The sequence below is a fragment of the Coturnix japonica genome, chromosome 5 (genome assembly GCF_001577835.2).
Source record: "Coturnix japonica isolate 7356 chromosome 5, Coturnix japonica 2.1, whole genome shotgun sequence".
In the NCBI taxonomy this organism is placed as follows: domain Eukaryota; kingdom Metazoa; phylum Chordata; class Aves; order Galliformes; family Phasianidae; genus Coturnix; species Coturnix japonica.
Window position 1 is genome coordinate 32,310,069 of NC_029520.1, and position 72,089 is coordinate 32,382,157.

Below are 72,089 nucleotides of genomic sequence, written 5' to 3' on the forward strand. Positions count from 1 at the left end.
TGTTTATTGGAGGAACATGGCTAGAAAGGGAAGTAGGAGAATTCTGAAACAGTGCTGGAGGCTGAGAAAAGAATTTCACCTTCACTACAACTATCAGATTTGGGTCCCATTCCTGGTCTTGCAGTCTATCAGCAAAAACACTGGGCAGTTTCCTCTCACAGCACGTGGGTAAAGCTGTGAGCCTCTCCCCAGGCACCTGCCTGCAGAGAGCTGCCTGGACAGGCTGGTCTGGTCTCCACAAGGCACCCCCAGGAAGTCACAGCCCAAACACTTTGCTCACCTGGCATGCATGCAGGGAGGTGTTTGCCTTCTCTGGCACCAGATGGAGGGAAGCTGGATTTCCATGACAACTATAAACAAAATCACACTGGAATCTATTTCATCTGTGCTTCTCCACACAGAATGGGACTTGGTGTCCCTCCTTTGTTCAGATTTCACAGCAGTAAGTATTTGGAACAAGGATGTTTTATTAACTTAAATAATACTTCGCGTTTCGTTGAGTGCCAGGTTCTCAGTGGACGAGCACGCTGAATGAAAAGCAATTGCTCTGAAAACTGTGACAGCAAGAAGGCATGAGTCCCATTTAATACAATTTTAACAGCATGACTTGTTAATCACAATACAACAAAAGCAGTTGCGGACTATTTCAGCTTCAACCTTTTCCCTACATAAGGAAGATACACCAAAACATTAGTGTCTTCCCACATCAAGAGGAAAAAGGCTCTTCTCACATGAATTTATAATATTCAGTATAAGCTTCTCTTAAACTTTCCTGTTGTTTTGCACATGGAAAATCCCAGGGCCAGCTGGGCTGGCAGCTATCGTTCTGGAGCAACCCTACAACACATTGAGTCAGGTCTCTTCCAAAGCTGCTTAGCAGCAAACCTCACAGGCCATCACTAACTGACATAGGAAGAAAGTGAGGGAAGAACAGAAGATGTCTAAGCAGGTGTCTTCAGGCTGTGCTATTTCCGGAAGCAGTTAACAGAGTGGAAAACAAAGTCAGGTAGCTCAGATCTTGTCTGCTGGATCACAGTCTGCGGAAGGGCTGGGCACTACATGCCGCTATGCACAACTGGTCTCGTGAAGTGTTCAGGATCAGAAATTGTTTCTCTCTGCAGCTCCTCACAGGCATTAACAAATTTTTATCCCTATCTGCTTGCTTTACAGGCCTGAAAATAATGTTCAGTGTCACAGCCAGGCTCAGGGCTAGGGAAAGAATTTAGATATGCCTGCACAGCCTCCTCAGTACATAGCTGCCGGCATCTCCAGGGGGTGGCTGAAGTCAGACATGGGCTGTGCACTGCAAATGTCAAGACCCACTGACGGTAGTCTGGAGACTCTAATACAGTAGTCATGTAAGTCAGCAGCAGTGAACTCAACACCCCCGAATGGACAGTATGTCCTGTTTCCAGGGTTGCGCAGGAGCAGTTTATTTGGATACAAAGATACTGGTACATGACATTCATAGAAATATACTACTTCAGAAATAACTAGGTCTTTGATACTAGTTAGTTGCCTGCAGCTCACAGGCATTTTAATCAGGATGAATTACAGAATGGATTGCATGGAAAAGGACATTTAAAGACAAAATTGTAGTAGTTGGAAAAGACCTCTAGAGATCACTGAGTACAAAAGACCATGTAGTCCAATCCCCTACCATTGTCAGGAGCGGCTTCCACTAAACCATGTGGCTTAAGACCCCATCCAGTCTGACCTTGAACACCTCCACAGATGGGGTATCTACAGTTTCTTAATTTGGGTCTATTCCTCACTTCATTAAGCACTATAAAATTTGGCCTATGATTTTGGAATCAAAATGTACATACTCTGCTTCATCAAGACTGCTTGAGGGTTTTGTTATATTGCACTTGTTTTTGTCAGATACTTAGCACATTATTCACTGGCAATTTAACACCTTCAGTAAGGATATTTGCCCATAAGCAAACATAGCTGTCATAGCTGGCCAGAAAACTTCCTGGCCATTGTAAAGCCAGAATTTAAAAAAAAAAAAAAAAAAAAAAGAGAGAGAGAGAGAGAGAGAGAGAAAGGTTCCATGTAGCTGACAAGACTTTATTCAATTTACTTTAAACCCCATCAATAGACACAGTTTTAGTTGAAGCCACAGAAAGTTCTCAAGGGACTCCTCATAGTTCTCTACGCTTGTGTTTTATTTTAATATTTTTTAAATGGCAGTTTCTATTTATGTTAATAACTTTTCAGCACTGAGAGAGAAAAATGCATAGATTCTACTTACACATGTAGGTAACAGGTATTTGGCTTTTTCCATGTGCAAAACCCCACTGGTAAAATTAAAAAAAAAAAAACAACAAACAACTTAATTTGCTATAATAATTTCCAAAATAATTACTTCATCTGCTTGTGAATTCATTATATTAAATAGTCTACTTGATTTATCTGTGTTAATTATTTTTAAAGGACTACTAGTAATAATAATAATAAAAAAGAGTAGATGAGTCATTTACAAATGTGATGTCTAAAAAGCAGTCATAATAGAAACATATTAGCTATTCATAAATGGTCAACATAAATATACTTTTTATAACAGAGTGAAACAAGCCATTTCAGCCAAGTTCTGCTGATCTGGATATTTTAGAGATCCTATATCCTAATTGCAATATTTTCCCTCTGCATAACAATGCTAGATGTTGTTTAGATTGACAGCCCCGTTTATTTTCTTGCACTTTTTTAACGGGGAAAGGTAAAACTGAAATATATTCACAATTGTGCTTATAAAAGCTTTGGAAGCCATCTTTTCAGAGACCTTTCCTATCGTTATGTTTCACTAACACATACATTTGCCAGTTCCCTTCTACTCTTTCCCCTAGATCAGCTGTATTAAATTTAACTTCTCTGCTGTGATTTGTAGTTAGCAGAGACTAAAGCTGAGATAAAAGGGCCTTGGTGACTGCTTCAGCTTTTTGCCATCATTTGCTTAGTCTGATGATAATGGTGGCAACATTAAAATTAAAATAAATAAATAAAGAGAGTACTTCAGGCTTTCACTCTAAGAAATGAAAGGCAATTATCCAAAGACAAAAAGGGAGAGGTTGTTGGAAGAAAGCTAACAAGTGATGTCTGCTGAGAAAGTGTCAACTCTTAAAAACAAAAGAAAAGCATCTTTTTGACCTAATTCCCTTCTGCTTGGCTCTTATTCCCAACATACATCTTACTGATAAGGCCAACACTTATCATGCTCTGACCACAACAACTTTCAGCTCTCTAAGCTCCTGCATGCTGGACCAGCACCTTTCCAGTGACATAATGACCATTCCAGCGCTGCTGCACAGCTTTGGCTTTTGCTGATGCTGGCAGAGTCAAAGGGGCATGGGACCTACAGAGCCCCCACATCCACACCAGGTGCTGGGAATCTCAACGTGCCTGCCTGGAAATGAGACTGCATGCCTATATATATTTGTGGAAAGTGCGTGCACAACCAAGTTTCTGTTTGCTTTCAACCTGTGTTCTTTAAATAATAATAATAAATTAAAATAAAATAAAATAGGAAAAATATCATTAACTTCTGATAGCTGGATCTGTCAGGTTGGTAGCCTCTGGCAGTTCCCCTGCATTACCCCCTGGTTCCCTTGCATTGCAAAATTCTTCCTTTTTAATTTTTTTTAAACCTTGGTTTTCTAAATGGCAGATAAAGGGCATTATTCAGTTCCAGCAAAGTAAAGAAGCCTGTGGCTTAAATACAGCATACTTAGTAATTCAGCTGAAAAACAAAACACTTTAGTACTCACATCATTGCCATTAAGAACTATATAAATACGGAAAATATTTCAAAATGTCCCAAGTCACTCAGGAGTGGCTGCATTGGACATGAAAGGGTCCGGCTAGGACAGTGCTTGGCCAGTCTCCAGGCCTAGAGGCACAGTCCCCCTCTAGGACCGCTCTTTTCACTCACACTTGAGGTTAAGGAAGAAGGAATATGCTTCATCCCAGTGAGGCAGAACTGCCTCAGGAACAGTGTGAGCAGTCCTGTACCATGGGGACCTTTCATGTTTACCCCCCCGTTTCCTGCAGCTCCACACAATGCAGGAAGAGGTGGTCAGTGCACCCCATTACTGCATGGAGATGGGTGCTGGTATGATCATTTACCACTGTGAGAAGTAAAACATATCACAAAAAGGAAAAATTAAGCAAAGAAAAAAAAAAAAAAAAAAGGAAAAAAGAAAAAAGGAAAAATAAAAAAAGGAAAAAGCAAAATGGGAAAAAGAAAAAACAAAAAAAAAAGGAAAAAAGAAAAAAATGGAAAAAAGAAAAAAGGAAAAAAGAAAAAAAGGAAAAAGAAAAAAAAAAAAAAAAAAAAAAAAAAAAAAAAAAAAAAAAAAAAAAAAAAAAAAAAAAAAAAAAAAAAAAAAAAAAAAAAAAAAAAAAAAAAAAAAAAAAAAAAAAAAAAAAAAAAAAAAAAGAAAAAAAGGAAAAAAGAAAAAAAGGAAAAAAGAAAAAAAGGAAAAAAGAAAAAAAGGAAAAAAGAAAAAAAGGAAAAAAGAAAAATGTTTTCTTTTTTTTTTTATAAATACATCAGAGCATCTCAGATTCATCACTGTGATCTAGAAGTTAAGAGACATTGCCTAACACAGCTTGTACCACTTGGTGGCAACACTTCCATATTTGATTTATTGAACCTTCTCATCATCACTCTACTGAAAGAACAAATTAGGCACTGATTTGTGCAATTAATTACAGCTGAGAACGAAAATAAAAGTTTTGAACAACTTTCCTACTACTCTCTGTCCAGGAGTCATACAAAATAGATTACAAGAGTGTTTTGCTCTAGGTCCTGACATATTTCTAATAAGAAACTTTCACACATCACAGAGGCATTGCTGCACAGCCAGGTAAAGCAAGCTCTTCCTAAATACAGAAAATAATTTCAACCAGAGCCATGAAAGAAAGAGCTGACCAATGGCTTACAGAGCTCTGGGAAGTTGGGGTGGATAGCTACGACTGCACACAAAGTTCTCCATGTCAAGTGTGTTTCAAGATTACAAGTACATATCCAAATGTCATTCAAGCTGTCAGCCCTAAAAGCTGCAATCGTGCACATTGCCCACACAACAGTCATGTCACAGTCCTCTCCTGCAATTTAATTTTGATTTGCAAGACTCGTTTTTCAAACAAAGGTCATCCACTGCCTGCTCATCTCTGGATCTCCCTTGCTAAACCTGATGTAACATCAATAACTGCCAGAATTGTTGGATGTGAAGAAGAAAACTCCTGTTTGCTACAAGGGAAGAAGTCAGCAAACTGAAGGGCACTGGTCCTGCACATGCAGTTTGATGGTGACTGTTCTGCTTCTGGCCAGGACTGCAACATGCCACCCCAAGGCTACCGAGTGGCAGGCAAAATATCTCTATTGAACAGCCATGCAAGGACACACAGGAGTCCAGTGTGACAACAGAGGGGATGGCAGTGGGTTTCCATCCCACCCAAAAAGCTGAGCCTGCCTGAAGAGGAAATATCTGTTGAGGCAGGAGAAGCCCCCACTTCCTCCAAAATGGCCCCATCTACATCTTCTGGCCACAATTTGCTGACAAGGGGAATGAAAGGAAGCTGAGACTCCAACAGTTTTCTTGTGTTCCCTGGGCACATTCACTGAGACTAAGCAAAGGAAATACATTAACAATAAGGGGGGAAACATTTGGCTTATGATATTAATGTATTTATAGCAGCCAGAAGACTATAGGTCCCAACCTTATATAAAATTTTGATATACTGCCAGTTCTAAAAGTCAAAGCAAGTCAGCAAGAGCAATCCATGGTATTTAGTATGAGTTACAAGCACATCTAGGCTCAACTGCTAGTATCTCAACTGCCTGCATTTACAGTCATGTTAGTTAACACATTTTCATTCACATGTGCTGAAAGGATTAATGACTCAAGTGAGAATTTACTTGCAATATACTTGCAAATCAACACAGCTTTGCAAAGGGAAGTAAAATGTTCAACAGAAGTAGCAAAAGCTGACTTCTATGTGGAAATGCACTCTTTAGTCAGGACGTGAACTGGGGTGAGAGAACACAGCTTCCCCCTTCAAGATCCCATATGCTCTCAAAGGACAACTTTGGATAACCCACTGTATATTTCTTCCTTGTTCCCTTTCACCCTCTAATATTGTATCCATTTATAAAGAATAATTGAAGGTGACCTAAAAGTCAACCTCTCCTAGAAAACTGAGAGCCTAACCAGCTGCACAGCTGCTCTGAGTAGGAGTGAAAACAGGATGTAACCCTGGTCTATATGTGCTCTTGACTCTACCTTGTGGTCCAAAAGGGGCACCAGTATCTGAATTGTAGCTCCATAATTTTAGGCAGGAAAAAGAGGAAGACAATCCATGGCCTTAGGCACTATGTCAGAAGATTAAACCTATCAAATGATAGGATAAGTGTAACCTGCCTGAACTGAGCAGGACCCCTGCCCCACCATGGCCATGAGTGAGGCCATCCTTCAGGTTTCACTGCTTTGACCTCTCTCCCAGCATGAGATGGCATGACCAGCCCCCAGGTACAACAACAGACCTTTTTGCTGCAGAAACTGCTCTGAGAGAGGAAAAAAAAAAAAAAAAAAGAAAGAAAGAAAGAACTAATCCCTTCTACCTGCATACCTCCTGATAGAAGTTTCTATAGCCACACCTTTGATGGCAGTATTGCCATCGCCCCTTCAGGCACACAGTGCTTCAGCATCCCAGCCTTAAGAAAGCTTTTCCTAATGGCTGACCAGCAACTTCCTTGCTGTGATTTTATCCAATTGCTGTTGTCATCTGACACAGGTATCAAGAACAAACCGTTTAAACTGTTTCCTTATTTTTGCAGTAACCTTTTCTGCATTTTAAGACTAATCGTGCTTTCACTTCTTTCTACATCCTTCTCCCCACTCTCCTTATTCCTAGAAGAAACAATCACTCTTGTCCTAAGGGTCACTGTAGGTCTCTGATCTTTTTTTTATTATTATTCTTTTATTGACTAATTGAAGAGCAGTTTTTTCCCCACATTTTTCTTGAGGAATGCTGAGCTGCAATTTCCCAGTTCAGATAAATTTGCTCTTGAATCAACAAAAATGCACTTGCTCCCTAGGAAGTGGAGAAACCACAGTGGGTTAACCATAAAGGTTATGATCCCTCAGCAAAAGGAGACACATTGTAGAGCTGAGTACTTGGGATCTTCTGGTGTGTGAATGTAGTCAGTCTTGCTGGGCAAGCCTGGTGTCAGAACACTGACATGTTGCTTCAGAATAGGAGCAACTAAGGACAGAGGGGCAGCTCCACTTTCTCATACTCTACACAGGGCTTAGGAAGCTCTACATGTATCTCTCCGTCATGTGGTATGACCTACACTTGGGCACTCCGAGCCACATGTGTCACAGTTGTTAGGTTAATAGGGACTGCATCAGCTGAGCTAGGCTCAGAGCTCACCATAGCAGATTCAGCTCCACCATATCCATGCACTAGGACAGCAGCACAAGGAGATGGAAAAAAAGCATTCAGCATTTCTAAAACAAAAGAGAGGACTGCAGGTGAGGGTCAACACTGGGAGTGTGAGCAAAAATAAAACATTTTAAGGCAAATCAAAATTACTTTCTGTATTGATATTTGTTTTAAAACTAAAGACATAATTATCTCGTTCTGAGCCTTGGCTACAGAGAAAAACATCTTGATGGGAACTAATTAAAGAATTAGTCAGTGTTTAGCTTCTCATAGATAAAGGAGCATAAGCTTTGAAACAGAAGTGTTTGCAGTGAGCTTTTGAAAATTCTCTGAAGACAGCTGAGCTTAAGTCTGCTAAGCCTCTTCCCTTGCCCATTACATGTCTGTTCAGACATCTTATTTCTTTGCCTTCCTTTCACATGAGAGAAGCCACTGGTACATCTTAGCAACAGATATTTCCTCTCCTGATCAGGACTCTGCTATACATGGAGCAATGCTGCACATCACAGCAATGCTGCACATCACAGCAATGCTGCACATCACAGCAATGATGCATCCTGTGAATCACTGTAAAGGTGGGAAATGCATCAAATTCACACGATCTATAGTGTTTAGAAAATAAAAAACAGTCCACTGTGGCTGTATCCCACAACACCTCCCTGAGGCCACAGCCTCACCAGACCTGATGGCCTTCTGCAGCCACTCTCATCCACCAGTCACAGACCAGGACCTCTACCTGTGGCACACAGCACCGTCCCAGCACCACACCCACAAATTCTATTAACTGCCATGACAGCCAGCACGCCAGGCTTTAACCATACAAAGGCAAACAGCAAGGATATCACTGTTTTATCCCCTCTGTATACTGCATATAATTATTTTGTACGACTTTCTGTTCTGGGAACAAACCAGACACCTAGACAGTGCTTAACTGCAACATAGTAACACCAATTGTCTTGAATTCAAGCACTTGCTTAAAGAAACCTGTTTCTCACCCTGCCTGAGAAACACCACTAAGATGTCTCTTCTTACTTTTCTGGAAATGTTTTCACATTCAAGAAGGAAACCAAATCTTGATTGCTTTCTCTTTTAGGTTCCATGAATACAACACATATTAACAGAAAGACAACTTTTCTAACTTAACATGAGTTTCATTCTCCGCTTTGGGATTTAAAAAAAAATAAAATAAAAAAAAAATCAGTCATTATCAGTAACTTGCACATCATCAGACACAGTACATCTAATTTCCCAATATGAAAATATATATATATATATAAATATATAATTACCTTGTAGGTTGAATACTGAAGTTATATAGTCCTGGATATCAGAAGCCTCTCAACTCAATTGCAGCTTTGCACATTGTTGGCCCTCTCCCATCAGTGTCTGAGATCAGGCCCAGAACCTGACTCCTAGGTAGGACAGATGCATGTCACACAACCCCATACAGACATACAGCTATGCCTCATTCCTTCTGAGCAGTCCAGAGCCATCAGAAAAGTACCATATTTCTTGTGAAGAGAGCACAAGAGACATATTTTCCAGAACCTTCTGTAAATCAGACCAGGGCTGTGCTTTGTCCCAGAGAGGCATGAACTGCAGCTGAGCTAAATCCAAACCACACCCATTTTCTCCCTACTTTGTGGGGGTCCCAGGTGTAGGCAGTAATGTTGCACTGTAGCACAGCTAGCAGAGAGCTGGGCAGGAGAATGGAGCACATGGGCCTATGGAAGCACAGCTGTGTCTGACTACAGCATATCACCCTGCCCCCTCCTGAGAATGGCCCTAGGAAAGTTTAGTAAGTCTGCTTCCCTAGCAGGCGATGTATTTCTGCATTTTTCTAACTGTGCCTCTCCTCCAGTTTACCTAAATAAAAAACCAAACACCTACACCAAATAAATAAATAAATAAATAAATAAAAACACAAAAATCCCCCCACAACTTACTTCAAAGATGTGCCTTTCTGGCGCAGTAAATGCTTTTAGTTATAGATCACCCTGTAGATCATAGCTCCTATGTCAGCTCTGGTAGAGGGAATAAATCCCTTCAGTGCACTGGAAACCTAGCATGTTTTTCCTCCAGTAGCCAGGAAAAGAACCTGGAAAGTTATCTGAACCATAACAAAGGCTTGATGATAAAATTGCTGGTGTCTAAATTGTTCTCTCAAAACATGCGCTACTTTGTTTTATTTTGCAGTCCTTTTAGGAAAAAATAACTAACAATAATATTAGTTGCTACCAGATGTGTGACTTCGAGTTTTCTCAAATTAACTCCCCCTGGAAATGACACTCCCTCTGGCTGTGCAGAGAATCAAACACTCACTCACAGCTCTCTGGGATTGGAGGAGCCCAGGATGCTTTTAGCTCCGAACTTCCCACAGGCAGCATCTGCTCTGTCTGTTACAGCACCATGGAGATACAGCTGGTTCCTTGTACTGGTGTTAGGGCAAGGAAGAGGGAATGAGGACAGTAATGTCATCTTTCATCAACTATAAGAACTCAGCATCCTCTGTCAAGGGAACAATCTGTGAACTCTCTGGCAGGACGGTTTGGGTAACTGGGGTACACGTAAGAAAGGGGCACTGCTAAGTGTCACACCAGCTTACCTGTTACAGGCTACCTGTGACAGTGAAGGTGGGGGAAAACCAACTCTCCACACAGCTCCAGCCCAACCTGCAGTAATGGGACAGATGTTTCCCCAAAATGGAGATCCATCACTTCTCAGAGAAGGGTCTTACTGCTGTGTTGCTGGCTCATCCCTTGCAAATCTCCTACACCCACCTGTATAATGCTTTGAAAAAGATGTCTGGTTGGGGGGTGCCTCTAGCCCAGCATCTTGTTTGGAGCTGGGAATTAACCAACCCCCTGTGCCAGCAGCAAGGGATGTCATTGCTACACACTGTAACCCCAAACAAATGGACACTTGAGCTCCCTGTCTCAGGTTTGTGGGTCAGCTTCCCCAGCTGCCCCAAGCTCTCCTACAGCTCCAGGGTGACATGCTGGTGACCACTGTTTCCAAACTGCTGGGTAACCTTCTCCCTCACCTCAGGAGACTGCACCCCAGGACACTGCAGCACTGCTCTAAAGTTAATTCTTGTGCCAAGCCTGTGCCTGCTCTCACCTCTTGCTGCTATGCACCCTGCTAGTACAAGAACAACCAAAGTGGCCTGCCTTAAGTAACACCACTAGCACCACAGGGCAAAGGGGGCTGAGATAGCTTTTTCCAGTACTTCTGAACAGTGCTGTCCCTTCAGCCACTTATTTGCTAGCTGGAAAATTTGGTTGGTAATTTCTCAGTTGAGATTCCACAGGACTGCACACAGCAGCAGATGGTGTTTGAAAGATCATGCTGCAGCAATTCTTCACAGATCATGGGGCATAGGGGACTAGGAAACTGCTTCAACTCCATGTTTCTGGAATTTATTAAATAGTAATAGTGACATCAGAGGGGAAAGGCTTGTAAGGGGACACAGTGATTTTTATTAAATCAAACTGATACAGCTGGGGGAAAAAAAGGGGACACATTCAGGCACAGTAACCTGTCTGTTTAAATGCATTGTTTGGGGATCTTCTTTCCTCATCCCCAGTGCTCTAGTTGAACCTCAGTTCTGATTTTGTTACTTTGACGTATTATAGCACAAGGCTCTCAACAGCTATAAGCTGATAAACCGTCAAAATTAAAGGAATTAAGAACAGCTGCCTGTAAACACAAGTGACATGCAGAGCTCTGGTAGCCAGGACTAAGCCTCTTTGCGGGGTCTTTCCATGCTTCTCAGCAGATGCCCTTACTGTGGAAGACTTTTAAGAGCCAACCGGATCAACAAGTTCCCAGACCCTGGAACTGGATGGCTATGCTCCCACCTGCCTCCCCTCCTGGTCTATTAGCCTCTAGAATGCTGGCCCAGATCAGATACCACTAACCGCCTTCTCTCCCATTCCACCAAGATTTTCCTCACTGCTTGGTCAGCAAAGGAATACAGCAGCATGCTTTCTGCCTGAGACTGTCCTAACATGAGAACTGATGATGGGACTGCAGTTCACCTATGTGACCTACTGTCATTTATTTAGCAGCTCAAGCACTATTTAAGATAGGGAGATACAGATGAAATGATCCTTTTCTGATAGGCAGGAAAAAAATGTTTCTATGCTCTGTGAAAGTGGATGGGATTTTTTCTAACTCCCTGAAGTGGAAATGTTCCACAGAAATGAAATTGTGTGGGAAAGAGGAATCCATTTTTATTACTCTCTTCCACTGTCGTTCTGTTTTGCAATTTTCACACTGCTGTCCCTGATACAAGATGCATTCACTGGAGTCATGGGAATGCTAAGTGCAAATATATTTAGCCATATCCCTTTTGGTCGGTGGGGGAGGAAAGAAGACCCCTAAATAGCTGTAAGATAACAATTTACTATAAGCATATTTGCTTTGGAGAAAGTTTAGTCCAAACTGAGAGAAAAGACAGCAAGGTTTAAAAATAGCCAGTCTCATCCAGAGCTTTCCCTACAAATTCCCCTTCATAATGAGTAAGCTCAGGAGAAGAAACTCGCCTGCTTTCTAGAGGCCTTCTCCATGTGCTCTGAGCACGTCTTCATGGAAATTACATGTTTAAAGGAAATCAAAATGGTAAGCTACCCGGAATTCTTCCCCACCATCCCAAAAATGAGAGTCAAATCTAAGCCCTCCACAACAGATAGACTGCTTCACTTGGGTGGAGGTGGAAATCTTACCATTCACAATACTGCAAAAGCATCAGAATAGTTCACAGCTCATCAACAGCTAAGTGAAAATATCCTGGCTCTAATTCAACTTCCATACAGAAACCTCCCCCACGGCTGCAGAAGAAAACTGTGGGATTCAGTTTGGAGGAGTAGCAGAGGTATATATGGATGTTGTTAAAAATAAAGCTATCAGAAGACAATTGACTTGTGAGAACATTATCGGGTTCAACAGGAACGTGAGAACAAATAAGCATTTCAAGAAGAGGGTCAATAGAAAGGTACATAACTTTAGAATAGCAGGAAGTGACCAAGAGAACATGCCAATCTGATGGCAGCAAACAGAGCTCTGCCCTGGCTGCTGGGACAGTGGCAGCTGCTGACAGTGTCACCTTGGTGCAGTATTTTATCCAGCCAAATGCCATTGTGTGTGCCCACTGAAACCCTAGCCCCAGGAAGACACAAGACAAAAAAGATTTGCACAGGACCACGTTTAACATGACCCAGTGTTTATTGACTTCTGCCACACTTTTTCTTTAAAAAGAATAACAGGAACACAAAATGTGATGCATGATAAAATACTACTACTGGTTTCCATATCAATCCAATGCAAAGTGCCAGCATTGTTGACCAGCATACAACCTGACAAGAGAAGATGTAGTTATAACTCACTCAGATATCTGCTGGGAGTACATAACAGTCAAAGTAGAACTAGTTATTTGCCTGCAAATAGATACATTTTCTTCTAGATGCAAGTGGTGTTAGAGCCAGCTATTTTGCAACAGCAATATATATATATATATATATATTCCAACAACTTTACAAAATTCAGTAGGAAAGGACTAAAACTGCTTAAAGAGAAAAGAAGAAAAGAAAAAAAACCCAAAACAAAGTGGACCTTTTTGAACATTACTTTGCTGAGGCCATTTGTCATAGAACCAGAAGTAATCTAGAGAAAATTAGACTTATTAGAGGCTACTGTGCCCAAAAAGCCTGCAAGTTTTGTTACAGGTTCATTACAAATAGCCTCTGGACTAGTCAACTGTCTCCTGGCCTTTTTTCTTCCTGCACAACAAACCTCATCTATCAGAAACTGTGGCCTGGTGGCTCTGCATATTTCCCAATGTACCCCGATTTGAATGAAATTGCATTTGGAAAGGCAAATATATTTGCTAAAGAGCCACAACGAACTGCAGGATGTGTACATGTGGCAGGTAGCATCTCCACAAATATGAATAAAGAAGGCACATTACCTAAAAGTGAAAAGCTTTTGAGCACTAAAAATTAAATGCCTTTTCAAAACTGGATGAGAAGTGCCCTTTGGCCATTAATGTTTCAGCCACTTTGCCATGAAAACAAAACCCAGAGAAAGGAAAGAATCTCCTTGAAATGCCCTCTGCTGCCCCTAGAATTCTTACACAATTACATTCCAACAGAACAGTTTGCAGCTATGAGAAATCTATGTAGAAAACATTAGACTGGATTCCTACATGCCCATCAATCACCACACCGCCACCCAATTATATTACAGCATCTTTGAGGAGACCATTCCACTGACCTGGAAAGGGGGCAAAGGTCTGAAACAGAGGACAGGAATTGGTTTCAATATCCTGTGTCATAAACTGTTGTTTTTGGTTTTGTCTTTTGTTTTGTATTTCACTACAGTGTTAACAAAGAAGGCGGCAATGTTCTCTGCCACAGGATAATTGTTTTCTCTATCTAGACCAGGAAGATATAGGCTAAAAATGAAAACATGTACTTTATTTACAATAAATGCATCTATACTGTTCCAACCTCCATCCACCATGTGTTGCTGCTCACTGCTGAAGGCAGATGGTAGCTCTTAATAACCAAAGTACCTTTCTTTCCCAAACTTTATACAAGTCTTTTCCCCTTCCACCCTACCATTTTTCCACTGTTCCAGGCTCCAATGAGAGCTGTACTAACATCTTCCTAGTGCATCGTTTTAATGTTACAGTCTCCAAATACAAAGCGAGACTTGACCTGCTGTATTAAGCTGTCTTGGCCTCGCTTAAAAGTACACAGAAGTTTAAAACTCATGTTCCATTATCAATTTTGCATAGCAATACAACAAGATGAGATTTTTTTTTCTCCCACCTTTTAAATAACAATCCCCTCGTTGACCCTTTCAAAGAATTTGACACCTACCATCTTCCAAAGGGTTACCTCTCACACTTGGGGAACAGACCTAACTTTCTCCACACACAAACATTGAAGAATGAGAATTTCAAGTCATCATTAAGTTTCTTTCAAGTCTATGTTGCATTATTTAGATGCAAGTGAAGCAGAATAATGTTTTTCCTAACATTAAAGGACATCAAATTATTTGTTTTTTCCTAGTTTTAAGTTGTGAGAGTGTTTGTGACACATTCCCTCATATTCCTCCCCTAAGGTGCACAGTCAGGCTGAACAAAGTCCAGTCCACATGACGAAAGCTGGATCTCTGGGAGAAGACAGAGAGGTCGAGGGGTTTCATAGCACTACTGTATTTACATTCAAAATTCAAGAACAGCTTTTACTAACACAGAACTGCTTAAGAAATACACCATTTCTATTATCATTGTTTAGCATAAGGGAATTTTGTCCTTTGTAGCTGTCACCCTTTTGCAATGTAATAGCAGCTACTACACGCTTCCTGTTCACTCCCTAGCTGAGGTGCAACAGGCCCAGGCCCACTGACAGTACAACAGCCTGGCATGGTGTGGTTGACTGGTCTGGGGACCGGCAGCTCAGGAAGGCCACGTCAGCTACTGTGGGCAAGTGGCACAGAAAAAACTCTCAGCTCCATTAAGAGCTATTCCAAACTGCACAGTAAGTGCTTGTTGTGGACTGTAGCTTAAACACATTGGACATAACTCAGCAGTTACTCATTGAGTCTAAGTTTTTAGAAAATAATGGAGAAAAAACAAAGTGCTCTGCCAATTGAATAATCTGTTGTATATCTCATGGCTTGAACATAACAGAAGTAGTTACCAGGCATAATAGAATTGAAACAGAATCACTGTTTCATTCAAATTTCATACACATGCAAACAAAGCTAAACAAGTGTCTTAAGTAGGGATAAGCAGCACAGAAATCAACTTCATGTCAACAGTCATTACCATACATTTGTCAGACTGCCAGACATATTTCATTTCAGATTCACATCTGTGTCATACAAAATATGCTTGATGGAGAAGAGTCATTAAAAAGACATTCAGCTCTACCTAACTGATGGCCTTTAGAGCCAGTGCATTCTGCGCCATCAGCCTTCAAAGTTTACTGAACTTCTGGGAGGAAACAGATGCTTTAACAAACAGTGAAAATAGAAAACAAAACCAATCCAGCTCAGAACAGAAAGAGAATGCCTTTACAAAGGTGTGGACTGATGCATAGCCACTTCCCTCTCCAGAATGGGACAGAAAGGGAAGTGCAATGGCACAGCTCTAACAAAAGCAACCGAACTCCAAGAAATGTGATGAAAACAGAAGTCTGTTTGGTAACTCCTGCTACAGAAGAGCTGAGCCAATATTCCATACAGCAAAGCTGATGAGCAGTCCATGAACAAGCCCATGTGGGACATACCATAGAAGACCCTAAAAAAAATCCAGTTTAATATCACATTTCCAATATCTCTTCTTGCCCATCAGCAGTCTGCCACAGATTTTAAACTTGCAAAGCTCCTTTCCATTGAGCTAGATTTATATTTTTTCCCCAGTAAAGTGCAAATAAGACTCAAGTTTTTCTCACTAGTTCCAACAATTGTTACCTTGGTTACAAAAGTGATCAAAAGCCAGTTGGTCGAGCCACTACCACTAGGCTTTTTTTATTTTTCCCTTTTATTTATTTATTTTTAAATTAAAACCCTGGTTACTTGTTCCAGCAAAAGGCAAATAGAAAACAAAGGTTCCTTCTGCCAGATGCAGGCACGACAGGAGGCTGCCTTAAGTACCATCAATACAAGATGCACATGCTAGACAGAGACACAACCAGTGCGTTCTTGTGCATAACAAAAATGTGCCATGGTTCACTGGAAATAGAAGTCATCTTTGGGATCCTATTTCTTCACAAAGTTCAGAAATTGTTGATTAGTCTTCATTAAGAGCTGCTTCTCTCTTCCTTGCGTCTACATCAAAAAGACCAGAAAAATTAGAGAGTTAAGTGAGAAAGTTCCAGTAGCATTCATCCAAAAACACAAGCAGAATAAAGATGGTTTGTTTTCAATGGATAGCCCTTCCACTTGAGACTCTTGATAAGAATTCATCATGTAGGCTTAAATGCTACACGAATCCACAACATGTTAACAAGACAGTTCTACTAAGGTTTTGTATCGTTACCCTGTTGATGCTGAATATAAGTCACGCAGCATTTAAGTAGCCCAATTATCTTTCAGAGACTCCAGATTTGTGGTAATTTTTCCCCAAATCTTGGTCCCTTGCTCGTATTCCCATCTAAGAATGAAGTCTCCATTTGTTCTGCCTGCCAGCTACAGAAATGACATCTATTCTGAAAACCATTTGATTAATTATGGTTTTGATGGTCTCCATCTGAATAGCATACATTTGAAAAAGAATACTTTCAATACCACATTCTGAGGAACTGCCTGAAGCAGTCCCTAAAGACCAGAAATGAAACTGATCCAAACAGCAATGCTTTGAGCATATCAGGATCCTCAGTCCCCTACTTGTATGCTAGTACTTCAGTATCAGGTGCTGCAGACCAGAAAGCTGGAGTCAGGTCATCCTGGGGTTCCACAGAAATGTTTCTGGGATGATTTCAAGCCATCTGTGAAACCAGCTGAAAGCAGGCAGCTCATGGAAACCATCATTACCACAGCTACTCCAGCAAACTGTGCCAAAAGGTGTACTCCTATGTATTTACAAACTTTGTTTCCTTCTATCTTACATAGTCTACTCATTCCAAGGTTATTACGAACACACCCACACAGAAGTTACTCCTAAGGTAAAACTGACATCTCAGCTGTAGATTTAGAATAAAAATTTTAAAAATCACCTCTCCCATACTCCCCATTAGGGTTACTGAGGCCAGGCCTTCATTTTCTTCTTTCCCAACTGTCCTACTTCATATCTGATCACTAGTCCTAAAAAGGAAGGTCTTACTCTTCCAGCTACAATATTTTGTAAAACTCATACCGGTTAAGTTCCTGAACTTTTTTTTTGCTTCTGCTCTTTCTTCAGCATCAAAATACCACACAGTCATGGCATATCTATAAAAGAAAGAAATCTTGTGTTTGGTTCAAGTTTTGCTAATAAGTTTAGTTCTTATGCAGAAATCAAACAACAAAACAATTCATAAATTTAAAAAGGATACTAGTGGCACATATTTGAAGACAAACACAGATAGCCCTTCATATGTGTATTCAGACAAGTAGGACAGGAATATAGGTGAGAATTTCTGCTTGAAAGCATAAAAGAGTGCACAGCCCTTGGTAACAGAGAGCAAAATAGCTTACAGACCTCTGCATGCTTTTCTGTTCTGGGATGCCTTTAGGCAGCTTGGAGCCGCCCTATGTCACATCAGCTTTTCATAGCCTGGTGACAGACGGTAGCCCCAAGAATCCCTGTAGTGTTATGAGGGCAAAAGAGTGACCTAACATTTCCCATCTAAACAGCTATGCCCAGCTTGGAAGACTTCTGTCACTAGTGAAGGACTTTTTTTCATCACAACAAGTATCTTATCTTTCAAGCTTGCTATTCTTCATTTGATGAGAGAAATTCCAGTAACTGAAAAATATGAAATCTATTCAAAATCTGGCTACTTTTTACACACATATGTCTTAAATACACAGTAGCCCTAATTTTAGATACAAATGATGTGATATTGATAGGAGACATACTTTGTTTTTTCCTGGCAAAACTTCAGCATCAAATGTACTACCTACCTGGTTGCATAAGAAGGCTGGACTTCATGAGGGTTCCTTCGATCTGACCAGAAAAAAAGCAACCTGTCAAAAATTGGCTCAACATCTGCTACATAGGACTTCCCTTCTGGGAATATTCGAAGAATTCCACCATGGAGCTGAAAGAAAAGGAAGGGTTATTTGTTACACATATAAACAGCCACATATTGATGTGAGTAACAACATATTTTCACTTCCTCATCATCCAAACTGAGTAAACATTTAATGATAACCAAAGCAGCTATATGACAACACTGGAACTGTACACTGCATCTCCTGGCCACCTCAACTTTCAAACAGTTTGCAATGTTTCAGCATAAACATCAAGGGGTAAAGTAAACAATCCAAGAAAGAAAACAGTGGCATCTTGTGGTTTATAAACCCTCATTTTGTTTCCATATTAAAAGTATGGTAAATTCCAGGCTGACTTAATTGTTTTTAGTAATACAAACAGAAGCAAGAGTACCTCCCTGTCAGGAGACCCAGTGGTGATTAAGGATGCAGAGAACAAGCTAAGTCATGTGCTCATTCATAGATCATCCTGAGCTGGAAGGGATCCACTAGGATCACCAGACCTATCTCCACACAGGACCACCCAATATCTGAGAGCATTGTCCACATACCTCTTCAACCCCAGAAGGCTTGGAGCCAGGCTCTCTGGGGAGCCCATTCCAGAGCCTGATCACTCTCCATTGTAAGGAAGAAAACCACAAAAGCAACTGCATTAAGAACTTCTGTAAGTCTAAATGCTAGATTTGGGCTGTCATTTTATTCAGCTTACAGAATCCACTTACTCCTCAGGGGATTATGATTCTTTCTAGAGCTTCATTGCTCTTTTTCTCTAAACAAAACTAAGTGCCACAGCCCAGAGCTTACAAGTGCTATTCTATAATAACAAAACAACATGTGTGTGGGATGGGAGACAGAATGATAAGGAAACGGTTCAGATTTTTACTTCCAAGAGGTTGCTATAAACACCAATAAATGTATGTAAAGCAATGAAAAAATGGACAAGCTGTTCAAAAGTTCATCACAGTTTGCAGAATCAGCTGACTTCTCCAAAGCTCTGAAGTTTCTGAAGTAGTTGTAATTCATGCTCTGCCTTAGCCTTCTGGCTCACTCACCTTGGAGTCCCAGTTTTTATTCAGGTAATAAATACAGGTAATGCAGCGCCCATCACCATTTGGGTTGTCCACGTGACGCACATACCCAGTTCCATTTCCAGGATAACAAGCAACCATAGCCTGAAAAAAGATAAAGATTGTGGAAAATTATTTCTCAAAGATGCTCACATTTATTTGTTCTTCTCTGAGCTTCCTCCCACCACCAGTTTAGCTCCAAAAGCTGCACCAGGAGGATTTTTCACACACGCTTTTTTCACTGGGTAGATCAGTTAGCATGAAATTCCAAACAGGAAACAGATAACCTTCATATTTCACAGTATGCTCACCAAGACAAAAAAAAAAAAAAAAGCAAACAACAACAACAACAAAAAAAAGGTATTTATTATGCAATATTTTTGTTCTCTACAAGCTACGTGACTCTGAAGCCGTTCGAGATGAAGTTTGCTCGAGTTTCTAAAGCTGAGCAGTCATTGCAAAACTGAATTGCCAGTCATAATGAAAGTAGAAAGCGGTCCCAGGACATCATGCCTTACTACCTCTGTCTACTTTTCATATCTTCTAACCTCTGTCATATGCATCCCCCTGATCCAACACAAAGTGAGGTTCCCTAGGAAGGGTGGGTAGAAGTCCACAGAGCAAAATGTGCAACTTTTTTGTGCTGTGTTTGCACAGGGCAGCACATGTTTGTTTTCACGGACTGAGCCACAAAGCTACCAAACAGTTTTCAGAAGCTTTGATCATCTGTAGAGCTGCTGAAACAATCATTTAATTCATTGTGGAAATTTCACCTTGAATGATGAGATAAACTCAGTATGACTTATTCCAAACCACACAAGTGAATTCAAGACAAAGGGTCTTAAAAGGGTTTTTACAGCAAAAACATTAAACTTCAGAAACCACCATTAGCATCTAAAGAAGGGAAAAGCAGGAGAGACTGCTGGTTGGATACAAGATCTTTGTCCCACAGTCACTCCTTCACTGCTGGAACTACTTGGTAATGATACCACTTACCTTCTATTGAGTTTGCTCTAAAAACGTGGCAATAGAAGTCCTGTTCCCACCTCTCAAACATCTCCTTTCATTTCTTGCCAGTATTAGCACCAAGAGTGATGGCAGATGACATGATGTGTTAATTTATGGATCTGAACTCAATATCTAGAAGTAGTCTCTCACGGCTGAGTAGGGAGGGCGATTATATTCCTTCATCTGCTGTTAGGCTGTGTCACTGCCTGGATGCTGCTGTGCAGGGGCACACCACAGGTTCCCTTTCAGCTTGCCGTCTACTGAGATCCTCAGAGTCCTCAGGTTGCCCTGGGGAGCAGAGCAGCCCCCCAGGGGCTCTTCCTTCACAAGGGCAAGATTTTACATTTCTCCATGTTGAATTTCATGAGAATACTGCAGGCCTGTTTCTCTAGCCCATCTGCTTCCCTTTGAGTATCAACCCTGCCCTCAAGCACATCAGCTAGTTCTCCCTGCTTGGTGTCATCTCAACTTGATAAGAGTGCACTCTGCCATCTGCTTCTGGTCATTGATAAGATGATTAACAGGACTGGTCCTAAGACACACCCTGTGGTGCTGCGCTTGTTACCAGGCTACAGATATAACACAACTAATCACTGCCCTCCACATACCCAAGTACTCAACTGGACTTTTTACATCAGAAAGCATCCTAACTTTTTTATCCAAAGTATTGTACATGCTTAATCCATAGGAAGACTATGTGATTTTGCACCACTGGCAAGACCTGCCCTTAATAATTTGCCAAGCACAGTTAGCAACAACATTGAAGATACAGTATGGGCTTTACCAAGAACAACTGAAATTTACACTTAGCAACATTAGGGTTCTTGCATTTTGCTTCCTGTCACACATAAAGCCATGCTGTTCGTGGCACTGAGATGGGGTAGAAGTCACTGTCAGCCAGCACAATGGATCCCTTGGGCCCTCTGCTACCAGAAAAAGGAGTTGGCTAGTTAGGATGTACATACAAACACCTACAGCTCTAAAATCTGTATTTCAAGTGACGTGCAAACTGGCTCTGCTTCTTCCCTATGAGGACCAGCAGAGCGGTACCTGCAAGTAGCAGTAAGTTTCAACTCACTCTGCACCTAGACACCTCAGACAACAGCTGCTTTGAAGCTGGTGCCTCATAGGGGCAGGAGATCATGTTGAACAACAGTAAATACTTTTAATTCTCAGTAATAAGCCCTCTCTTATCACACCTGGCACTTGGTGGGTTGCCTTGCCATTGGTGCTGTCTGTTCTGTTGTCATTCTGGTCTATAAATGGCTTTATAGCTGAGCTTATACTTCACCATCAGCCTAAAGCAATGAACTGTAAATGAGTTTGTTGCAGGCTGACAGAAGTCACAAGCCAGCTGCACCTGCAGTGTAGGGATGCTCTGAGGAAGCTGTACCCACACTGGACAACCCTCTAGCACACCCCCCCATTCCAGCACAGGAGCTTACAAAGGTGAGCTCTTAATCCACCCCATGATAAGTGAGCTGGGTGAAACCTAACAGTTTAAATAACCCTTCTCTAAAGCTGGTCCTTGCGTGTCTGGAACATGACCCCGGCAGCTGAGAGGGCAAGAGAGGGGGCAGAGGCTTCCGGTAGCCAGGCAGCAAGCCAAGAGTGGGATCCGGGTCTCCATCACAGCTACCACAGCTGCCACCAGGGAGATGCAGCCTGTGCTGCAAGATCACTGAGCTGCCCCCAGAACTACCCAGTGCTACTACTATTAAACATCATAATCAAAAAGGTGCTGGAGAATAACATACTTCAGGCTAGATCCTTAAAGGGATTTAGGTGCTTTGCTTACCACTGAAATCTGGGCATAACGCCAGAGTTTTCCCTCAAATAGTATGTTCTGTTAGCAAAACTTGTGCTTCAACCTGGAGACAATGATGCATTATTTACTGCAGGCACCTTTTGCAACCACAACACACAAAGCCCCTGGGGATCAACCAGCAGAACAGTTCCCACAGAATCCAAGAGCTCTGGCCATGCTATAGCTTAACTTAAAAGAATTTTTGCTAGTAGCAGCAAAGGGAGAAAAGCAAAAGTTCCTGGCATGGAGAATACTTGAACAAAACCTTAAACAATGAAGGGAAATCATTCTGGTCCTCCTAAAACTACATCAGTCTTTATCAGGGAACAGGCTGGAGCAGCTCCAGAGCAGATCAAGCTCACTTCAGCAGGGACTCCAGCTGTTAGCACTACTTTTGGATTCATTCAAAGCAAACAAGAAATAGGAGATGAGCTGCATGACCCAGACTTAATTTAGGTAATTGGTAAACACTGGTATTTGCCAGTTAAGCAGAGAGAATAGCAACAAAAGCTGGAGGGTGGCTCATGGTAATCAAGCCATTCAGCCCTCAGGTGAGGGTGCATCAATGAAAACTTTTTTACTATTATGCCCACAAGACTGCACTGCTTTTGGGGGAGCACTTTTTTTCATCAGCCAATTCCAATTCTAAACTAGCTCCAGCAGACAGCAGTAAGCAGAAACATACCTAACTTCTCTTATTTAGCAATACAACCCATGGGCTTAACTTCCCACAGTAAGCGCCAGAGGAAATTTCTTCAGCTACTTGTATTATTTTGAGTTAAAATAGATGGATTTGTCTTCCACAACAGCTAAAATTTAAGAACCAACATGTAAATGCACACATTTGCAGTCACACATACACACTGTACTTTGAAGACCAATGCTCCAGTGGTGTAGTTGACAATCATAAAGACTACAAAACTTGGAAAATAAAAAGCAAATTATCAACACTGCAGTTTCGGCACTGTCACTTGTTATCAGAGATGTTATGTATCCCAAGAGGGTGCAAAGCAACCACCAGTTAAACAAGCAGCAATCAGCAGCTTTAGTAAGGAGCCAGGAATCATCAGGAAGCTCCACACTGCACAGAACTTGCAAAAGTAAGTTATTCATCCTTCAGTTTTAAGTATTACACTCAGGTCAACCAGAAAAATCTGCAAGTCAAACAGCAAGACACCAGCAAACTTTGGAGACAGATAAAGAAAACAACAGTTCCATAGAGAGGTTTCTTCCCTGCTTTTTAATGCTTATAGCAAGGCAAAAAACATGTTCTCTCAACTGATAGCCAGGACCATGCTGTGAGGCACCATTCTGCTACATTTCAGAAAACAAGCAGCACTGGAGTGGACTGATACTTGGAACAAAACACTTCAAAAAACATTTCAGCTAGAAGACGCACACAAGCTGAACAGGAGACCACAATGGCAGCAGGTGAGGAGGAGATGCCTACTGCTCAGCCATAGCCCCACATGCTCCTAGGGTCTTCTACAGGTGCTGGTGCAACCCCACACTGATCTCAGCCTTTCCTTTCAGAGCTGGTGATCTACAACCACAGAAAAGTCACTCGTGTAACTTCACCCTGCCAACACACACGACCCATTAACTAGAAACAATAACATTTGTTTTTTCCATTTGCTTCACCAGAGTCTTGGATACTGTTGAACAGCTGCCACTTTTAATCCCTTGTGTAGATGGCCTCTGCATACAGCTCATGCATAAAACAGGTAAATTCAGAAGTCACCTGTAAATTCTGTCCGATGAAACAAATTACTATACAGACAGAAAGCAACACTGACCCAAAATATTGCTATGTTGTCTGTCTGGAAAACCGAATTACTAAAAAGAATTAAATTAACATCATTAAATGATGTTAAAGCCACTGCAGCTTTCAGATACATTTTTATATGGCTGCACGCTTCCAAGTTTCAGAAATTTCTGTTCAGTATAAGGTTTCTAACCTTCAACTCAAGTGAAAACAAAAATCACTTTATCAGAATTTAGGAAATGAGGATTACTGGAGTTCACCTGATTGACTTAGGTCTGAGTGAATACTGTACTCAAACCGCTTTTAGTTTGCTGACAGCCGGTACAGTCAGAAAGCAAAAAGCACACAGCATGCTCCACATTAAAAGAACATGAGTAGTCTGACATTTCATGATCAAAGATGAGAGATTCTCAGTTGAGGCTCGTCTGATACAGGCACAACAGGATGTTTATTAAGTACTTGCTTGTTGCACCCAATTGCGCTCAAGTGTTTGTTGTTTTTTTTAACTGTGTAGCACATAACAGTTAAGTATAAAACATTCATGAACATTATTAAATACTAGTTTATTTTAATTTATGAAAGTTAAAACACTCAACTACTATACTGAAGAATAAACTATGAAAATTGGTCTAATTTATTACCCTGTAGAGATGGTTGGGAACAAAGAAAAGGAAATTATGTTAAAACAAAAATATCAGAGACATTAGCTTCATGACTACTGCAAACAGAATCATCAGTTCCAAGGGGGCAAAATCCTGTTCATTTCATTCACATAAATCGCAAAATAGGCTTCAGCAATAGCATTTCATGAGAAACCATTACCTCAGCTCCTCACACATAACTTGATTTTCAGCCTGCAGATAACTAGCCATTGGATTCACAGAGATAAGCCTCACCTTCTGCTTGGTCAGCCTCCTGCTCCGGGTTGGAAGCAACGGGGGAGAAGGTTGTGAGGAAGGAATATATAAAATAATATATAATTAAGAAACACTGGGAAAAGGGCTAGAATTTTGCAGGAGAAGTCATCCACATCTTTTCACTTCAGCTACCATCTTCATACTGAGGCATAAAGCCAAACAGTATGGAAAACATCTAAAAAAGTAAAAAAGCTGATGGAGATAACAATAAGAACCCTGGGGCTACCACCTTCTTCCATGAAGAACAAAGCAGATCAAACTCCATGAATTCACCTTCAAGCACTGTTTGCCTGAAACTTCCTTTATTAGCTCGTATTAGTAGCCCTAAGCACAAAGGTGCCTGGGAAGCAGGTGAGAAGAGTCTTCTGAAGGGCAAAGAGATATGAATGACCGATAAGGACCCTGTACTGGGAGACACCTTCTCTATGGAAGTCTGGAGCACGGCATGTTGGACACACATCTTCATTCCTGCTGCAAGAACTTGTAACTGTACAAACAATTCTGTTATTTTGGACAGGATTTTAGCCCGTTGTTCTGGTTATTTGCTTCTCCTTGAATGGGTGTGAGCTTGCTTGTCCAATTGAGATCTCCCAAGACCTAAAAGTTAACCTTTCTCCTTATTCCATTTTGGTCTTTCACATGCACCACTTTAGCACAATTATAGGTTTCAAGGTTCACAGAGACGTATTTTGAAGAAATTTTGAGTGGCTGCCTGAGAATGGGAACTGGAAGAATACTGCTGAAAAAGATGATAAATCTTCTAGTGAAAGATTTGTAAGAACTGAGGTTATCTCGGTTATGCTCATTCTTAAGGAAGTAAGACAGAAGGGCTTCTACCCTTAGTTCAGAAGTTGTTCAGTAAGCAGAAACAAAAAAAAAATACACACAAAATTTCTGTTTATGGATTATCATCATACCACACAGATGTTGGTGACTGGCATATTATCCAGCAGTAACTCAAGGAGCCCCTAATAAGGCTTCAAGTCTTACGGAATTTGTAGGGCAGCTAGATCATGGATTGACCCTGATTTAGAAATGAACTATGAAATGAATCTGTAGCATGGTTCAGGAAGTTTTTCTAATGATAGACAACAAAATTTAGCTCTTCATGGCTTAAAGAGCCCTATTAAGGAAAGAAATGGCTTCAGGATGACACTATTTTTCTTCTTTTGTTAGCAGAACACCCACTTTGAGATATCTGGATGCCCTTCAGTTTCCAGCTGGCTGCCAGGGTGTTACCACTATACAGTGGGAAGGCACAGGGCAGCCATGGAACAAACAGGACCTGAGCTGGCAGTAACCACTTGCAGCTGCCAAGAGAATAGGGAGCATTCGTGAACTGAGCTTTGAAGACAGCAGTGAGTTTCCTCAAGATCTCCCTGTTGCTGGATGCTCCTGGGGTCCCAGAGTTGGAAAAGCTATTCAGAAAACTGCAAAGGACCTGATGGAGGGGGAAGGTCTCCCTGCTTCTGAGGAGAATAATCTGATTTTTGATTCCATGGATGAAAGAATCACATGTATTTACCTTCTTCCATACAATGTCTGGATTGTTTTGTTAAGTAGAAAAAAAAAATAACATCTGCTTTCGGGCAACCACTCAGACTCTGTCTTCAGTCACTTGGCAAGACCAAGAGAAAAGGGAAGACCAAGGTTTAAGGAAATAAATCTAAAATTGCCATAGGATCCCAACTGTACTTGCAGCAAGCAAGACTTAAGATTAACCTCCTATCTTGCATGTTTAATAATCTACATATTCCTGCACGCTCATCAATTAACACTTTTCTCCAGGTCCTCAGTGCTCCTGTCTTCATTCTGCAACTGGAAAATCAGGTTAAGACTTATTTTACATCATCCTCTGACCTAAAACTAGTTTTTAGGCTGAAACGTTACCCAGCCATTGCGCCTTGCTAGCAGAGACAATACGGCTACAACAAAGATTAACGTGCTGTGAAGAGCAGACATGCCATCGCGGCAGGACCTGAAATTTAAAGGCTATTGCCAGTGAATTAGTTCAGTCAAGGATATTCAGATTAAGCCCCCAATTAGCAGCTGTAAACATGCGCAGTGCCCCAGTGTATCAATAAAGGCTGTTTCAGTTCGGAAGGACCGCCCACCTTCGGCTGCCGAGCCCTGGCTGCCGGCCAGCGAGATGATGGCTTAATGACAGTGCTACGTGCAGAGCGTGAGGCTATCGGCAATCAAACGCAAACTTTCCTCCAGAGTACACTTCATAGAGAAGCTGTGGAGGGAAGAGGAAAAAAACCGTGTCTGCAGCACGCACCAGCAGGGCACTTCTCTTTGCTGGGTCTCACTGGTCTCTCACACCTGCATGCCTCTTACAGATGTGCTAAAGCACCTGTGCTTCAATAAAATGCCCTGTGATGTTGCACTCTAGGATTACTTCTGTACCTGAAGATCTCTTTCATCACCCAAAAAACTACTTTGCTCCCACTCTCACCAAGAAGCAAACTAGGATGACCAGCACTAATGAGAAAGCTCCATACTCATCTAATGTGGGTGTACATCTAGCACGGGTACAAATCTAGTGCAGGTGCACATTCAGCACAGATGTAGGAAGCTCTGTGATGAGCCCCAGGGGGGCAGGGAGAAGGCCACCCCCACGGAAAGGGAATTGGTCAGTGCGGGCTCATTAAGGAAACACGTAAGGATGTCCCTGGGTGTTTGGCTCCCAGCGGGGAATAAAGGCATGGCAACCAGCAAATACATCCTCCACGGGATATTCCCACCTATTTTGTAAGAAGATATGGTCATAGGTCCTTTAATATTCCATTCTTGTATCCATTGTCAGGAATTAAGACCATTTCAGTTCGGCTACTTAACTAATCACCCGGAGGATTACACCACTCTTTTTACTGCAACATTTCAAGACTTCTGTGTATTTCAAAGCTCTTACAGGTGCATTAAAAAAGCCCAAGAAAGAGCCACCACAGCAAGTCTGTTCAGGTTTCTTGCTACTATCAGAGCTGCTTGAGCTGGCAAAAGCTCCCTTTTTCATCACCTGTCATTCACTCTTAAACCTGTGGGCTCAGTGAGTGAACACTGCTGCCCACAAGGCTTTATCCCCTGCTAGAGGGCACCTGCAGTGCATTCCTCACGTATCTCGCTCCAAAGGTGGCTGTGAGCCACCACCATCTTGAAGACGACTTCAATGGGGTCAGACATTCCCCTTCGCCCCTGTCTCAGCACCATATGTCCCTCCTTGCAACCAGAGGCGGCAGGGTCCAGACTAAACACTGTCACACGGCGGAACCGAAAAGCGGTTTTTTCCTCAAAAAGCTGTTAGAGCCATTCAGGTTTAGGAGGCTGCCGAGACATTACTGCACTAAAACTGAGCTGAATGGTTCTCAAGTGTTTGTTATCGCAGCAGTATTGCCAAATTAAGGCTAATTGATGAAACCAGTTATCTCCTACTTTAACTTTGCAGTGAAGCTGTCTCACTGGCCTCCTGCTCCCCCCACCTTTGTGAAGGACATCGCCTAGTTAACAGCACGTTTACCCTGCACAGGATTTTGTGTAAATTAATATTTCTGGAGAAACTCATTAAAGTTACCTATAATAAATTACCATCAGAAATAATATTGTTGTGCCTAAACAACATAAGCACTCTTTATCTGCTTTGCTTGCACATGAAGTTTTGACGTTCTGGCTACCCTTGTACCTCACACAAATGCAATCTGTTGAGTCTGGGTACAATAAAAGGGGGTGAACGTGTACATAGTGACACAGCATTTTTCCCAAGAGAAAAAGAGAGAAGCTGTTTGAATTCAAGGCCGTTTATGATGATATAACTATACACCTGGTCTAAGGTTAGGCAATAAAGACATATTAGTAAATAAATAAATCTATCTATTCATTTAAGTGTGGTTGTACCTCCCCACCCCCCTCACCCCCCCACCATCCACAGTTGATGTCAACAGGAACTAGGCAACTATGAGCAAAGAAACAGATATAGGTACACATATGAATGTACATGGCAAGGAGCCCCATCGATTTGCACACCTTTGTTGTTACATATTACCGTTTAAAAAAAAAAAAAACAAAAAAAACAAAAAAAAACCTAACCCACAGTTGAGGAAGCTTAGTCTTAAAACCCAGCTGCCAGAGCCCAGATGTGAACTCAGTCCGCTAAAATCCCACTTTTTTTTTTCTATTGGTCAAGACTGCAGGTTGATGCTGCCAACACCTAACAGAAAAGCCCAGCCCCACAGACTGACAGTATGGCCATTCACAGTGACACACAGAAGCCAAGCGGTAGACCTGTGTAGGACGTGGCCATTGGCTGCAAGTTTCCTTCGCAGCCCCCTTCGCGCTGCTTCCCTCCTGCTTTCTGTAGCCTTACTCAGTAGCTCTCATTGCAACAGACCTCAGGAGGTCTTAAGACAGAATTTGGGACCAGGACGTAAAGTAATAGTGTTTCTTAGCATGCAAAGTAGTTTTTGCAGGAAGCACTGCAAGCTCTGAGCAGGAGGTGTGGTCTCTGGTGTGGGCTCAGGACGTTTCCTGAGGATGCAGAAAACTTGGAGAGGTCTTTCTGGCTCTGTTCCCTTCATTTTCCTCTTCCTCTCCAAAAGCTTTCCTCTCTGGCATCCAGCATGATGGGAATGGTATGTCCTCAGAGCCACTGCAGGTGTGGCTGACAGAGCTGTGTGGGAGCAGCTCTCCAGGGGTACTTGCTGGGCAGCCAGGGCCAGCAGCCCTGTCCTCACCTCTGCCGCTTGTTGGGATGGAGGCAAGAGAGCAGGGGGGAGGAAACAACATGACAAGGGGAGATACAGATATATGGGGGCCAGTCAGAAATAGGAGAGTATGGAAGCATCAGTAGGCATGGGAGTGAAATGGGCACCATGTCTACCTCTGGTCACCATCAGCATAACTGCTGTTTTTCCTAACTGCAGCCAAATCATCGTGCTTAGCTAAAGTTTGTTCTGTGAACTGTAAGCAGTGAGACAGGCTTTTAACCAAGTCTTAGAAGAGGACAACTGTAACTTAAAGAATAATAGGAAGTATTTCTATCATTTGCAGCCATATTAATTGTTTAAAACAACATACAGGTCAACAACTACATTTTCATCCTTGCTAAGAAATTATCTGTGTCAGGCAGGCACCAAGCTTCTAAGTCACTAGTTAGGTGCCAAGTCGTATATTTGGAAATATAAGTGAAATAAAAAACCTTGACATGTCAGCTTTTGACAACTATCATATGTTGAATTACAGTACATTTGCCAGTAAGGACTTGCATTTGCAAATTCTCTGATTGCTCCTCCACAAAGAGGAAGCATGTAAAATACTTAACCAGGCAGTGACCCTTCCTGTTGGCCAGCTCCAGAGACACCATGCACATGCTGCACAGCCAAAAGAAGGCAGAACACACGTTAACTTAGGAAAATGGAAGCAATGGTAAATTCTGTAAAGAATGAAGTTATCAATATGTCCTTGGGGACCCTGTTCTCATTTTGCATGGCTAGTCATATACCATGATTTGAATGTCTGAATGGAAGAACATGCTACAGCACTTACAGTGAAACTCCTCCCTTTTCCGCCTTCAAACTACTTCTACCAGGTTCCTGATAGGAAACGAGAAAGGAAAGGTGCAGTTACACTTTACATAGTCTGTAGCAGCAAACACAACAAGCACAACATAACCTAGGAATGGAAAAGTTGAGAACTAAGACTTATTTAAACTAATATTAAAAAAAAAAAAAAAAAAAGCACACTCCAACCAAATTTCCATGTTTAGATGTATTTCCACCAGCACCCACTGCCTGTAGCTCACTACTAAACACTGCTGTGCATTCCAGGCTCTCCCTGTTCAGGGCAGCATTCCCCAGCCTGTACTGGGCTGCACACACTTTCCCATATGTGCTGCTGTGATAACTCTCCTGGTACGAGCAGCACACACACATATGTTGTATTCACAATATATAAAGTTATTAGTTGCTACCAAAGTAGGTTGCAGTACCCCAGTGTTTGCCAAAAGATGTGGTTACTCTGCCATTTCCAGCTGACACAGCTTTGGGAAAACTGTTTCCAGACTGTGTAGACAGTGTACTCTATTCACTCCTCTAATCTACACTGTTCATTTGTGCCATGGGTGACTGGTGGCACAAATGTTTGCTGGGCTTTCATGGATGCTTTCCATTAGGCGTTTTGTGTGATGGCACTAATTTTCTTCGTCTGATTTTCTTCGTCACAATGATGACAAAAAACGACTGTGAGGAAGAGCTCCTCTGTCACTGAGGGACAGAAGATGCAGATGTGAATGAGTGACAGAGGGGAAATGGGACTTAGAGCTCTCCAGACCACTGCAGAAGCGGTATGAATGGCACGCCTGTAAATAGTTAAGCAGCAGGAGACAGTCTACTTGGCAGGAGCTTCCTTCATTATTTTTCTTCCTCCTCCTCACTGTCTAAATATCTAGAAACCTTGCTTTCTTGACCAACTCCCTGTCGTCTCTTTTCAAAGCAATAAAAGATCTGAAACAAATTGCTACCTAGTGTAAAGCGTAAATCAAAACCTTTTGTTAAGCCACCCTGCAGTATTTTATTCATAACCCTGAGCCCACCAAGGGGATATCAGCTGCCCTTGCGCAGGTACCAGAGGCAGTTCTGGAAGAACCTCTACCCTACAGCTCTTCTGCTGATCCAATAAAGTATTTCCAGATTGTTACGGAGTCTTATGCTGCTGGCAGCCTTCTCACAGCACTGTTTCAGTTATCAGATCTGAGACAGAAGGATTACAATCATGATAATCCAATGAAGGTCTACCAATTCCCTCAAGTTGCCATGCACATATCCTCCTCCATAAATCTAAAACAAGCAACACTTATTCACCAGCTTCCCTTCCTGACCTCCTAACTATCACAAGCCATCCACTGCAAGGTAGACAAGCACTGTGTGACCTGCTGGTGCCAAAGGACAACTTACCTTTGACCTATAACGCAATGAGGGAAGTGCAATCCTTCTTGAAACAGAAGCAGAAGAGAACTTCTTAGAAAAGTACATATTTAATAATTCTAAGTACTTTGTAAGAGTCATCTTGAAATATTCATTCAGTGTTGATCTCTAAGCGTGCCCAGCCCACTCAGCAAGCATCAATTTTTCATCTATTAAATATTAATTCATATTTGGGTCATTGTGATTATACCTCCTTTCTGATTTTATCTTCCCTATGCCCCATCCCTTCCACATGTGGGGAGGAATCATAGAATCATTACTGTTGGAAAAGACCAAAGAGATCATCCAGTCCAACCACCAGCCCATCCTCACCATCCCCACCAAACTATGTCTCACAGCGCCACATCTGCGTGGTTCTTGAACACCTCCAGGGAGGATAATTTTACCACCTCCCTGGGCAGCCTGCTAAGCCCCATCACCACCATCACTGCTGAGAGGGGAAAAAAAAAAAGAAAAAAAAAAGAAACCTGTCTAGAAAGAAGATAAGTTATAGCAGAAGAGAAAAGGGAGAGAGAAGAGGCTTCCAGGGATTAATCTAAGACAGTTGCTCCAGAGGCAACATCCAGGATAAGGCAATGCCAATCAAGCCTGGAAGTTGATGAAATAAGAGTTTACTTTGTCATCAAGGTCATCACAGACAGATGGAATTCTTAATAGAAAGGAAAAAGTCCACAATTGTTCATTAATAACCACCTTGGAAAAAGGCTGTCAACTCAGTCCTCCTTGCCAGGCAAAGGGACAGTGGGGGGCACTGCACTCTGAATCCCACAGCTTTCCCTAGCAACTCTCCCAAGGACACTGTGCCTGACAGTGCTGCACACACCCATCAAGTCCAAAGGACAAGCATACCATGACACAAGCGGCTCTCTTGCCACTTGCTTTACCACGTTCCTCCCTACACAGCTGGGTAAGGCTTACACCGACAGCTAACAAGCAATGAGCCCTTATACAAAAACAAATTGAGAAGCACCTATTTACTTAGGACTTGTGAGTAATAGGGATATTGGCTGGCACACCAGTATAGCTTCATCTGCAAGTCTCTGGCTTTACAAGCTGACATAGAAGCACTGGAATGGACTGGTACCAGCACAGCTATTGCAGTGGGTAGGCAGGTACCGAGGAAGATGTGCTACCAGTATGTGAAAGATTGTGGAAACACCTCACTGCTCTGCCATCATTACATAGCTCAGGAGTCTAATTAGCCTCATCAAGCGCTGCCTAACTGTAAAACTACAGACATGAAAAATATTGAGAAAACTGCCCTGCCACCATACTTGCACAAACACTGGGTCCTCCATGCCATCGAAGCACCACTCAGGTGGTGGAATAGCCATCTTCAGGAATAGCCATCTTCTGTCTTCCTCTGCATCCTGACTGCATAGAGCAGGGAAAGACTCCTCAAGGAGGCCAGTGGGTGATTTCAGACAAGCAAAGTCTGGGCAGGAGGGCCAACAACAACCACTGGCTGGCAGCAGCTCTGGTGCCACACACACTGAGGATGGTGCAGTTTCTCCACTTCTGCCATGAAGTAAGCCTATCATTAGTGCACTAAACTCAAGTTCTTAGGAGCAATAACATGAAACAGGTACTAAGCTTAGGTGTTGAAGTGAAGCGGCTTATAAGCAGCTTAAGTACAAGCTCCATTAACATCCTACCAAGGCCACCCATGCTCCTGAGCTCACCTGTGGGCACGTGCAGCACTGTCTGTAAAATATTGACCCACTTTGCTAATACCCTGTCCCTGCTGAACCAAGAGGCAATCTTAGCCTATTGCAGAAAATAAGCATATTTTGAAACCTTAAAAAAGTCACTGAGAATAATTTGATGAAGAAGAAAAACAAGCTAATATACCCAGGTTTATATTCATTTATTGCTCTGACTGCCAAGTAAAAATTATACATTCCTGTGTATAATTAACCAAGCTAACTAATCTTGCTTGACAAACACAGATATAAACATCAGTTTTGACATGGAGCCAAAGCAACCACTCCAGGATCCCTGCCAATGCTGAATTCCTCAGTCTGATATCATAAAATGACTTGTCTGCTGTATTTACAGTTCCAGTGGCTCTGGACTCTGCCGGCAGCCAGCCAGAAGAACAGATTTGAACCTACCCATTATGCCAGAACATGTGCATTTGATTAGGAAAAAAAGAAAGAAAAATTATGCATATTTTTTCTGGATGGCAGTATGCACCAGACCTCCCATTGTCAACTAATTGCAAGACATGCTGCTATGCAAGTATCAAAAATCCTTTGTGAAGAACAATGAGCCAGTATATTTCTATAGGCAGATCTTCAGCTCTGCTATACCGCTTCTTACACCTGCACCTCAAATCAGAAAAAGCAATGTCTCTTCCTGCTTTAATTGCAATGGAATATATAAGCATAGAATAGATATATATGTATATTTTCCATAAATACATAACTGTTTTGTCACATTATCTGATCTGATGAATTTGGAAAAAGAAAAAACAAACCCAGTCTGTGACATCTTATGTATTTCTTAAATCCTCAGGAACAGAAATCTTGGTAACAACCTGCTAGACAGGCTGGATTTCAAAACCTACCTACGAACACACACAAGAAGGACCTGCTTCATTTTTCAGTTGTCGCTCATGAGCGATGCAGTGCCACCACCATGCAGTGCCTCCTTCTCCTGTGACTTTCAGAGAGGGCCCACCATGGTCTGGGTGACTGGGAGGTATGCATCATGAGGATGCAGAAAGCATCCCAGAAGAAGAGTGAAAAACCCACACAAATCTTTTGAAGCACAGTTTTCAAAAGAGTTCACATCCTACAGGGACTTCTAAGCAAATGAAGTTCATATTGAAAATATTTTTTTTACTTCAGGCCATATATTTGATATTGAACAGTATCACTTGGTTTCTGAGCTTAAATTGTCAGCCTCAGGCTTTCTTCAGTAGATGTCAGCTCTTAGGACTAGGGCGGCTTGCCTCATTTTGCAGCCAGTTGGCTTATCCAGCATACGCAAGGTGAGCTCAAGGTCCCCACAAGCTACCCTCACATACATTTCAACTCACAGCAGCACCAGAAGTGTATCAGTGACGTGCAGCAGGCTGTGCCACTGCCAGGACTAGTGTGCAGAGTCCACACCATGCCCTACGAAGCCAGATTGTCAGGCCCTCACACCTGTAGGACCAGTGCACACTGGGCCTCAGTGCTGACCTGACACAAGTGGCCCAGAGCAGCAGATGCTGGCAGAGGACATCACTCAGGAACCCTGCCTGACTGAGGGGAAAGCCACTCTCCTCCAGAAAAGTGTGAACAAGGGAACATCCACATCCTCTCAGAGACAGGCAAGGTGCCCAGGCACTCTCTTGGAAGTGGGGAGGGGGGGGCATTTCTGCAAGCCAGTCCCCATCCCCTGCCTCCCACCAGAAAGACTGCACACACCCAGTTCTCCTTAAACTCTGCAGAACCTCTCAGGCTGCTGAAAGAGCAAGTACCCCAGATTCCACAGTGACTAGCACATCTGCAGCTTCCAAGTTGAAAATCACATTTCTTGTATCTGTAAGGAAAGATTTCCCTTTTTTTGTTGTTGTTGTTTTGGGTTGTTTTTTTCTGTTTGTTTGTTTTTAGTTATTGTTGCCTTGGATTATTTACTTGTAATGTACAGGGATTTTTCATAAGACATCTCATCTACAGAACTTCACACCCACCCCCTGGATCACTCCACAACTTGTTGCAGGGCCGTGTCACTTCCACACCTGAATAACATGCAGGTGGGCTCACATTTTTCACAGACTGGAACATTTCCAGCACCAAGAGCCCCTGAAGAACCCAACTATCATCAAGAGGGACTTTGGGACAGAAGGAGCTAGATGCTGCAGTATGCCAGCACTCCATGGGCAGGTGATTGGCCTCTCAGGGCACGCTACCACCTTGCTTCTCAGCTCCAGCCAGCATCCAGCTGCTTCCTACCAAGTGCCAGAGCTCCTGAAGCATGCAGATAGGTTGTCAGAATGTGACATCTGCCCTTGGGCCAGAGAGTCTCTCAGCAAGGATGTCGATCTCCTCATACCAAGAAGACTGAACCCAGCTCAAATACATCTTGGTGAGATCCTCAGACATCTAGCCACTGTGAAAAGAGAACCACTGTACTACTTTACTACCAAATGGAAATTCTACTTTAAGAGAATGCATAAGCCAACTAAGACTACGTGGGATATGCAAAAGAAGAGCACTCTAGGAGGATGTTATCTGGTTATTTTTATCTTTTAACCGTGTCAGCTAATATTTTTAAATATGACTTGTCCCAAAGATAAATTTGGATCACAGCGTTGCAAGGATGAAAGGTTACATTTCATTATCAGCCCTCAAATACCAACCAACAGCTCTTAAGTGTATCCGGTACCCTTGTAAAAGTTTAACTTCCATCTACTCTCTTTGATGTAATCTCAACTTTCTTGCAATGTTGTTGAAAGTCATATGGAAACAACAAAATCCTACTCTGACTTATTTCTCAAATGTAGCTGCAAGGAAAGCTTCCTTTGTTGTACAAGAGCCTTTCTTGTCTTCTGACATTTGTTTAGCTGCAAAAAAACAAAACCCATGAAGCACATTACAATAAGCAGATAGTAAGCTTATAAAAGTTCATTTATTAAGAAAACTTACCCTACTTCTCCAATACTTAAGCTGCAGATTAAGGACATACTATTATTTTAAAACCTTAAATATATAAATAATGATGAGGCCAATTCACTTCTACAACAAGGAGTTACCACGTAGCCAAAGACTTACGTTTTCAACAGACTGATCTGGAACTCTTAGCCCTATCTGTCAATATTCATTTCCCAAATCAGTAGATAAAAGCATATCTCTATCTAAGAAGTGGTGGCCCAGTTGCTCAGAAACTTCTCCCTCTAAGAGGTTGTCTGGGCATCTATGTCTGTGTAGAGTTGATAGAACAAAAATAAACAAACACACAAAAATCATACTTTTAAATTCAGCGTATGTGTTCACAAGTCTTCAGAAAATAAGCAAAAAAGGACTGGTTTAATGGTGGAAGGAGAATGTCCATAGGTGACGTGGGAGCCTGCATGTACTGCAGGAGTCATTTGATTAGTCACGGGAATAATCTTCCTGCCAAAGGTGTCCCACATGCCAGCTACAGATGACAGCTGCTACTCCCATATCCATGGCATTTATATTATTAACCTTAAGGGATTTGTTACTCTTAATTTCAGATGGAAATTTCTCTTCATTTAGTTTTGCAAACTGTATGGAGTCCCTTTCAATCTCATGCTGTTGTACAGCATTTTCATGTACTACTTGGAGTCTGATACTTCCCTGATGAATCACAAGGGCCAAAAGACTCACTTGATAGCAAGCAGCTTGGTACTTATTTATAAAACAAGTTCTGTCATGTGTTACTGCTGTGGGCACAAATTTGTGGCAAGACCACAACTCAGTTTCAAAGACCCTACATCCCAAGAGACCCTTCTCCCCAGCCAGCACCAACAGCCCTCCCACACCTAGCTGAGTTTTTCCCCAGATACCTCGCTAACATGCAGTATTGCGCCTTCGGCAGAAGCCAGGCAAACAGAAGTCACCCAGAAAAGGATCTAAGATGCCCTTAGAGGCATGCCCAAGCAGACTAGGTATTTATACCTTCCTACACCACAAATAAGTGAACTCCAATCCACTTTCCTTTTAAACTAAATCTACCCAAGCTTTAACCAGATTGATGGGCAGTTCAGTGGGGCTGCACAATAGAGCCATGCTCCATCCTTATATTTCTCCCATCACTGTGCGGAGGTGTGTGGGGGCCTTCCCACACACAGGTTTTAAGGGGTTCCCAAGAAGTTGGTAAACATGGCATGTTAGATCCTTCATTTTTCTGTTGAGAAAAAAAAGTCTCATCACCAATCACACATCCTTCTAGTTCGTTAGGACCCAACCAAATACTTAACCTTTCATTTGTCTTTTAATTAAAAAAGAAAAAAAAAAAAAACACCACCATTTTTATTTCTAGCATTTCTGAAGAAGACATGGATGTTTTAGAAGTGTGCTACATATTACAGAACTCAAGTCAGAAAAGAATAGAAAAAAGAAACGGGGACATTTTCAATATTCAGGACAAAGAAATAAAGTTAGTGCCAAACCAGCCTGCTTCACTACAGCGAGACGAGGACAGCAAAACGAAGTTAGGCCAAACTTAATTACCAACATGAAAAGGACAAACACATTTCATTGGGAAAGAAATCTACAAAGGCAATACACAGGGGTCCTCTCCATTTCCAAACATGAGAGCCTCGGGACAAAATACGGATTCTCTCCTTCCAAAACAAAAAGTTTGCCTCACTAAGACAGAGCATCCCTTACTTTGTGCCAAATCCCGACGGGAGCAGCTTCAGGTGTAGGACACCGGCACGAACACTGAAACTAGTTAGGACAGCACTGACAAACGGTCGCGAGTAGCCCGATCCAACCGAGCACGGAGGGGCTCTCCGTCCACCTGGACCAAGTCCCTGAAGGACAGTCAAGCCCACGGCCGGGCTGTTCTGGCAGGGTGCTCCCAGCACGACGGTGCCGGGTTCCGCAGCTGGCAAGTGAGGTGACGCCGGGACACAGCACAACGCCACTGACGGACGAGGGACCGGCACCAGGAACGAGGCATCGGGCAGCCGCCCCAAGTGGCCCCACTCCGAGAAGCCGTCCGTGCTCCCCGCTCTCCAGGACAGCGCTCCCGGTGACGCCCGGAGCGACGCCACGGGATCTGCCCGACGGGGCGTCCCCGGGCCGGGAGCGGGAAACCTCCCGCAGCCGCGAGCAGCTCCGCTTACCTTGGAGCGCTCCTTTACGTAGTACTTGCCGAGCCGGCTGCCGCAGTACATCACCAGGCGGTCGATCAGCGTGAGAAGGAAGTTGATGGCTTCACAGCCCTCCTCCGTGCCCCCGATCCACTTGATCTGGTCGCCGCGGAGATGCCGCTTGGCCACACCGCGGCTGGGGCCGGCCAGCTGCCCGTCGGCCAGCTCACCGTCACGGTGCATGCGTTTCACCCGCTCCAGCACGCAGTCGCCCACCACCTCCCCCAAGAAGTTGTCCAGGTAGCAGAAGCCGATGTCGTGCAAACAGGGCACGACGTACTCCAGAGCGAGCCTCTCCAGGTCCAGCCGCATGATGTGCCCCAGCGGCATGGCGCGGCGGGGACGAGCGCGCCGCTGCCCTGCAGGCACCCGCCTTGGGAGGTGATGCCCGCCGGCTCCAGGCCGGGACGGGACTCCGGGACGGGACCAAACTTTGCGGACGCCCGGACCGACCGGCCGCGCTCAGCTCCGTGCCTCGGCTCAGCCCCGCGCCTCGGGGACGACGCCGCCGTCGGAGCCCCGCGCCGATATCGCTGTTACCGCACAACACCAAACCGCTCCCTCGCGACGCCCGCAGCCCCCCAACGCTTTAAGGGGCGGGCGGCAGATGGCCCCGCGCTGATTAATACGCGGGCTACGTGCGGGATGTGTGCTCGCAGCCCGCCCGCTCCCGCCGCGCCGCCGCACGTGGGTGGAGCCCGCCCGGCACGGAGCGCCACGCCTTCACCGCGCCCCCTGCGGCCACCGCGGCCAATGGGCGCCCGGGGGGCGGGTCCTGCCCGAGGGGTACAAGCGGCGAGCAGATCCACACGTGCGAGCGGGGGGCGCGGCCTGCGGGCAGAGGGGGCGGGGGCAGCGCCATTGAGGAATTCTCCGGCGGCATGTCGGCGTGCGGCGTGACCAACAGCGGGTCCGGAACGTACACGGCATTTCTGCCGCTGCCGCTGCTTTTCGGCTCCCGAAGCGCAGTCTCAACAACGGACGCAAATATTTCATATGGGTCATCGGGGCGGCTTCACACGGCAAAGAACACCACACTTCCTGAGATTTAGTTCATAAAAAAGCGCTTCCCCTAATTATTCACCCCACGGGGCTTGTTGCTCTGCTGGCGCTGCTGACAAAGACAGCCCCTGGGCTGGGTTGCCAACACCCCGCTGTACCGCCGGAGCCACACGAGGCAGCCCGTCGCGGCTGAGCTCCACGTTCCATTCAGAGGCAAAGCAAAAAGCAAACAGCGGCCGGGCCGCGATATCGGGACACTGGGGTCACCTAAGTCCGAGCCGAGTCTCTCCCCTCAACTACGTACGGCCATCAGCGCTCCGTGTCCCACAGAGCCACCTCCCAGTGGCCATGGCTGTGACCATGACTGTGACAACGTGCGGTACTGTCACGGGAATCAGCCTCACTTCTGCTGCCCTCCAGAAGCCGGAACCTGTCCGGATTCACCCAAAAGGCAACATCTAGGAAGGACGTTCTTCCCTCACCGTCGGGTCTGCAGTCATAGAACCACAGGATCTTTTGAGTTGGAAGGGACCTTTAAAGGTACATTTATTCCTGCAATGAACAGAGACACTTAAAGCTAGATCAAGGTCCAGCCTGACCCTGAATGTCTCTAGGGACCAGATGTCCACCACATCTCTGGGCAACCTGTTTCCAGTACCTCACCACCGTTATCACACACACACAAAAATTCTTCCTTATAAGTATGCAATTTAAATATCTCCTCTTTTAGTTTGAAGCTATTTCCCCTTGTCCTGTCACAACAGATCCTGCTAAAGAGTCCATCCCCTTCCTTCTTACACCCCCCTTTAGATACTGAAAGGCTGCTCTCAGGTCTCCCCAGAGCCTTGTCTTCTCCAGGCTGAACAGCCTCAGCTCTCTCAGCCTGTCCTTGTAGGAGAAGTCATGCATCCATTGGATCATTTTTGTGGCCTTCTTCTGGACACACTCCAACAGGTCCATGTCTCCTGAACTGAGGACTCTACATCTGGATGCAGTACTCCAGGTGAGGCACAGAGTACCTGCTGATGGTATTCTTTTTGACGTAGCTCAGGACACCGTTGGCATTCTGGGCTGTGAGGGCACATTGCTGGCTCATGTCCAGCTTGCCATCTGCCAGCCCTCTTGAATCCTTTTTGGCAGGGCACTCTAAACTTTCACCCCCCAGCTTGTAGTGATAGTGAGGATTGCTGCGACTCAGGTGCAAGACTGCCTGCTGGGACCACAGGCAGCCTGTGTCTGAGGGTGTATCCCTTGCATCCCCATGCCTAACACCAAGCATACCTCTGTTGCACTGGAGGTGTTCTCTGACACTTCTGCCCAGGACCAGTGCAAAGTTTAATCATCAGATATATGCACACGCAGCAAGCTGTGGGTTATCTAAGGACTTGGCTTGATTTAGGAACACACGTTAAAGTGTGGTTATAATTAGTATGATAAAAGTCTGAATCCCTAAATGCTTATCTGAAAAATCAGCCAGGTATGGTAAGCAACACACAGCTATGGCAATCAGCAAGGGCTGCAAGATGAATTCAACTGCAAAATGCCAATGTGATGAATTTGGACATGTTAGGAAACATTCTTGTTGTGTTGCTGTGTTCATAGATTTTTGTCACGTCAAACTCGTGATGTGACAAAATCTGTCTTTTCACCGGCAACTGGGTTTCTGGTGGGCAGTGCGCTTATGTTCTTGAAGCATGGCTCGATTCTTCCTTCACCCTAAAGCCTGCAGTAGCACTCAAAGCCAACCCATTAATTTTCCATGTGAAGATAAACCACAGGGAGAACCAAGTGACAAGAACACTGGAGAGATGATGGACTATGACTGCAGTAGCTCCAAGCTAAGCCATGGGCTTGCCAATGCAGGAAGCAAAGAAGTCCCCAGTATGCTCTCCCTGACAAGAGGAACAGCAGAGCCTGAGTGGGACCAGGCAGTGACCTTCCTGAGCACTTTTAGATTGGCTCCACAGCCCCCAGACAAAAGTAGGGCAGGGCACAGCATACTCTGCAACAGTGCTGCACAGGCCATCAATAAAGGCATGAATCAGGTGTGCACTTAGGCAGCTCATGGTGTCACCTGAACCTGTGGATGCACACAAGGGTTGTTTGTAGTGCATGTATCACAGGGATGTGGACATCACCACGTTTTAATTAAATACCATTCATCTTTCAATTATATATGAGCTATCCCTCTGCCATGTAAAGTTCTCTTCACTCCTACGCTGTAGAAACTTGTCTTTTCCCACCTAAAATTATCTCTGTATTTCCTTAGATTCAGTTCTTTAAGCTTATTTTCAAAACCCCTCTGCACCTCTGCTCTGCATGGTGTGCCTCCACCCCCTGCACCTGCCTCAAGAGTACACTGAGGGAGATCAGAGGCAGCAGGACAGCAGCACCGTGCAGGCAGGGTGATTTTGGGGAGACGTGTTTTAAAGGACAGGAACAATTGGTAGGTGTCAGTGAAGCCTGGACACTTTGTTACACAGTGTATGTATTTATTGCCAGCAGTTTATAGATGCATATTTCTTTAGAGCAGAGAGTTTTAAAGATACTGTTGTTTTCACCTCTCTGGAGGCCAAACTACTTCAGTACCAACAGCTGAATTGCCAAAGCCGCAGAGGGAGAAAGTGGAATAGTATTCTTAATATCAGTAGAAACTGAAAAGTAAGTTTTTCATACCTCACCATATGTGGCTTTGTTCTGCCCTGCAGCACCTAAAGCATTGCACCCACACTTGTGTTCTACCACCAGTGACTTCTGGCAGAAGGCATGGCAGCTTGGTGTGTTGTGATGTCTCCCTCAACTGCAACTCCAAGATCTGCTCAAGCTCCTTTGTCAGCATCATTAGTATTATGTCATCCTCAAAGCAGATGTAGGGGCAAAGGTACGTGCCACAGCTTGAGCTGATCCAGCAACTTGTTCCGTGTTTTCCCCCGCACACTTCCTGCACTTGCTTTGGCACACCTCAAATTCATCCACAGTCGCTGCTGCTTGCCAAGGTGGCAGAAAAGCACTCCTAAACAAACCAATTCAGAAAGAGTAATTTTATGCCAGGTCTCTGAGTTGACTTGTCTCAGGTTGAACCTTGTGAGAACAACGCTAAGAATAGGATAGAGACATGGGGAGACCAGACTCTTTGGGCAGACATGGACTGTTCAGCAGCTTCCTTGCAAGGCTACTCTCCTCCAGTCTGTGTTTGAGCTCCTGATGGATCCTGTGTTTCAGCCTTGGATGAATCCTGAGTTCGGGATTCAGGTGGAACATGTGTTCCAGATTCAGAGTTAGTTACATGGGATAAAGTTGAGGCTGGGCTTTGACCAGAGCAGCTTTACATCTGCTGAAGAGCACCTCGTCTGTGGGAGGCTGTTGACACGTGTTAGTGGATGAGCCAGTGAGGATGTTCCAAATCCTCATCTTGGGAAAAACAGCTCTAAATACCACAAGCCTTTAATGATGTTAGCACTAACAAAGCTCAGCTAGCATCAGGGAAAATATGTCAAAGCAGTAAACTTTGCTAATACAGGATTTCTGTAAGACAAGACCACAATGATTCTTAAATACCAACTCCTTTTTAGGAATCTGACTGTGCCAAAATCCATATCTCTGTTTTCATGCTTTAGAGAGATTCAGAGTGATAAGAACTACATTAAGCACTTACATTTAAAAGGAAATACAAACTACCAGAAATAATGTCTGTTTGTCTTTAAACAGATTCATTTTTAAAGCAGATATTTCTCTGCAGAAATCATATCCTTTGTTAGCACTGACAGCAGTTTTTCTGGGATTAAACAGTAAATCCCAGCTACAGAGAAGTAAGTCTGTCTCAAACAGCGCACCATAATAAAACAGAATCTGTCCAGGAGAATATCAACCCACCAGCCAGAAGACTAAAGCTGTAGCTGAGCTGGGTGTATTGCCTGGTATTACAAGCCAGACAGCCCTCAGAAAGAGTTTTCCACACTAAAAAGCTAAGTTCCCAGCATTAAAAATACTATTACTAAAATGATTGAAACCTTTACTTTGTTTTTAATTTCTCAAAGACATTGAGCTGTCATTTAACATCAGCATAGGTGATGACAAAGAAGGCAGCCAGAGATGAAGTGTTCAAAACAGTCCCCATTCTGTCCATCTTGTCCAAACAACTGGTTTGCAGTTGTTGAGTTTTCACACTTCTTGTTCTTCCAAGGAAAATAAGAATTGATAATCTTTGTGGCCCTCCTCTGGACCCACTCTAGCAACTCAGCATCCTCTTGTGCTGGGGGCCCTGGAACTGGAAGCAGTACTCCAGGTGGGGTCCCACAAGAGCAGAGTGGAGGGGCAGAATCACCTCTCTCATCCTGCTGGTCAAACTGTTTGTGATGAACCCCAAAATATGGTTGGCTATCTGGGCTGCAAACTCACATTGCTGGCTCATGTTGAATCTTTCATCAACCAACACTCCCGAATCCTTCCACTTTATCTTATTTTACCTCCATGTCTATCAGTCAAAAATATGTAGGCGCTCAATAAATATGCATTTTAACTGTCATGCCTTACTTGAAGAATTATTGTGCTCTGCTTTCTTGGTCCTTATAATACTGCACGATTCAAGCTAAATCAGTGCCAACGAACAAACACAAGATTTCTTAAACTGCCTGAGCAAGAAGTCACAATGTCTGCCATTGAATTATTTAAGATAATTAAAACAGCGTATTTCTGCCCTTTTCTTATCATGGAACATGATAAAGATCACAATAAAAAGTTCTAGATTTGGTTTGTGGAGAGATAAATGTGATCTATTTCTTTTTTCTGAGCGAACAGATGTTCATGATCTCAGCCATGTTACTATACATGTAATTATCAAAGCTGTCCTAATCACAGCATGCAGAACTGATCACTTACCATATCTAGTTAAAGCAATTTCTCCTCCTGATGCAGAATCATGAAAGCACTCTTTCCAAATTTTCTTCTGAATGGCTTGATAATAAAACTTCAAAGATTTGTTTTCTTCTCTTAAAATAATAGTATTTGGCATCAATTTTGCAAGATGCTTGCCAGATGTTATTCTGGGCAAGTACTGTCTCAGTATTAATTTGGCCACTTAAAATGTAACATACATGTTCATAACAAGTTATAAAATTAACAGTTTACACAGTTTACACAACCAGTTGCAGACCCAGTCCTAAGACTAAACTGTAGCCGGTCTGTCCTGGGCACAGTTTCAAACACTCATGGCAGGACATATGCCTTATTCGATTTAGAATTTAAATTTCTTTTTTGTAAGTAAGTTATAATTAAAATGTACTTCTTGTTCATACATTTGATCCTCTGATAGGCAGTTGGTTTTATTCTTTAAATCTTTTCCTGCCTGAAGTGCTGATAGAAAGCTTCCCAGCTGCATGGTAGCAACAAAAAATGATGGTATTAGGTGATAATCATGTTAAAAGTTTTATGGTCAGAATTCAAACCAGTTTCCACACTTGAACATCTCTCAGCTCACACTGAGATACATCATTCCTCTTAAACTCTTAAATTCCAAATCCCCATCCTGCCATCTGAACAGGGTGGAGGCAGCTTCACACTCTGACATGTGGCTCCCACTCCATTGGCTGATAAAATGATGGCACCTTTCAGCACAGCACAAAATGCTTGTAGCTCAGAAAAAAAACAAAAACAAAAAACCACCACCAAGTATTATTAAAAACTGCCTTTTCAGATATGCTTTGTTATTCCCTCCCACCCAGCAGCAGTTTCCCTGAGTGAACCTTTCAAAAAGCAGTGCAGAAAAGAAAACCCAAGTCTGCACATAGTGAGTGGAAAAGATGGGCTCTTAAGAAAATTTTTTCATATGTTCTGGGAAAAAATGATACTGTCCATACTTTCTTAAGTGCTGGAATTATTTTTGTTGTAGCTTACAGAGTCCTTTGGAAAAAGTGAAAAGGAGTCAGAACGTTGCAGGCACAATGTGGTGACTTTACTACTAAATTCAGATGCTGATTTCACTTATGATTTAATTCATATATTTTTAAAGCACTGATTGCGTAGACAAGCCAGTGCTCCCACAACTAATAACACAGCCAAAACAAGTTCCTAATTGTTCTCACAGTGGGTTAATTGCCCTTGATTCATGTTTTCCACTATCTCTCCATAGATATTGCTGTTAAATACTCACGGTGGGGTTTGTTGTTGTTGGTTTTTTTCACTGTCTGCTTGACAATGAAATGTTAGCATGACAGGATACTGTAATGTGACCAAATAAAACCACTAGACATGCTGACCATGATCTGCACCTTTTCTGCATGGAAAAATCCATAATTAGGCTCAGCTCACAGGATCATAGAATGGCTTAGGTTGGAAGGGACGTTAAAGATCATCTAGTTATTTTTACTTAATGTCAATAAACAGATCAATCCTACTTCACAGTTCCTTCACTGCCTTGCTTGGCAAGTCAGAGGTTTATTAGCTATTTATTGACTGAAGCCCAGTAGCAACCTCAAGGGATCTCAAGCCTGAACAGAAAACAGCAACACCACATTTGGGGATCTGGGTGCCCAAAGCAGATGATGGCAGTCAATGTGTTCTGTGAAGGCTTCCCTTGATTTAAGATAGCGTGAGCAGATACCAGGTAATTGCCATGTGTAGAGATGGAAGAAGCCAAGCACATGTTCAAATCTGTAGGGCTATGTTAAGTGAGCCACAATGTGATTCATTCTTTAGCAATTTTGAGAAAAAATATCTATTTTATCTGGGTACGTGGAAAGAAGAGAAACACTGAGAGAGCACTCATGACTAAGCTTGTCTCCCCATTGTGTGTTGATGTATGGAAACTTCACCTGAGCTCTTATCTGTCCTGCTGTGCTCTGAACAGTCTGACGTTATAGCCTGCATAAGAAAAAGTCTCTTAAAATTGTTCCTTTTCTCTCTTCCCTAAGGAAGAAAAACTGGTTTATGTTTTGTGAACAAAGATTTTAGCAGATGACCACGCCCTAACTTAACCAGAACTTATTACGTGATTATGCCTTCTGGCTTGGTGAGGAATCAGAGAGATCCATGCCACATTGCACTGTAATTTGAGAGGTTGATTGTACTTTTTTCTTGCAGCTTGCTCTAGGTACGAGTCTATCCTGGGGGCCCAGGAGTCTGTCCTCAGCACCGTGGTATATTCCAGGAGTTACTCTGCACTTCAAGTGTAAGTCCATCAGAGTGCTGCATGTAACTGCAATAAAGTCTCCATGAGGAAAAGCATGCATATTTCTTCTGGAAGACTTATTGATTTTCTTGGAGGCCAGAATCTCAAAAGATTGTGAGGACTGCTCTGAAAATGTTGCCTCCTTCTTTATTATGCTGGCCCGTGATGTCAGAGACAGACGTTGGTGGTATGGCTGAAGAGGCTGAGCTTTCCCATCTTTCGTTACATTTTGTTGCCACGCAACAGATAGCAGCGGAGGGGCAGTCAGGCAAAATGGAGTCTGACACAGAAGTGTGTATGAAGCAAAGGTGTATCATTTAATTCTTCCATTCAGAACAAACTGCACCCACCAAAATTCATTGGCACTTGCTGAGATCAAACAGTTTTGGTCTTTTCTGGACTGGATGTGAGACAGTGGGGTGTGCATTTCAGCAGTGAGGATAATCACTATGCTCTTGGTATCTGTTGTAGGTTCCATAGAAATAAATAGGAAGCATTATTTTTAGTTACTTACATATATTAATTACAGAGTGGACCACTTAATGTTCTTTTTTTTTTCTTTTTCTTTTTCTTTTTTTTCTTTTTTTTTTTCCTCAGATTTTCTGCTAAAAACTCCCATTTCTTTCCCCATGGAAGACAGAAAAGATAAATAAACATTTTAAATACCATCTTACACAGTAAGTTGCTATTTCAGCAACAAGATATCTGAATGTGTGTATATTGAAGATGTGACTGGCAGTAGCTACTGCATCAGTAACAAGGGTGGGCTGATTTTGTGGTGTCTAGCTTAGAAAATTTTATGATACTATGAAAAGTGGATCATCTTACTAACCTGCCTCATTTGAACAACACATTTTTGTGTTTACAAAAGTAAATGAATGTGCTAAGAAGCAAAGAACATAGAAGTTTGTGAGTGTGTATATTTTAATGCATAAATGTTACAATACATATTATTTTGTGCTTCGGGATATATATACCCCAGCAGTTTTCAAACTACCTTATTGGTAAGGATGCAAAGAAATGCCAGGGAACATAAGTCTGCTTTGCAGAGTCACAGCTGAGAAAGCTGTTGGCCTAAGCACAGGAATTACGCCGTGAGAAGTCACTTTGCTCTAATAGCGACACAGTGTGCTCTCTACCTGACAGTGACACATTCTGCTCACTCACACTCAGCATATTGCTTTCCAATAGTAGTGCAAACACTCCCAAGTGGGCCACATCAGAGCATTGGAAATGGAGTCTGGCACAGATACAAGGCCATTCACACTCAACAGCCACATGCCTGGTAACCTTCTGGGACACTACTATCCATAATGCAAAGTACTGGATATTAAAAGATTGGCTATACTCCCACATCTGTTCCCTGTCAAACAGGAGCTGAATGGTTGGCAAGGTGCAGAGAGGAAGCCATGGCTTGTCTTGGCCAGAGAGACAAAGAATGTGTACAATGAATTGTTTGAAAGCCCAAAATTGGTCCAGGTCCAGTCCTAATATAGAGACAGAGTTCAAAATCTCCTTCAAGTGGCTCAATTATTATTACTTTGCAAGAAAAGAAACCCAGCTAAACATTTGACATGCACACTAATCCCTATCAAATTCTTGAGTAAAAAAAAAACAACAAAAAAAAAAACCAAAACAAAAACAAAACAAAAAAAAACCAACATGAATTAAAATTAATGTTTTCTTCATTAAATTTTATATGAATTTTTCTGGTCCCTACCTTCCCAGCAGATGCAGGGGTCCTGTCTTTCTCCTAGCTCATTAGCATGCTTCCAAAACACCTTCCTTTCTCTCTGGCAAGATTTTTTTTTCTGTTTCACTACCAAAAAAATAGTTTCCTGAACCTGGATCACAAGGTTCCTCAAACTCACTGAAAGCCTCTTTTAAACATCAGTAAGATCCAGCAAGTGGCCTCATTTATCCTCACATAACTCAAGTAGGCACCTTTAATATTGCAAAAAGGTTATGCTGAAAGCAAGAGCAAAAGACTGTACTTGAGGATGGCAGCATTTTCATTTTAGTGATGTAGCACATGATAGTACATTGATCTTTGTAAAGCACACAATTAAAACCAATTGATGAAACATATTAAACCAATGTGAAATGTATTATGCAGTGTTTGTAATGCAGTCAGTATGACAAAACTAATTTACTGTAATGCCATCATAAAGAAAAGTAGAGGAGTAAATTGTATGACAAGAACACACAAAACATACTCACTTGCTCACGAACAAATGAATGCTATGAAATGTGATGTGCACATGTAATAACTAAAAGAAAAGGAGGCATCCAGGATAGCTTACAGAAATAATTTAATAATCTTATTTTCCAGCTAACACCTGTGGCTTTAAACTAGAGCAGGATTATTTACTAATTTATTTGGCTGTCACAGACTCAGCCACAGATACATAGACTTACCATATGCATGCCTGAGAGGCCCACTTTTTAGTTCAGACACAGATTTAAGTACTAGATCATGCCCTGTACATATCAGGTTAATGTTCTGACTGTCTTACTACATATTACAGCAGCATTTATTTAGAGAATGGGAATCAGCAGCAAGGTAGCTTGGCAGAGGCCTGTAAAAATTCACAGCAAATAGCCATGCTCCATCCCATGGCTTACAACAACTGAAGACTTTTATCACTCATATACTTAAAGGCAATTCTTTGCAGGCTGCTTAACACTTTGCTTGTATGGCACAGAGGGAAAAAAACTCAAAGTGCCAAGGAAATAAAACACTCCTTTACTATTTCACCAGCACTTCTCAGAAGGATATATAAAAGATATTGGCTGCATATTTTCCCAGATTACGTCCCACCACTTAGAAATTCTTCTTGAAAGATATTCCCTCAAGAATTCAGTCTGAAATAGCTTAACTTCCATCACTAAATGCTTCCTTTTCCCTTTTCTATCTCTCTACTTCAGTATTCCAAGAGAAGTTTAACAAGATGCTGATCTTGTGTAGCAAGAAGAAAAAATACTCAGCACTCAAGGCCTTAAATGTAGCGTTGACTTCAAGACATTAATTAAGGTTTAAATATATGTTTTTAAGTGGGGAAATAAAAGGACTAGGAACAATTACCTGTTCTCTGTTTTTCTCAACTCACCTGTGACCTCAAGGTGCTAATTTCTGCAATACCCTTCCACATCCTTCCAAAATGTTTTGTGGATGTTTAGTCAGTGTATATTTTTTAGGATTTATATCCAGAGGCCAATAGAACACCAATAGAAGTGAAAAAAATCCTATGGTGTCAACTGCAGAAAGTTAGGATGGTGTACCTGGGAAAGGATCTCTCCAGATGTGTCCTGTTATTGTGTATTTCCCCAAACATCTACTGCTGTCACAAGGATGCTGAGGAACTGGGCTGGATGGTAATCCTCATCAGAATGGCAGAGTACTGAAAAAGAAGAAAAAAAGTAGAGACGTGCAGCTGGAAGCAATTCAGGCAACAAAACACAAGTCAGAACTACTGGAAACAATACTAGGGAATACAGAAAACTCTGGCAACTACAGGAAATATAGCCCCTGATTTACAAAGCTGAAGGAATGCAAGCTATTGCCACCACTCAACACCTGCATCTCAATCCACTGAATTGCTTTTTTCTCTTGTGGAGCTCTCAGTTGGCTTCTTCACCTCACAACAATACCTCTTTAATAAATTCCAATTGTTTTGTAAATCAACGTCCTTTTATTGTAAGTGATAACCATAATAATAGACAGGGTATGAATAGATACCAGGGAATGGCTTTGCAATCACTGAGTCACGGAAATACTGTATCGCTATCATCTCTCAGGATTAGTTAGTACTGCACTCTCCATCTCCATCTGAAATGACAAACCTACCTACTCAGAGTGAACAGACAGCTTCTTCAGGGTGGGTTAGCGAAGCACTTTTAGTTTAACAAACTTTCTGTATCAAAAACCAGGTAGGAGTGTTAATCTAGTAATTTTTTTGTTGAGCTCAAACCACATTGTGAGATGCTCCTAGAGAAGCTCCACGCCCTCTGGGACTGCTTGTCACTTGTTGACGCTGTGTAGGAAGAGAGTACTGCATTTCATCAGTCGGGAAAGGACAGGACATGCAAGGACAGCCAGTACCGTGATTAGCATCACGAATGTCAACAAGGTGATCAGAGATGGGAGGAGTGCTTACTTACAGCTTTGCAAAACGTTTCCTGAATGCTGTGCTGCCAGGCACTTCCTCAGCTTTGGCTGAGAACACAGAGGCATCTCTAGTGTCCTGTTGCTATATGTGAGATAACTTTCACATATCTTCCCAGGAAGTGGGTGAGGATAACACAAAAATTAGCACTCATGATCAATTAGGAACTTGGAATGAGTTCAAATGGGGACTATGGCCTCCTTGTCCATTCTTGGTATAATTCTGCATCTCCAAGGATATGATGTTCCCTGAGAGTTTATTCTTCTCGCTGGCCAATATAACCACCAGATTAATCTAATCATGCATCTGTACCACAAACATGGCACTGACCACCAGAGCTTTCTCTGCTTTCTCTACACCTGTTCTCTGTCCTTGGGCACAGGCACTGGTATCCTTCCCATTACATCACAGTAGACACTGTTGTCACCAGGCTTCTCAATGCAGGCAGCAAAATGGACCTTGCTAGGAGGCCCTGCCCTATCTGCCCACTGACTGTGACACCAGACAGCTCCACAGCTCCCTGACTTACATCAGAGCTATACCGCTGGTGTTTCTAGTGAGGCATGACAGCACCAAGTGAGATGCAGGACACTGGGTATCCACACAAGTTGCATCTCCAGGCATGCCACCAACATACTACCACATGGAGAAAAGAGCTGAGACACAAAAAGGGAGGTGGACTCAGAATCAGCTGTTCTATCAACAGTATTTTTGGGGACTAAGCAAAATCAATTCTGCCTCAGTAGTCTGCATCTTTAGCTAACTTCTGGGTAGAAGTAGAGAGAGAGAAGCATTAGCATCTGGCATGTGTTAACAGAGGTAGCTTTGAAGCTACCATTCACAGCAGTATACAAGCCTTGGATGGAACAAAAGTCACAGTTTTAAAAGAAAATGGAAAAAAAAAGTAGGCTTCTAAAGAGAATGACAGGAATGACAGAAAACCTGCTTTACTGGGAGTCTGAGGAGAGTGCATTACTTCACAGTGAGAAAAATCTTTGATTTGGTATACAAATACAAAAGAGTCCAATGCCTAGAAGCCAAAATGTCCTTTTCAGGTTAACAATAATTGGAATAGCTAAGGGAATAACTTATCAAATGACGAAACAGATTTTTCCACTTGAAGTACATAAATGTGAATTACAAACATTCTAGATGGTGTCCTCTGTCTTGACTCAAGCTAAGGAATTCATGAAGCATGACTTTGAAGGATTTGATGGCTCCTGCTATATCTAAGCATAGCAGAAGAAACTCCTAGTAGGCTGCACCAGCAGTATACAGCTACTAAATAAAATTCTTCCAGAATTTTGATAAGAAAAGGTTATTTTATTCTTTTACAAGTGTAAACATATTTAACTAAATTTCAGCTAAGACACTGAAAAGTACATACAATGGCCTTCACAGAATCACAGAATGTCAGGGACTGGAAGGGACCTCAAAAGATCATCTAGTGCAATCCCACTACCAGAGCAGAAACACCTAGATTAATTTACGCAGGAATGCCTCCAGGTGCATTTTGAATGTCTGCAGAGAAGGAGACCCCACAAACTCTCTGGGCAGCCTATCTCAGTGTTCTGTCACCCTCATCGTGAATAAGTTTTTTCTCATATTTATGTGGGACCTCTTATGTTACGCCTCACACCCACTGATCATTGCCTACATCCTAGTTCAAGGGGAAAAAAAAACAAAAAACAGAAATGAAAGGCAACAGAAGACAAGAATGAGTGGGTCATTACACAGCAAAACAAATTTGCTGCCAGCATTACTTGCAAATACTTTTAAAAAGTACACCATGTGACTGTCTTGTACCCATATCACAGACTGAACTTTCACCCTGATCTGTGGAGCTAGTCTTTGCTCTAAGTTATATCAGTGGGGTCTGAACTCTGATCACTCTAAAGTATCCATGATATGGTGTCCTTCAGTTGCTTAAAGACTCATCTTTTGCTCTGTGTTGTGGTTTAACCCAGCAGATGGCCCAGGACTACACAGTTATTTGCACACTTACCACATTCCCAGTGGAATGGGGGGAGAGAATCAGGGAAGAAGAAAGAAGTTGAATTTTGAGATAAAACTATTTAATAAAAAAGAGAAAATGAACAGGATAATAGTTATGACTATACCCGTATATATATATATATGTATATATATATATATATATATATTCATATATATATGAATGTATATAACAAGTGATGCACAAGCAATTGCTTGCTACCCACTGACCAATGTCCAACTAGTTCCTGGGCAGCAGAAGACAGAGATGAACTCTCACCCCTTCAAAACTCCTTCCACATGCTGTCATCTGGTATGGAATATCCACTTGGCAGTTTAAGTCACTTGTCCTAATTCTGTTCCCTCCCATCTCCTTGGGCCTTTTGGTGAATAGGAGGTGAATAACCTTGGCTCTGTACAATACTGCTTAGCAGCAACTATAAACATTGGTGTGTTATCAACATTGTTTTTCTCCTAGAACCGGAACATAGCATCATAGCAAACACTCTGAAGATAACAATTTCATCCCAGCTGAATAAGACAGTATGGTGGCATTTGGCTATAGGGAGAAAAAGAAATTGCGCCAGTGTAAAATGTCTAGCTCTTTCTGAGACTCTTTTCAGATACACCTTTAAATGGGTAAAAACATTTACTATGAAACATCAGACACAATCCTAACACTAGAAGGATTAAGACATCTGTACTGTTAAGAAAGTACTGTTACTATTTCCTCCTTGCTTGCCAATGTGGTTACCTCTGCAGTAACATCTGTGAAACCACATAATTTTTCAAGACCCAAATAGGGATGCTGAAAGAGAACGTTAACTCACCAAGAAGTTTGAAGAGTAACATAATTTTTGTATACGCATGTGTGTGTTCAGCGTCTTGGATCTTCATCACATCACCATGAAGCTTGTGCGGTAGCAGCCCTGGAATGCAAATATCATGTAGGGAATTCTTCATTGCTAAGTTTAGTGCTAAAGAGCTAATAGCTTCAGCATGTTGTATTGTTTAGATGTGAGGTCAAATCTGGTGATCAGACTCTATTATAAATATAATTTTACACACTAAGATAGATTAAGATTAAATTAAAACAAAACAAAAAAACAAACAAAAAACAAAAAACCACTCCTGATGCTATTTTAAAACAGCTGCAGGGTATATCAACCATTACTTTTTTTTTAACACTTAAAATTTGGATAGCAAAGGTAGTAGACAATAGCAGTTTACATCAGTTACATTGTATATTGAAATGGGAAGTCCAAAGAAGAACGTAGAAGAAAGATGAAACTAAGCAAAATATCTATAAGCTGCATTCCAATGTGACAAGAAAAGCTTAAGATTTACAATGAAAAATACCAAGCAGAATATGAATCCTAAAATAATTTTTAGTACATGTTCACTATGAAAACAGAGTTTTGGGCATAGCATGAAAGTTTTTCAGTAATAAGTAAAAATTTCTTTTACCTCTAGGTAAATTTGATGCAGATACACCTTTCTATGAAAAATTATTGTTCTTCTTGTGAAACTGAGCTAACTGTAATGACTCTAATTATTAGATGAGACATAACAAAACACACCTGCACCCAGTGTTGCTAATAGCAGCAGGTTGATGGAGGTTCTTTGTTCCTTCCATGCAGCTCAAGCCACAAGCAGATAACACTGACATTATTTCAAGAAAGTTGTTCATGTAGCTTCTTTTACTTATAAGGGTTGTTCCCCCAGTCATGCCTGACTGAAACAGAAAGGATGGATTTACAAATTCAGTGCCAGATAGACTGAGTCAACAAATACTTTAATCTGTAAATCACTTCCAGAGCTAGAGAGAGAGATTCAGAATTCCTGCTGGAATAACTGTAATATCATTTAGGACCTTGAGCAGCCACCTATCAACTTCTTTAGTCACTTTTCCTCTGCAGACTTTTTCTCTCCATCCCTAAGTAGTCCATATGCTTGTCTAGAGACACTGCTCCATTAATCTTTTTTTTTTTTTCTTTCCAATTCCACTATCATCTTTGTGCAACATCTTTCACACAGCACAGCCTCTTACCTCTCTTGGGTCTTGAAGATGCCTTCATAGGACTGCTCTCTGAAAAGTACAATTACTCCCCATCCTCCAGCCACCAATCCTTCTCTTTTACTAAATTCAAAGAAAGGAGATAGAAACTCTGACTTGTCAAGGTGACAAAGAAAAAATATGTTTAAGCAGATAATTGAATTCAGAGTATCTAGAGTCTTCACAAGAGGACATCCCTCATGTCTTCCAACTCCCTTCCTTAAATCCACTCTTACTGCTGCCTGGAATTTAGCCAGGACAAGCACTAACACTTGTAAAATAAATTGAAAGGAGTCCAAATATTTTCAGTCCTACTTGTCAAGTGAAAGATATCCCTGTCTTGCAGGTAATGCTCCTTACACTTGAGACACAGGTCTTGAAACAACTCCAGCTAAACACTCCTAAATCCTTGTTTGAATCGAGTCCTGTGGGAAGAAATGTTATTTAAGCTACTTTCATTCTGAGTAAGAGCATCCATACAGGGAGATGAATACCACTTACTACACTTTGGAGCTTAATTCAGATTTGCCAAATATTCCTATATACCAGAGCATGTGGATTTTCTTTCCAGGTACTAGTCCAGTCAAGGCTCTTTCAGTATTAGAGGTGTGCTGCATATCATAAGGCACCCTGTTTTGCAGATACATTTGCAGATGTATTCATTTTTTTATAAGATACAACATGGAGCACACTGCTGGGTGCCTATCATCTTAATGTTTATTGACTCATGAAGTTTCTCAAATGGCTAGAATTACTTACTATGTCATACACCATTAGTTTGTATGGACATTATTGTAGCCAATTCTTCTACTTACATTTCAGTTCAGTGAGACTGCTGCTTTCCACAATGTTACATAAGAAATAACAGGTAATAAATATCCTGTGATATGCTGAATTTGTAGAGCTCGAATACCTGAGCAATGAAGGAATTAGCAGAGCTGATTTAAAGTTCATGTTCATATTGGTGTGGTAACTAGCTAAACTGACAAAACAGCCGTACTTCACAGAAGTACCTTTTTATTTTCTTTCTTATAAGTAAGTGCATCCATTTTCATATTTACTCCACCATTTTTCACAAATACAGGGGGGGAAAATAGTGAGGCCAAGGATTTCTCTCAAAGAATATAGCTCTACATCATTTATTTTATTTTGCTGTGGTATTTGACAAGCATTTGAGCTATGGTTGGTTTTATCACAGCCATTGTCTTCCACATGATGGCTTTTGAAGTTTAATAGGCACTCTTTGCATGTCGCTTTTGGAGTTACAGAAATAAGGGCAGAAACAAACCTCAGAAGATCACCCACTGCTTCTACCAGCTGGACAGAGACAAACAGGCAAGCCACAGCTGAGCAGATCTGTGTTCTCCTAGCTGTTAATATCTGACCCATGTACACACAGTAGCCACATACAGATGCTGTAACTTCTAAGAGATTATGTGCTCTTACTGTTTCCTTTCACAACACTCTGCATTCTCTGCAGTTCTGAAAATCTACATGTTGCAGTAGAAAGAAGGACATTTACACTATCCCTCTACCCCAACCCAATCATCTGCAAACAGTTTACATCAGCTTCTGTTCTCTGTAATAAATCGTCTGCTTTCACAATCCAGAGTGGTCATAAATAGCAACACATGATTTCACATTTTGAAAAATCCCAAAACTTCCTGAGAAAGCAGTTGCTCAACTGAAAACGAAGGGGAAAAGGGCAAAATGAACCATAATGTACCAGGTGTACAAAATGTTTGTACAGCATAACTTCCCTTGGAGAATGTGGCTTGGATAACAAAGTAGTCTCAAAGCTAGTGGTCTGTGTTTTAGAAGTACATTACTTATCCACATGCTAGATTTCTTCTTTCCTGCAGCTTTCATCTTCATACTGCTCTGTATCTTTAAAATTTCCATTGAAAGGCATATATCTTTTGCAGGAATTTGTGTGTAACTGTATAGAAGTTATCTATAGAAAAATATGTAGCATGGGAGAAAAAAATCTTTCACTGAGTAGGAATTTTGTTAGCAAGTCTGGGATTCCATTCTCAAGACCACATCTCCCTTCAAATTATGGATAAACTAGAAAAATATTCCTAGCTTTTCTTCAGAAGGAGAATAGCAGTCAGCAAGTATATTGCTCTATTGCTGTTGTAGCCTCTAACCCTATCTCACTACTCCAGAAATCTTGTCTTTGTACTTTTTTCTTTTTCTTTTTCTTTTTTTTTAGTTTTTTCTGACAGAATATCATTACAAATTCTACAATTTAAAAATTTGTGGGAGTTATGTAGTGCAATGTGTTTATACAACGTAATAAACAGTAAGCCCCAATTAGGGTAATCCCGAGAAGAGGAGCCTGATAGTTTGGAACAGATTTAAAATAACTAAAAAGGGCACAGTTCTGACACGTAATTACATATTTCAGGTGCTCCAAATGAGTCTTTTAACCCACTGGAAATGATAAGCTTCAATCTACTGCACAGTAAGAAAATAATAAACCACACTAACCCCAACACCTGCTAAGAAAGTAAAGCCTTGTAGCTATCTGGCCAGAACTTGTAACCAAATGCCCTCAGATTTGTATCACCTTCCTCTATACAAAACATGCCTCATAATAATGTCGAGGTTAATTATCAGAAATAGAATACGATTAACATCATGCACACACACACAACAAAGAGAAAGAATCAGTCACCAAGATATTCATTTCCAGATGTAAATCTCAGACAAAAAATTCTGAAAAATGCAGAGCCTGATGTTGGGAACAGTCACTCCAATAACTGACTTGTACATCCATGAACAAAGTATCTCCTACATGTGTCTATAGCAATGGAATATAACTTGACATGACAAGGAAAATGCACTTGATGATGTACTGGAAACAGTTGATTCTCAGCATCCCAACTCTAGACAGTTGTGTCATACCAGAAGTATTTCTAGGCCTACTCACAGATGGCAGACATGGATCTAATTGCCTACTAGTGCAACAGCATGCAGGGGAGCATGTTTTCAGCTCTTTATGATTAGAAAGTACTTGAGACAATGCCCCCAATTCCACTGATACACCTTGCATGGACATATACATAAGACCTAATGCACATAAATCACCTCACAGCCAAATTCTGATTCTTCACTCAGTTTGTTCAGTTCCTCTTCAGGCAGTTTTCTTTTACATTAAGGAGAATACTTTCACAAGGGAAGGCCGTAAGTGTAAGAGTCATTGTACTGTTCCTAGAGGCAGACCATGACCCTTTAGTACACATTTATTGTAGAGCTGATAGATAATTGATGATGTAACATAGCTGATTGAAGACGACATTTTTTGGCAAAAGAAATTAAATTGAGTGAATTAACTTTATGGATCGAAATCCAGCAAAGCACAGGAGGCATTCTGAAGAATGGAGGCTTTCATTATTGAGTTTTTCTACTAATGAGAATCTAACATACAGCCTGCACAAGAGCAAACTAAATCCTCCATTACTCAGAGGAGAAGACCAATTAATGTCATTGGGATTGCATTTGAGTACGGTAGTTTTAGATAATTTAGAAAAGGTTAGCTGAAACCCTAACTCTCCTTAGATTTTGAGGAGTTACGTATAACAAAGGAGTTACACATAACAATCCTGAAGGGAATACCTGAAACAGTTAGCTAAGCCATCTATAACAGATGTGTAGAATCAAAGTAAAGGCAACCAAGAAATCTGTTCACCTTGTGGATTTCTAAGTCTCAGCCCAGGAAGATGGAGGCACCAATCTGCTATTTGCCCAGCTAAACCCATGCAGTGTGGCTTCCAGAAGAGATTAACACCAAAATAGACTGAAACTTGCTAGACATATTTTTAACAGTTCAGCTGGGCACAGAACTGTGATTTTATCCGTTGTCAATTTCAGTCTTAATCAATGCTGCTCCTCCTTAGTCTGCAACTATTTACCTGTGTACAGATATATATGTACCTGTGTACATGTATATATGCATATACATATGTTGTAGCAGTACTGTTCTTAGAAGGTAAGATTAAAGTAACGTTGTGGAATCTGGTGAAAACAGATTTATACAGAGAAGGATTTATGATTTTCAGAAATGAGGTGACAGGACAATATACTTACAGGGGATCCTCAACTTTGGAATGATAAGGGCAGAAGGGACAATGAGTATGCATTTTGGCTGAAGGCATACAGTGCAATGGACCAAAACTACATGTCTTTCCTTGGCTGCACCTGTTTCATATGCAGACACCTCCAACACCAGGACTTCCAGTCTTGTTCAGAGCAAGTCTCATCAACAAGGATGTGAAAGTGCCCATAGAACCCAGTAACTCATTTTACACAATGAATCAGTGTTGTAAGCTGATGGAGCTTAGCCAACAGTGGAATGTTTCCAAATTTTATTTTTATATATATGCAGACATGATTTTTGAGACTACTATCTAGTCTTCTGCTTGCTGATCCCTGTTTAGAGCCCACTGACCATTGATTTCACAGATGTCACAGCAGGGTGCTTCAGTTCCCACAGTGATTCTATTCCTAGCATGTGAACAATATATCCACAGCATCCTGGGGAATGTCCCTCAGAGCATATGAAGTTTTTTAAGCAAAGATGGAGATCAGAAAACCACAATCAAATGATTAGATGTGAACTTGTGAGACTGTCCTCAGAAGGAAGCATGATGCAGGGAAGCAAGTTGCTGATTTTAGAACCAGAATGTTTATGACGTGTGTTGCAAGGCAAAACTCTGCATAATCAGATACTGAGTATTGTAGGTTCAGTGGAAGGTGTGTTACCCACATCTAACCATTTTCCTCCCTGTTAAACCAGGATAACCATGTTTCCTGTGGTCAGAACTACTAAAAGTACAGGCAAGCTATGTGGGACAAGTTGCTGATATTAACACAGAAAAACAAGACCACCAAACCTTTGCACCTGTCAATATTTGTCCTCCAGCAGTTGGTGACTAATGGTTTAACACACTGATTCTTGGTACCACCCTCCCCCAGCCTTCCAGGAAATAAGATTCAGTTTCCCAACTCTGAAGAGTAGAAAAAAAATATGAAAATGTAACCTATCTCCTGCCTCCAAAATATTCTTTATTCACTCAAATTCCTTTACACTCAGATACAGCCCAAGCTTGCATTAAAATTACAATAATGATGACAAAACAAAAACTACAACCCCAGCAAGGATGGTGTCTATTTGAGTGGCATAGATTCAGTGATTTGAGTTCATATTGGAAATCTCTCCTTGACCTGGAACCAGAGCCCAGCACTAACAGACCCACATTTCAGCACCCTGACAGCTTACTGTGCATTTCCCCACTTGCAGTACTTAGCAGAGGTGGGGAAGGGAAGTTCAAGCAGAATATGTTGTAACAAAGCACCATCTTCTGAATCTCTGAGTAGCACTGTATCAGCTCACAGAAGCTGCTTCACACCACTTCCACTTAAAAGCTGAAGTAAACACTCAGCAAGTTCATTCTGTGTGAGAGAATGTCCAGCACAGACATACTTCTGCCAAACAGCCTGTCAGGGGTCAAAGACATGGAGTTCAGCCCCCTTGGCTCCCAAGGTCAGGCCAGCTGGTCTCACCCAGTGAGCTTAGCAATAAGAGATTGTGTCATTGCTTCTCTTTATGAAGTTGGCAGAGTTTCTTTAGGTAGAGACATTTTTCCTGGTAAGCAAGCAGACCTGTAATGCATGAAGTAGGCAAAGCTGCATTTCATGCTAAGCCAGGGCAGAACTCACCACAAATTAAAGTCTAATTTCCTTAAAGAATCTCTGAAAGCATATAGTTTTAGTTTCACATTTTATAGCCACCTTTGGAAAAATAAATAAATAAGAAAGAAAAGAACTAGAGATGGGAAGAGGAAAGACAAAAAAAAGAAAAGAAAAATGACTTGAGGAATTGCTTTCTCTTCTTTAGTTTCTCTTATGGTCTGAATTTTCTGCCAAGACTATCCACAGAAACAGAAGCAAAGGAAGGACATTTATGGTGAGATAGTAACTCTGCAGACTCTCCCTTTTTCAGATAGTGGTTCTGCCAAGTAATCTTAGCACACTTTGTGGTTTATGGCAAGATCAGGGCAAGATTACAGCAAGAATACTGCATGTCTCCTCAGCTCAAGGGTTCCAATTCTTTGTCCCAGTACAGTCAAGAGATACCACGCAAAACCCTCTCCCCCAGCCCACACACAGTCCCAGGGATGGCTGATGCATTACGCATAGCAAGAGTTTGGAAAAATCCACAGTGTGTTAGAAGCTTAATTAATTATCTTTCATTATAGCCTTTACAAATATATTTACGTAATCTTTTAGTCAAGCTCAAATCAACAAGGCTACTTATTTCTTTTTAATGAAAATTCTCCTCCAATAAATAGGTAAATAAAAAAATAAATAAAAATTGATCTTGCAGCGGAACCTCCTCCCTTTTCTCTTTCCCTTTCCCTTTTTTTCTTTTCTCTTTCCCTTTCTCTCTCTCTCTTTTTTTCCTCTCTCCTTTTTCTCTTTATTTTTCCTCTTTCTTTTCTCTTGGAAAAAAAAACCAAAAGACTATTTCAAAGCAAACATCTGCCAATATATATATATATATATATATATATATATATATTATTTTCTTCCAGAGGTTTGCTAAAATTTAATTACACATCTGTATCTGACTCAAAACTTACCCAGATCTGAGATTCTGAGGATCCTTCTACAAAAAAAACTACCAGAAAAAAAAAAAATACCAGGAAGTGTAGGAACCTGAGTCCTTTCTTTTTCTGTTATTTTAAAAAAGTTATTCCATCTCTTGAATATTTGCCACAACTACAATGTCTGCAAGTGTATCAGCCATATCCTTCAGTGAACCACACAGATATTACTATCAGTAATGTTAGACTTACAACTTTTAAGATAGACATCATAAATTAGAAGCAGCAAAAATTAGTTTTAAGCCCTTGCAAGAACTGTAAAAATCTGATCAGAAAGCAGAACAAAACAGCCAAGTTTTCAAGTGGCAGAAGGTGGCTGGTAAGAATCCAAGATGATAGGAGTCCTTCAGTTAAAAAACAAAATACTTGACCAGTTGAGCTTCTACAAGATATTGTCAAAATAAACCACAGTTATTTATTCAGATGATGTTCCTCGGCTTTACTTTCAGGAAAACTGCCAGAAAATAAATGAAGTATTTACTGAATCAACAATCCAGAAAAGACACTTAAAGAAAGGACTGAAGTTGGAATATGCAACACGCTTCATTTAAATGATACGGTTAGAGACACTTGTTTTTCTTTAGCTCACTGAGATTGCTCTTGAATTTTTACAATTCTACAGTCTTATTCAGAACATTTATATACTGCAGTGAATTATGCTACTAACAAGAAAAGGCACCCAAAATAACATTTTTACTTCCATTTAAAGGGAGGAGGAGGGAGTAGGTCTAGAGGAGAGCCACAAGGGCAGTCAAAGGTCTGGAGCACCTTTCTTATGAAGAAAGTTTGAGGGAATTGGACTTGTTAAGTCTGGAGATGAGAAGGATCCAGGGAGATCTCATCGCAGATTTCTAGTATCTTAAAGGAGCTTATAAGTAGGACAGAGACTGACTTTTTTATGTGGTCTGAGAGTGATAGTGATAGGACAAGGGGAGTAGCTTTAAACTAAATGAGGGGCGATTCAGATTAAAAATTAGGAGGAATTCTTTACTTTGGGGGTACTGAGGCACTGCCACAGGCTGCCTAGAGAAGCTGTGGAAACTCTATTCCTGGAGCCAGGTTGGATGGGGCCCTGGGACACCTGAGCTGGTGGGGAGCAGCCCTGTCTATGGCTGAGGGCTGCAATGGGATGGGCTTCCCTTTCAACCCAAGTCATTCTGTGATTCTATGATTTATGGCAAATATTGTCCTCTCCAATTTCTCCCTTTTCTATCAGTGCTACTTGGCTCACTTAGCCTCTAGTGATTTTGTCATATGATTTATTGTACTGAAGGGACAACAGAGGAAGTCATTATCTTTTACCTGTTTGTGGTGTTTTTTTCATTAAACACGTACCAAAGAGGCTGGGCTCAGGGTACAACAAATATGAAGAGGGTTTTATGGTTTGTTATCCATTATCAATGTGGTAAAACACGTGTCATCAAAAGCCCAGACAGCATGAAAAGCACAGGGTGCTGACTGCTGCCTTGCATGGGAAAATATGAACACTGCAGTAAAACTGATCTGTCTCAGGCCATACTCTGGGAGACAGGCACCAGGGCAAACCAGGTCCCCTGACCTTTACTGTCAAGACCTCTTGTACTTGTCAGATCTCAGACAAGAGGGACAGGGGAGGCAGTTGGAAGGAAGAGTGATAATAACAGTGACAATCATGGGAAGTCCAGCACGGAGGACTAGTTACAGAAAAACATGCAGTGTCTCAGTTAGTAAGACTAAGAATCCATGCCATGCCTGCTTTTAATTGCCTTGTGTGTGTTATCATATGCTAGAAGTAAAACGGTAATTGTATCCAAGTACATGATTTTCAGAAACTGCATGGCATCAAATAGAATTCATAGAATTGTCTCATTTAAACTAACTAAAATTTAGGTCTAAAGTATTCCGAATGAAGCATGAGCCAATTTCTCTATAAAAGCCCTATTAACCATGAGAGAAACATGAATAGGGAAGTTTTGAAGAACTCTAACTTGCTTTCTGTTGCTATGGGATACGCTTCCTTGGTCTACTCCCATGTTCTCAGTAAGTCTGACTCACAAGAAGTCTGGCTTTCAGCAAATAATGAAAGCCCAATGCTAATGAAAACAATCTAAAGAAAGTACAAAAATTAAATAATGTGTAAATGACACTTTATATGTATAGATAGTCCCAAGCACTAGGTGCAGTGCTACTGAAAGTTTGGCTATAGGTTACATAATGCACCAAGAAAATGGGTGTTAAATATGTTGCGTGTTGTTCTATTTGAAAACTGGTGTTTATGCTGTTTTGTTCCCTCTTCTACTGAACCCAGGCAGCCTCTTGCTATTTGCATCGCTTTATTTCTTATTTTCTTTTTGTCTACAGCAAATGTCACTCCAAAATAACTTTATCCCACAATATCTCCCTGTCCCTCTCACTTTTCATAACCTTTATTTGTTATATGAAAAGGTTTCACAGACACAGAGTTCAGAGTCAGAATTTACCCAAGTGACTTCCACTTTTGGATGTCCAGGCAAGCAATGCCTGAAACCAAGTGACCTGCTGGAAAGAAGCATTTAGTTCCCATGAAGTTCAGAGAAAGCAGAACTTCTAAAAGCAGAAATTATTTCCGAAAATCTCTACTGGTCTGATTTGCCCTACAGGCTTCTACAGAAGTCCTGATGCTGGTTTAGGCATTTGCTGGCTGGATTACAGATGGAAGTCATAACTACATTTCTACATTTCTTCACCTGAAGAGTGGTTAAGGGAAAATTTTCCACTATGTTCAGAAGGTTGATTTCAGAGCCATTAATCCTCTGACTCACAAGTCAATATAAGGTCAGTGATATTTTCACGTATGCACACTAACCACTATAATAAGATAAAAGAAAATCCCCACTGGGACAGGATAATAAAAAACCGGAAAAGAAATGTGAGTAATAGAGGAAGAAAAAAATTAAGAGAGCTAACTTTAAAATGCAACATTGTTTTAGATTATCACAACACAGGTGTTACAAGAGGGGAAAATGTTAAAAAATAACTAGGATAATTTTTATGCAAACACAGGAACTTTCATACTAGTCCTCTATCCCAACTTAATTTCTTTTTCTTCTTTTTAACAATTGCACTTAGAATTAAAATAAATTCTCACTAAAATAAATAACTACCGTGAATCCCTACATATGATACCCTGCTGTTCTTCTTCAAGCAAAAATTCCCAGTGACTTAAGTGGAAATTGCATTTGATCACTTTACTTCATATTCCAAATTGCTGTAAATGGAGCAGCAGGAAACTATTTGAGGCAGAGTTCAAAAGCAGTCCTTTTATAACCCACTCTTCCTAATGCATTGCACATATGGAGAAATGGCCACACTAAACAGTAGTTTGTTCATTGAAGTTGAAACATCTCTATCTCAATTGCTATAACACAGTCTATGAGGAATGGATTCAGGCCTAGAGAACATTTTACTTTACCAGTCATGAATTCAGCCTCATTAGTTACCGAGTTCACAAATGTTAAACAATTGAGTCTTTAATGAAAAAGAAAGAGGGGAAAAAAGTAAAAGGGAAAAAAAAAGTGCCAATGGCTTAAGAAAAATCAACTGTGATCTCTTTCTCTTTACTTTTTCTGAATTTTGACCAAAACTACAGCAATGTATCTGTGCTGTTTAACTGGATCCTACTTTGGCTTTCAGACCAGACTTAAACACTTTTCTTTATAAAACCCCACGTCTAGTATGTCTTACATTTCCTTTCTAGACAAATCACACTAGTACACACTGGATAAAAAACCAATGACTGTCACGACAAAACCATGACAACGACAGATATTAACATGTACTTCTTTGGCTAAAATCAAGTCACCAGTTCCCCTAGAATCACTTTCTTCAGGTTGAAGAGCTTAACCTAGTGGTTCCTTATCTGTCTGTGGGGCTCATATGTGCTGTTGACCAGCTGAGACAGTCATCAATAACATCAATAATCTGTTGCCTATTTTGAGGTAAATGACTGCATCATTCAAAGGGTATGATTACAGTATAAAATAAAAGCATAGACACTTTAAGAAATTCCCATTTTCCCAGAAAGCTGTGCTACTGAATTTGATAACTATGTGCCAAAGAGATTTGTTGTACTATATACACACCAATAGAACAAAGTCTGAGACATATATGAACTACATGACACTTTACCCTTCCTGAGTGACTTCCCTGTCTCTGAGGTTCTATCTTTAGATCTTAGATGTTTCATAAACCAGAAAGAGGATGATTAATCACTGAAATTATCCCTTTCAAAAAGGACCATGAGAAGCTCTTTCCATCCTAAAACAGTCTGACTTGTTAACCACTGTACTTTGCAACTCTAAAGTTATGGGCCATCTTGTTGCAGAAAGAGAGCTTAAGACCATAGTCTTGTGAAATTCTGGCACATCCCTTCACCAATCTTCATGCTTTTGTTAGCCCCCATCATCCATGCAATCTCCAGTTCACTTAATCATGTTACATACACCCACACTCCAGTGTGCACTGTTCTTTACTACCTATTGCTTCTTTCACCTTCTGTGAAATTACCACAGTGCTGCCCTTCACAAATTTCAAACTTTACTGTCCTACACAGACACATCAGTGGTTGACATTATAGCTTAAAGATTTCATTTGCAACTCAGTGGGATGAAAAGTCTCATATAGCTGCACGATCACATCTTATTACTGTGACATTCAATTGGGAAATAGATGCACACAGAGAAAACATTCAACTGGACACTCGATAAAACCAGCAAAGAACTCAAGATGGTAACCAATTTCTAAACATTTTAAATTAGAAGATTTACTACTACTATGAGAGGGCTACAGTTCTGTTGTCACAGTAACAAGTAACAGCAGTACCACTGCTGAACCAAATCACATTTGCAGTCTCCCAGCACTGTATTCAACAGAATATATCTGAACATTTTCCATTTGCTAGCACACGAAAGAAGTACGTTAACTTAAATGAGAAACAGGGACACAAGATTACACTCACATCTGATATCTGATATGAAAGTAACATAGTGGGAAAGTCCTGAATGTAATTTTTGAAATACAGTATAGTAAATATTGTAAGTGCATTATATGACCATATGAAAGCATTTTCTTAAATGTTCTGCTGCAATTTGAGGCAATTCAATATTAACTAAACATCAGAACTCTGGTCATTCATTTGCTAATTTTTTTTTTTTTCCTGTCTGTTTCATAATTAAGAATCGCTTGACAGGTTACTATGAGAAGCAGGTTTTTTTTCCCGCTAATCCAATACCTTCAAAAAGATTTCAGTTAATGGCTTTTTAGGAACAGAAGAAAAGTCTTATGTTAGAGAACCTTTGTGGGTGACCTTCTTAAGATAGACAAAGTATCCTCATACATAAACTTTAAAGTGTCATTTTGTCTGTTTCTATAACCAAAATAAATAAATAAATAATAGGAGTTAACTTCCTCTTACATTTATCACCGATTTGCATGGAAAAGTAGTAAGAATGCTAAGAAAGAAGAATCCCATTCAAAAGGCAGTAAGGTGCTGATTCATTTATTATCTGCTTGTGTCACTTTATTTTGACTGCTTGGTATGAATACATATCTCAGAGGAGGAATGTTTACTGCCTGTGACTGCTTTTGGTGCCAAGTCATGGCACCATCTACTTTGGAGACCTAGAAATAAGCATTCCACAGCCAAGACTACAGGAGAAAGCTGAACTGTCTCTGAACATACGTTTTCTGAAACAGGTACAGAAAGTGGCTGAAGACCCCCCAAAATGTTTTCCTATGCTGTTTCAGAAAGCATTTGAGAAACTTTCTTTACTTCATAGAAATGTATCTTTTTAAATATCATTGTGTCTAGCATGTTCATAAAACACTTAGCAGCAGCATGTGAAAGTCCTCAGAAATGGGTATGTGTTTGTTAAATATTTAGATAAAACTTGCTCCAGCCAACAATACTGTTTTAACATCAACATGGCTGAACATTACTGACAGCACCACCTACCCCCACCTCTTAGCCACTGAAGTCTCCCCAGATCTTGTCAATCCAAGGTGAGAACTATGTCCCAGTAATCACTACACTCATCTTAAGTAGACACAGACATAGAATAAAAGCCCAGAAAAGAAAGGAACAGATGTAAAGAGGCCACGGCTACTGGATGGGACCAATACAGCCCAAACTCCACTTCAGTTACATCTGAGGTTTCCTGCTGACTAGAGATAGATTTGCAAGCACATTTAGGCAATTCACACCCACACCAATTTTTTCTCGGTGGCCATATATGAAAGGAGAAATATCAATTTGATTATTCCCTAGGTGAATTTCCTGCTCGTTTTTAGCAACTGTATTTCAGTTCCTTTCAATGTTAATTAATCACAATAACTTAGAACATGCTACAGAACATATTTAACTGCCATGTTTGGGCCCATGCAGATCTGAAGGTTTATAATAGATCTGAATATCTATTATGACCTTGCCTCAGCAGCGTTCTTCTAGGATATACAGTATACTTCAGCAAGATGTAATTTTCTTTTTTATCACCTTCTCCTCCCAAGTCACCAACCTGGTGTTAAAAATACCCCATATCAGTTGGTAGGGAAGAATATGCACTGTGCAGCCACCTCAGCAATACTGAAGTTGCATCCAGTGCTGCTGTAACAACAGGCATGAATAGGGCAAAGAGCAGTCAACTAATCTCTCACACTTGCGCAGATATACAGAAGAGCAAAGTTTTGCATGGTATGGTTTCCTAGCGAATTGAATTAGCTTGAAATTTCAATCTTGCCTGTAATTTCAAGGTCAATTTCAGTTGTTGTGTTCAAACTGGACTCCTGCAAAGAACTGCTGTTCAACTACCACATTCAGTACTTGCTAAGTAGTTCGACCCAACTACTCAAGAGTTAAAAGTAAAGTCCCAATCATACAGAAAAAAAAGTCCAAAGTCCATTGTTAGCAGGGAGAGGCATGCACAAACAGCAGTTAGCAAATGCTAAATAGGACATGCAAAAAGACTTCCATCACGTAAACAGGGATAATTATAGGGTTACAGAACATTCCCACAGAGTAGCAAGCAAATTTGAAAAGTCATATTGCTAACAAGGACAACTGCTGAGAGAAGACCTCTCATTGGTGTTAGAACAGGAAGGTGGTCAAGGACAGAACTGTCATGTCAACTGACTTTTAAAAAGAGCACAACAAACATGCAGCAGTAGTGTAAGGACAAGGAGATGGAGTTAAGCAAATTCTAGTCTGTTTTTTAAAATTAGACTGTCACCAGAACTGCTAAATGCTGTCTTTCTGGCCCTGTTTTCCAAGACCCTATGACAGTAACCATGAGGACTGACTTTTAGACACTCTATTAATTACTTTAAAACATGTACCAGGCTCATCAGGTAGTCCTGCCTCACTCTGTGGATCTCTTTTTTCTGCTTCTTTCTATTAGAGAAGCCTTTATAACTCTCCACCATTAGTTATTAAACTAGCAACAAGAGAGAGAAGATTTCAAAGTCAATTGCCAGAATGTAGGCAAAGAACAAAGGCATAGCTGTAAAGACAGAAGACAATCATTTGCCATAAAGACAATCAATTAAAAGAGTGAAGAAAAGAAGTAGGAAGAAATGCTGCAGCTTGCTTCAAAACAATAATAAGCGGGAAAGGAAATGCTGTATATTTGTAAGTATTTAGATAGGCTTATTCTCTGTATAGCTGTGCAGAGTTGTAACTCTTAATACAGTAACACAGAAAAGGGAAGTATGGGATGTAATTGCTTGGGCAGAGTTGTGAGGTATGCAGGCATACGTGAGCTCTTGCACACAAACCAGAACAAACATGAACACTTATTGTTGATTTGATAAAGTAATACAGCATATTTTGCAGTGTGCGCCAGCCAGCTGCCAACTCACTGCTAAAATGAATGCATCTACAGTCTCTGCTGAGTGGTCTTCCTGCCCCACACAGCGTCAGAACTGCTCATTACTGGCCTTTCCAGGGAATAAAGGAGATCTCTGTGACTAGACAGCACAAAATGATCTTGTTAACAAGTTTAAGCATTTCTAGTTCACTCCTAATGAGAACACCTAGGTGCCCAGGACGTGATTAAGGGTTTTATACAAATAAGCCAAAAGACTCTCTGCCTTCTCCCTCACCCCACATTAGAATCCTAGCTTGATTACCAGTGGTGCTACCTAATTCTTACAAAGAACTCTCAAATTTGAAAGACGGACAGCAACACCGATCAAACTATTTAGGTGGGAAATTTCACAGATCTTTCTTTGCAACTTACACTTCTTCACAGGGAAGTCTTCTTTGAAAATTAGGAAAATAGAATCACTGGTGCAGCTGGTATAACATGGCAGTTTATTTCCAGCAAAGTTACATAGATATACCAACTATTTAATGCCAGTATTAGGCATGGAACAATACTGACTGTATTTCCTCTTGGAAAATGTGGGCATATCCACATATAAGCAAGTAATGGCAAGGCACTAGAATTTGCCAACCATGTGCCTACAGGCCTATGTTATTGAGGAGGCTCCTAGGCCAAGTCAGGGGTGGTCTGATAGCTTCAACTGTTTGTACTCTGACAACCATGTTTTGTTCTCACAGGCAGTGTTGGACTAAAACGCAGAGTTGAGAGTTTGCTGTTGCTGAGGGAAAGTGGGAATGAGAATCCTGAAGGAAAGTTTGCAACCAAAGCCCCAGCATTCTCCCATGCAGCACAAGCATATGCCTACTTCTGCTTCTGACATCACACAATTCTCCAGCTGCACTCAGGTAAGAATATAACCTTCAATCACTTTTCAGTGAGTAGTCTTATTAGTCCTTATGGTCTTACAAAAAGATGTTAAGATAAGTGGGTCAATATAGAAAGCATTATGAAAAGACAGCAAGTTTAAAGTATTTCCATTTGAAACTGACCTATAAGGAAGAGAACGGAGCAGATGATCAACCCAAGTGATTCTATGATTTATGCTTTCATTGCCAGTATATCTCAAGTTTACACAGCCATTCAAGTGTGTTGGAGTGAAAAAGAAAGAAAACGGCATGAAAACATGCTCATCTTAGTCCTTCTCACTGAGCAAGAGAACATACTAATACATTAGTAAAGTCATACTCTTTTTACTTCATCAGAATAAAATCCATGGATCAGGATAAAATTTATATACTGTAATCCAAATGTAACATAAAAGAAGCTTTTCATGCTATCTCAAAAATTGTGCCAACTCTCTTCACAGCCAGAATACAAAATACTACACAAGGTCTAAAGACTAAAATACATGACATTAAACAACAGTCTAAAGCCCCAAGAAGACTGTCCCTTGTCCAGCAGATCAAAATGTCTCCCCTGCAGCCTGGATCATTAGCTGTTTTTGTCTTTGTAGGTCACCTCTTTTTTTGTTTTTCCTTTATTTTTTTTTATTTTTTTTAAACATATTTATAATGATTTAAAAACAAACCACATCAGTTATGTGAATTTTTAAAAAAAACCTAGTTTAGCTAATTTATGGATGGAGTCCAAAACTTGTCTCACTGCCTCTAAAGTTTGAGTCTCATCACATAGCACAGTAAAAATAAATCATGATTTGCATTTCTCAACAGTCTTCAAATAACTACGTGGAGTAAAGCCAAACCCAGCCTCTTCACTGAAACAAACAGCTTGCATTTTCACATATCAAGATTGCTTCCCCTTCATGTGAAAAATAATTTCTGCCTTCTGATTTCCACCTGGCTCACCATACAGCTTACTGCCAGCCACATTTTCTCTCCAGTAGTTCAAGTAGTAAGTGTTTTGAGTCAGCATGTTCAACCACAACAGAAAACTTTGATAGGATTTCCTTCAACCTTCAAATGATTTAGGCACATATTCAGCTCATGACTCAGGGTGCTTATCTGTCAAACGAAACTCCCTCTGGGATGTGAAGCACCATCAACTCAATCACTTCTCCTTTTCCTTTGAAAAAACAAACAAACATTTGGCACACTTCTGAGCTAGGTCCTTCCCATCCCTTACCCATCCCTGGCCAGAGGGAAGCTTCAGAAAACATGAAGAACATAGGCAGAATTATTCTCAGCTTCTACCCTGTGCTCACTAAATTGGCAACGTTTGAAACCATTTGCTTCTGAAATTGTTCTTTTAAACACTGTTGTTCCAGAATATCAGCAAAATTGTGACAACATTCTTCACGATAAGGTACTACTTCCCAATTTGGCATCCTCTTGTTCAGAAAACTCATCATCATGTTCTCCTATTTATCTGATAGAGTATTAGACGATCAGTCTTTATAAATAAAATGTGTTTTCAAAACGGAAAGTTCATTTTTCTAGCTTTCTTTTTTGACTGCACACTCTGGTGTGGTTTGTAGTTGTTGTTGTTGTTTGTGTTGTTGTTTTTGTTTGTTTTGGTTTTTTTTACTATATAGGGGAGCTCCTCCAGACCAGTGTGAAGTAGATAAAAAGAAATAGGCCTAGAGACAATTTAAAAGAGCTGCCTATTGTTAAGCTAAAGAATTCAACAGGGAAAAGAAACAAAGAAGGAATG

General features: G+C 41.4%; 1 protein-coding gene and 1 long non-coding RNA gene across 2 annotated transcripts; both read right to left on the reverse strand.

Annotated features, from left to right (window-relative positions):
- Positions 1-12,655: 12,655 nt before the first annotated feature.
- EGLN3 (egl-9 family hypoxia inducible factor 3) lies at positions 12,656-39,231 on the reverse strand. Its single transcript, XM_015865016.2, has 5 exons — positions 38,506-39,231; positions 19,212-19,331; positions 18,070-18,206; positions 17,321-17,394; positions 12,656-16,293 (listed from the first exon to the last, which is right to left on the reverse strand). Exons 1-5 carry the CDS (start codon positions 38,860-38,862, stop codon positions 16,256-16,258), a joined length of 726 nt encoding a protein of 241 aa, XP_015720502.1. The 5' UTR covers positions 38,863-39,231; the 3' UTR covers positions 12,656-16,255.
- A 2,377-nt stretch (positions 39,232-41,608) lies between these two features.
- Positions 41,609-54,588, reverse strand: LOC107315050. The gene is made up of 4 exons (XR_004307385.1): positions 54,438-54,588; positions 53,688-53,786; positions 49,982-50,100; positions 41,609-47,161 (listed from the first exon to the last, which is right to left on the reverse strand). It is a non-coding gene; the product is annotated as an uncharacterized LOC107315050 (long non-coding RNA).
- Between the last annotated feature and the right edge of the window lie 17,501 nt (positions 54,589-72,089).

Excerpts from the sequence above, each read along its gene's own strand:
- EGLN3 (XM_015865016.2), bottom strand. The coding sequence starts at position 38,862 with ATGCCGCTGGGGCACATCATGCGGCTGGACCTGGAGAGGCTCGCTCTG. Across the intron at positions 19,332-38,505 it reads ACGTAAAGGAGCGCTCCAAG|GCTATGGTTGCTTGTTATCC; the intron begins GTAAGCGGAGCT and ends ATCTTTTTTCAG. Across the intron at positions 17,395-18,069 it reads CAGCCTTCTTATGCAACCAG|ATATGCCATGACTGTGTGGT; the intron begins GTAGGTAGTACA and ends TTTCTTTTATAG.